The sequence below is a fragment of the Dermacentor albipictus genome, chromosome 4 (genome assembly GCF_038994185.2).
Source record: "Dermacentor albipictus isolate Rhodes 1998 colony chromosome 4, USDA_Dalb.pri_finalv2, whole genome shotgun sequence".
In the NCBI taxonomy this organism is placed as follows: domain Eukaryota; kingdom Metazoa; phylum Arthropoda; class Arachnida; order Ixodida; family Ixodidae; genus Dermacentor; species Dermacentor albipictus.
Window position 1 is genome coordinate 122,233,994 of NC_091824.1, and position 72,089 is coordinate 122,306,082.

Consider the following 72,089-nt stretch of genomic DNA (forward strand, 5'->3'; position numbering starts at 1 on the left):
TGTGTGTATGTATGTGTGTGTGGGTGTGTGCATGGGTTGGTGGGTGTGGGTGTGGGTAGGGGTGGGCGTGTGCGGGTGTGTATGTGTGGGGGTGTGCGGGGGGGTGTGGGGGGGGGTGTGGGGGGGTGTGTGGGGGGGTGGGGGTGCAAAACAAATCCCGGCCACGGCGGCCGCATTTCGCTGGTGGACGAAATGCAATAGACGCCCGTGTACCTTGCATTGGGTGCACGTTAAAGAACTTGTTCAAGATTAAACCGGAGTTCCTCACTATGGTGTCCCTCATAATCATATCGTGGTTTTGACCCGTGAGACCTCAGAATTTAAATCGGTCGTTTCGTGGGGACAAGGGGCGCCTGAGCGGGCGTCAAGACGAGTCGATCGAGTGCACTGTGTCTCACATCGAAGGCGAGGCTGCATATGACACGCATGCACGAGGATCGTCGGCCACAGTGACACCAGTGCATGATCATTGTGTATAGACATGAAAGTAGGCGTAAAAGCTTTCTCTCCGAAACGTTAAGATCAGGCGTCGTAGTTTTGGGGTGAAATGATTCGCCACGCACGTGACGTGGTTCACTGAGCGCCTATGCGAAACGCATGCTGCTCACATTATAGTATGTGCCTATAGCAGTATACATACGCTGATGGAGATCATTAGGTTGAGCTTAAGGAGTGAGCTTAAGTAAGCCAGAGAGGCAGAACGGACGCGCCGTATTTTTAGTTGTTTCCTCACGAACCCAGGGACAGGCACCGCGGGGGCGTCAGCTTTTAATTGCTTATACAATGGCCTTCTCTGGCGTCCTAATAAAGCGTTCAAACGAGCTGCCAAAAAAAAATTATTTTTCGTCCATCGATGAGATCCTCTTGACGAGGTGTGTGAGCTGCGAAAGGGTGCGTTGTAGTCTCGGTAGGCTGGCAGCTCCCGATCCGTCCTTGTGTATGTGGAGTCCATTTATTCGTATATTGCCGACTTCCGGGATTGTTGTCCCTCCCACCTTAGGGTGATACCGGGCCTCCCTCGGGACGCTGTTTCGAATAATAAACGTTTTTTTCTCTTTCTCTCTTCCATCGATGACTCATATGCTACAATGGCTACTTACATGCAATAATTCTGATGACTCCCAGCATACCTCTGTTTTACCAGGGATATGCCTAGCCGCTAGTATGTAGGCCGCTATATCAAAGGACATGAATGATGACAGCATATTCGTAAGGCCTTATGAAACTAAGGATGAAACTAAGGAATGTGACTGAAGAACAGCAAATTTTATTATCGCTGGAGTGAACTTGTCGTCATGTACAGTATGCGAGTGTTCACCGGCCGTGCCGTGAAGCGCAATAAATTTGACCATCCGCGTGTAAGCGTTCGCGCCACGAGCTAAGCTTTATTTAGCCTCTCCCGCATTCACCAATGCATGCGCATTCTTTGTTGGAATGAGCGATAACGCCGAACGCAATGCCTGTGGGTGCGAAGAAACTGCATGACATCTTCTGAGCCCGTCCTTTGAAAATGAAAGACTTGCCTTTTGCACCACTGTAAATCACCTAGACGGTATTCTGAATTCTTCCTGATTCTTTCGAATTCTTCCAAATTATTTCCGGTATTCGAATTCTGGGCAGGAGTGGCAATGCTTTGGCCAGAGAAATCATGGAGGCATATCATATTAGAAACAAAAAGGGTGCCTGTATTAGCGACATGTACGTCGGTTGCTTTGCGGAGCAAAGATAAGCAGTCTTTATAAATGATGCTGTAATCTATACGCTTCTTCATATGACGCATTGGTTGGCTTGATGGACAGTGCGGTTGCGCGATCCTGGTCTGCTGTGTACCTAAGTAGGCGAAATTTTCAGAATAACATTTAGTGGCGAGCTAGCCCTTGTCCTCTGCTTTTCTGTCTATCTTCTGTCCCCTCTCGGAATAGCGCTTGCCAGTATACAGTTGTTAAACACCTAGACGGAATACGTTCCCCGTTGGACACGACGGTCGGACCAATGTCCCACATATCACAGCTGCGGAAGGCCACAAAAGCGCTGCTGCAATTTCCGAAGGCAACCGGGACCGTGTGCGATACAGCGCCGAGAATTTTCACAATGTCGGCGACATCGACGCAGGTCTTTTTCTCTCAATCTTTTCTTCCCCTTCCCCCGTGCGGGGTATTCATAACAGGACCCCAGTCCTGGTTACCCCCCTTGCCTTTAACTCTGTCCTTCCTCGTGCGGCTCGCAGAACCACCACCAGCGCCACGACTCGTCGCGGGAGTCGAGCAAGTCGTCCCGTCTGCAGCCGCCGAGTCCGTCGCTGGACTCGGACAAGCTCGAGCTGGACCACATCGAGCGGTACAACTTCTCCCCGCGGCTGCGGCACCGCAAGGAGTTCTGCGCCGGACTCGGGAGCGTGCTGGGCGGCGGGGTCCCGCCGCCTCCGGTGCCGGGACCCGCGGTCGACGGCTCCTCGGACGAGTTCGAGAAGCAGTTCCTGCGGGTGCTCGCTAAGGTATATACGCGCACACCTGTTGCCGCCGGCAGAGCAGGAGAAGCGAGAGAGAGTTAAAGAAAATCTCGAGTTATCATCCGTGTTATGCATGCTTGTATCGCTATTTCGTATGAGGCGATTGAGATTATACAGAAAGGACTAAAAATATATATATGAAGGAATAAAATAATAAAAATAACAAATATAGGCAATATACAAAATTGTGCCAAGGAGTACGATGAAGGGTCGTGTGTGGACTATAGTGGATTTTTAATCGTGAATGCGAAGGGGCGCTGCGATGTTCCAACCAGCAGGCAAACACCGAAGAAAACACGATAACACACACACACGATCGTATGTGAGCGTGTTTTCTTCGTGCTTGTCTTGCAATAATTGCGCAGTGCGACCTCGCATTTATTAAAGAGTACTGCGTCCCCGTTTCTGTTTCAAGCTCCCAGGGAATAAGTTGTCTGCATGCACCAGTCGAGTATGTCAAGTAATGTCGGGTAATATAAAGCCACAAGCTGAGTGAACTCTCCTGTCGCGCTCCCTCGATGTCATAAAGAGCACGAGCGGAGACTGCATTCGGGCGTTGTGAGGACAGAGCGAAATGCCCATTTCACACGAAGAAGATATGGTTTGAACATGGTTCATGACGGCTACGCCTGTAGCATAAGATGAAGACGCAGAAAGGCAACGAAAAATACGGAGATTACTTTGTTCTGCTCGGCTGCTCGACCTCCTCGAGCAGTATTCTATTTCCCCACCTCATCGTTAACTGAACACGGTTCACCGTGAGCATGCCGCAGCGTTAGTCCATACTTTTATTTGCGTTTTTATGTGCACGTGCGTTCGCTCCAAAAGAAATGGAAGCTGAACGTTCCATACTCGTGAGATGCAGGGCGAAAATCATAGCAGGCGAGAGAATGTCTAGACGGATGCAGAGTGATGTAGACGGACGTTGCGAACGCTCAAAAGAGCTCCAGAAGCAACTATTAACGTGCTTTAGAAGAATGCCGTTGCTGGAAACGGTGGCATTCTTAACTTGGGGAAAATCGCAGACTTTGGTCAGGGCTGTGTCCCTCTCTTTCTTTCGTCTGCTGCGACCTTCGTGCTGCGGCTAGCAAGTTACGTGTGAAAATGTAACGATCAACCACAAAATGATTACGGACCGCGAAAACACATGGCGAAATGGTCACATCTGTTCCACATACTGGTGATGCTGCTAACTGTCCAGAGCCTCACTTACAACCGGATGCACGACTTGTTGCGCTCCTATAGGCCAGCAGTAAGCAGCTTGCGTGGTCCGTAATGTATTGGTGTCGGCTGAGCAAAGTGTATACTGCCTCTGCACAGGTGTACCAGACGATCGAGAAGAACGAGCTTCGCGTGGCGGAACGCGATCGGCGCGACGCGGTGCGGGGGGAGTGGCACCAAGTGGCTGTCGTCTGCGACCGCTTCCTGCTGGCCGCTTTCCTGCTCTCCATCGCCGTGGCCGCCTGCGTAGTGCTCTTCTCCGCAGCGCCGCCGCCCAACAGGCCCTGACCGCCGGCGGGTGCAGTGAAACGAGTCAGCGAGAAGCCCAGTGCTGCAGTGATGGTGCGCCGACATGCTCGCGCCACCTTGTTCTCCTGTTGTGGCCGACGCTCGCTTCTATTGTGGCCGCCGCCAATGTCGTCGAGTCGTTCTACGGCGCGACACGGCGTTCAGACAGCGGTGGGACCCGGAGAACTTCTGCGAAGCCTGCGGCTTCCTTCCGTCGTTGCGAGAGACATTGCTGGCCTCGTGGGGTTTGGAACCTTTTGAGAAACGAGCTTGGAGCCAGGGCTTCTCTACGCCGATAGAATATGGCCGGGGCGTGCGTGGCTAAATACTCCCGTCTCGCAGATTCTGTGCGGTGCGGCAGAAGTTGACAGCCCGCCGTGTCACACTGTCTCTTGCCGGGCGATGGAGTAATCCTCGATTCGGACACCCCGGTAACGACGCGATCACTTCTCTCTGAGCTATGCTTTGACGGAATTTCAACAGAAATTCTAATGTTCCTTAATGATGCACCACTGTACTCCTAGGATCTTACATGAAAGTACAGGGATTCATGAACTGCATGTGTGTTCCATTATTATTATTATTATTATTATTATTATTATTATTATTATTATTATTATTATTATTATTATTATTATTATTATTATTATTATTATTATTATTATTATTATTATTATTATTATTATTACTATTATTATTATTATTATTATTATTATTATTATTATTATTATTATTATTATTATTATTATTATTATTATTATTATTATTATTATTATTATTATTGTTGTTGTTATTATTATTATTATTATTATTATTATTATTATTATTATTATTATTATTATTATTATTATTATTATTATTATTATTATTATTATTATTATTATTATTATTATTATTATTATTATTATTATTATTATTATTATTCGAAATGCGGCTACGGCTTCCGTGCTGTTGCGTGGAACTACCGAGACAGTGTGTGAGACTGTGCACGACAGGATCAGCTTTGCGAGGTACCGACAAAGCCATGACGCTGAGTCTGGCTGGGCGGAAATCGGGGAAGAATTGTATGTAGCATTTCGTATTAGCCTAAAATGTTTATATAAATGAGCCAAAAGGCGTCATAATTGGTATGTAACTATACCTAGATTTTTACACACCCTCTCAATGCAAAAATACTTTATTTTAGAGCTTGTATGTTACATATTTTAAAATTTTCGAATGGTTTGCCGTATTCAGGCTGTAGCTCAAGCGTTAGAACCTGCGCGAACAAAAAATTGTTCGCGCTAACTGCGCTAATTGGTTGCTAAACTTCACGAAGAAATATCGCTACTGAAAGGGGGGTGTGGTTCTAAATTGAGACCTGATTAGGTGGATAAAATTATAAATCGTGGAGAGCAACCAGCGGCTCACCATGGCCGCTGGTTGTTCTCCAGAAATCTCAATTACTTCAAGAAGCAGGGTATAAAAACTACATTTCAGCGGTGCGCAGACATTTTCCCGTGGGTGGGCAGAGCAACCCGGATGAAAGACGAGAGGAAGCCCACAATACGAGCGCAGACTAACATAGGAACATAGGAGAAACGCTCGTAAACACCACGTTATGCACTTGGATGGGCTTCAGCCGCAGTTTACCTTGCGCAGGCGCAATCAAACGCGATGGCTGTTGGCCGCTAACGGTGATCGTTCAGTTACTGCAAAAAAAAAGTTGTAGCTGACGTTAGCAAAAGCGTTGATGACTCCGACGCGATGTGGTTTCGTGCTTGTTCCATTGTTTTTAACACCGTACACGAGGTATAGCTTTCGTGTCTGTCTGTAGAGTGTAAGAAGAACACGCGTGTACGTTCTTAAAAAACGATCTCACGATTTCTTACCATCTCCGGTCCTGTCGTCGCCGAGAGTGCTTGCCCAAAAGCTGAGCCATGGCTGTCGGTGCCAGCACTTTACAGTAGCGTCTGTGAACGCAAAAAGATATTCGCCGCGAGAACTTTGGCGACATTTTCTTTTTCTTTTCTTTTTATATGTGCGCTATCTCTGTAAACCAAGCTTGTGTCCCGTTATCGAGAAAACCAGGAGACTCGATCTGGACTGGGATCAAACGCCTCATCGACGCCGGGTGAGGCAGACAGGTTTCTAAGCGAGCTGTGCGCGCCCTGCTTATCGCCGTCTCTCTTCACCTTCACTCTTCCATCTCACCACAAAAAATTCACGCACGGTAAACCAAAAGGCATTTATATAATGGTGTACGATACTATGCTATAGAGTGTACAACTGCATCTTGTCTATTAACGCAGGGCGGTTTAGGATCGCTATAGCAAGTGGCACGTCGAGCACCATCGCGAATAAGCCGCTTCCCTCGCAACCTTGGCGCTCACGGCTCCAAGCACCGGACAAGCTTTCGCTATAGTTGCTTTTCTTTTTCTACGTCTTTACTACGTCACGCCGACGACAGGCGCCCCGCGCTCAGGCGCGTCTTCATTCACACCGTACTTGCTCACCACTGCCTCAGACGACTTGTGGTTCTTGCAAGCGAACGAGGACGAGTATGTTGTGCTCATGTGTTGGTGCGCTCCTGACGATTAACTGGCGAGTGAATCTAAATGTGTGCACCCATCGTATGTACGGGTTCGCGAAAACGGGCAAGAACCAAACGCTTGCATTCTTATTTGGGTGGGACTTTCAGTTTTTTACAGAATGATTTTCTCGTCAAACAGAGGGCATTTGATAACGGGCGTTCGCTACAACCAGTGTGTGTCCTGTAGAGCAGTAGCAGCGACCTTGTGTTCGTCACGTCGCAGCAATCCGAGTGGACGCATTTCCTATGAAAACGAGTCACCGTGACAAATTGGAATCAATCGAAGCAGCCGCAGAAGTTTTCCTTCTAGCACATTCATACACACGTGTATGAATGCGTTTGTTTAAGAGTTTTAAGCAAAGCGTTCACCACAAGGTTACAAAAAGCACATAACGGAACTGCACATTGTAAATAAGAAACTGCTCTTCTTTTGCCTGCGCACACAGTGATGCGCTTTTTCTTATCTATCTATTTTGTTTATGGTCGTCACACACCGCACGTCACACTTTTCGCACAAACCTGCACGAACTTAAGAAACGACGCGACGTCATCCAGATCCATCACACAGTAAATATTCAAAGCACACTAAGAATGCGTCAGTCGTTCTATAAAAGGAGCACATTTAACCGTTATTGTTGATTGTAACTCAGCACCAGTTTAAAAAAAACACACACATTGTACGTTGCTCAAACGACCGTCGTGGAGCAGAGAGTATGTTAAGACATGCGAGGGGGGTGGGGGGAGTGTATTCCTTAACTTCTCGAAAAGATGCTTGTTGAAGCGGTTCGAATTTAATACGTCCGAATGCATAGGCTCTTGCATGGGCCAGTATTGACGATTTCACGATGACGCTGCGATATGGCCGCGCGTCCAATTCATTCGCAATAATTGTTGTATAATTTTATAGGCTTTCTGCCTATTTGTTGTAAACAGCCCGAAAGAATGTTCCAAGAAGTATTCTGGAGTCTTGGCTTATACATACACCTGTAATGACGCTACCAGCACTTGCACGGCGCAAAACCATTTGTTCAGTCAGCATTTCGTTTCTGTTTAGCTCTGGTTAGTTCGGAGGCAAGCTGGAGGATGGTGGATGCAGTGCGATATGTCCGGCTTCTCAGTAACACTTTGTTTCTGCGTCTGATGGCTGTAAGTGGTGCTCTGGCCTCGGCTCACTGGTCCTGTCTTTTCTTCTTGTTGCAGCATCGATTAGAACTAAGTACAACTGGTAAAGAAACGCGCAAGGCAGTGTGTACTGGTATTTTATTCGCATCTACGCATTCGCGAGTAGGCAGCATATTGGTTTAGCTGAAGGGGGAAGTCACTTCCTTCGGGCGACTTCATTTCATTTGTAAATAGATGCGAAAATTCAATGCCTGACCGAATTCAAAACAAGTCAGAGCTATGAATGATTTGCATATAAGAAAGAAAACTTATAAATATCCAAGCAAAAGGGAGGTAAACCAAACCTAATATCTTACACTAGCATAATTTGGCCAGCTTAGCGAAGTTATACGTTGCTAGAGCTTTGAAGCTGGTTGATTGGTAACAAAAGAATTCCGCACTGCACGCTTCTCAAGGTCCGGAATCAAGGGTTTGTAGTTCCTAGAGAGAGCATAGAGCGTCCTCCAACGCTCCGAGCCTGACACATAGCTCTCTCCCCTGCTGGACATAAAAAGTGTTCAGTTTAACGTAAGTCCACGACGCAAGTTGCTGCAAGATGCCTCAAGGTGCGTAGAACCAATGCGTGGCTGGTAGTCGCACCACTGCAGCCCTCCGTGCCAGCTTTCCTCCCCAGACAGATGCAAACCGAAACAGTGCTCACATGTGTGATTCGTCTCGCAATAAAACCTCGGAAAACGTGCCAACGTTAAGAGTGACGACGAAGGCGCGTGACGTTATGTGTTTAAACGTGTCTTCTTCGCCGTTTGTTGCTCATTTTCGTTCCCCGAAGTGTGATGTGTGTCCTCCGATCCGGGGGTAGACTGTTTCTTCCTTTCCCCCCTATGTATACTTCTCAAAATGAGCGTAATCGGTGGAAACAGCAGGGGACAGCGAGTCGGTGAGAGCCCGAGAGGCGCTCACCTCTGGTGGCCCGTTGACGTGTCGTCTTCATCACTGTGTGGTGTGACAGATGCGACAGGTGTGCCAAGTAATCGAACAACTGCCCCTTCGAAGCGGGCTTCACCTTTTAGTGCGAATGACTTGCCCGGAAGCCCGCAACAGACCACAAGTCGCGGACAAAGCCACGTTCTCTTTCTCTTGTCGACACAGACGCAAAGAGCACCTCTCTGATACACAAAAGCCCGTAGATAATCGTTTGTACATAACGTAGAGTATGGTCGTCTCGGATTCTTTGTAGCGCAAAATGTGCTTCGTTGTCGTTTGTCACCCGTTCTTCTTCCCCTTCCTTCCCTGATTTCTTTTTGTGTTGATATGAATCTTTCTCGCCATTATGATAAAGTTAGAAATTTTCACTTGTGTCGTCTTAGCTCTTTCTCTCACCGATGGTATACTGTTAACAAGGGGCCTTGCACATTCAGAATTTTGTGCACTCTTGCCGTATACACTAGCCGGTCGTGGGGATATTACCTTGAGAACTTCGCATGTAGTCGAACGAGTTGGAGCTACGAACCTGTGCTGTGCAGTGAAAATGCGTGTGGCACAGGGGATGAAGCATTTATGTATGTGTCTGCAAAGCACGAGTTGGATATGCTGCACGTCCGTCCGCACACGACACACAGCTCTGGCCTTGCCGAAAGAGGGTTATCAATCCGCTATCTTCTCACGCGCTATCGGTCAGCGCGCGCACGCTTGGTCCTGCCGGAAGTTTTATGACAACTGACGACGAACGGCAGCATATGCAGTCGAACCCCGATATAACGAGCACAGATATAACAAGCACGGATATAACGAATCATCGGATATAACAAACTAAATTCACAATGCTTATCACCTACATCCGAAAATTGCGTATTTATGCTTATTAAGATATAAAGAGCGTGTTTTGGCATCGCTTACCTCTTCGCTATAGCAAGGTTCGACTGCACTACCAACGGAGCTATGTTATTCACCATATATCCTTGCGGCCTCGTTTCTCATCTTTTTTTTTTTTCGGCTGTGCTGGCAGTTAGTTCCGGCGACGTTTCTTTTTCTTTTTTTGTCGTGGTGGCGCACACGCTGGCGTTGACCAGTTGGAAAGACCTCGCCTCTTCATAGTTGAGTGTCCGCACAGCACTTCACCTAGGAATTCACACACGGTCATGCACCACATGTTGTAACTTGTCACCACCTTTGCACACCTTTCACACATTGCACCGCGGAGATCACCGGTAAGTACTGGTTTCTAGCACTGAAATAAACGTTATAGAGGGCACATTTCAAGACACACCCACACTCAGGGCCGTATGTCATCGCTCACTGTGTTCAAGATGTCGCAGGGCAACGGCGCTCACGACGTCTTTGTCATCGTTGGACGCACAAGCTAACCCTTAGTGGCGGTTACACGTTCTTCCTGGTGTTGTGCACTTTGTTGAACATGGTATAAGACGTTATCGAGGACACCTTCAACACGTGATCTGTGCCCGAGTAACCCTGTTTGCTGTCACCTTAAAACTAACGCGTCTTGTTGAATCCCAGCACATAAAAAAAGAAATGGAGAGAAAAGAAAGAAAGAAAGGTGTCAACGTCACATTGTCCAGGATCATAATTATTTTATATTTAAATCAAATATAATCACCTCTACAGCTGCGTTAAAAACGATGGTATAGGGAAGGCCATCACTGAGAATGAGTCCTTTTTGTTTTTGTGGTTGCTGTTCTGGTGCCGAATTTCAGATTCACGTTACGCCTCGTCTTGGCAACAATGTATCTCAAAGGTGTTTTCACGAACGTTTCACGCACTCCCGAACTGTTTCTCCACAAACACGCGCGCGAGTTCGCGCCCACACGTTGTCGTCCAGTGACAAAACGTTGCCATGACCCTGTTTGTTAGGTTTCAATGCTGCGCTGTAAGTGATAAGAGTTGATTAAACACCTTCAGATCATTTTCATCTTCGTCGTGCTTTACTGGGTATTGCCCGGGCAGCAGGAGAACGCCGCTTCCTCCCAAGCAGATTGACGTGTGACACTACAGAGAAGACTGCAAACCATCTGCCACGGGTTCAATAGGTTTGTGTGGTCTCCTATAGACCACTGCTTGATACGTTTTATTCCTTAAAGAGACAATGAATATAAACACTAAATCAGTTTAAGATGACGAGGTGTTCTTTCAAAACTCTCTTTTCGTCAACTTAGATGTAATAGGTTGGTTATTAGAAGAAAACCATAATGTCAAAGTTGTAGTTTGTTTTTCTCTTTTTATTTTCGCCGAAAGTTTAGCGTCATACGACAGTTAGAGGTCATGAATTTCAAAGTATTTTTTTCATATCTGGGTCGTTGTGACGCTGTAAAAAAATTCTCAAAACTTGCCAAGTTCAGTCCTTGGCTCTTTTAGAGTTCAACGCGTAGTCCATCTTTAACTAGGACTGCAACATCGTGAAGAGCTGGTGCGGGAACTTCAAGACGGCGTCGCCACCCTCGTTTCGTTCTTGCGTCTTTTCTGGCTTACCAAACTTCTTCTCTCAGGTAAGAGTGCATGGTTCTTGCGGTATTACATAAGGGTACTTTAACCATGCAGCTCAAATGATTTTTCTGTTTATAGTGTCTCTTTAATTACGAATGGTCCGTTCACGGTAGTCGAATATCGCCCTCCAGAAACCTTTAGCATGACACAAACGCCGACCTTGCTATCATTACCCCACTACTGATGTGTAGAGGCATAACCGACACACGGGGGTATGCGGTTGCACCGTTCTTGAAACGCGATAAGTTAATCAAAATTCGCGACAAATGTTGCTGCGACAGGCGAGTGCTCTCGGCGGTCAGATCTAAAGCGTATAAAGGCGGCGTCCGAAAGTCAATTTTGCGTGGAAATACCTAGTGCAGAGGTTTCCTATTATTAAGGCGTCAACGACACCATGAGATTTTGGGCAGGTTCTGCTCGGCGCTGCTTAAAAGTTTATCGACAGACAAGGATCCCATTTGTATTCTATTTGACTCAACCTTGAGAGTTTTGAGAAATATTTTCTCAGCAAAAGTTGTGCAGATCCCACGCGCTGTGTAATAATGTTTGTTATGCGAAACATTTTGTAGGTACCTGGCTATCCAACATTGAAGCGTTACCAGGCGAAGCAACGTGTTTGTCTAAATCGAGTAGTTAAGTGTGTGACGCGAACATACGTGCCTGTGAGGTCAGCAGCACCACGACGACCGTGCGCGTTGAAAACATCATACGGCGGAAACGACATTATTTCTACTGCTGCCGTTCGGCGCTTATACGTGCGTACCGTTTGGTTCTGCACACGTACTCAACGGGCGTTAACAAGAGAAACACGGATTGTGACGTGGTCTGCGATTAAGTGTTATACGTGCCTTCGATTAAGTGTACGTGCCTTCCACTGGTTCCTTCCAAAGGGGCTTCCACTGGCTGAAGCATGTGCTTCCACCAATGAAAGAAGACAGTTGGGTGACGGTGACTGAAAGCTCGGTTCTCTTGAACACCACCTGATGGCCTTGCCCTCCGCGCATCACTATAGGGGCTTTGTGCATCACAGGCGGGTAAAACCAGTCCCCATTAGTGGGTGTGAGCCACTCGTAAAGGGAAAGCCACAAGCAAACCAGCCGACTGCGGCCACAGTATCGTGAAATGTCGTGAAGGAAGCAGGACCCACCGTTTCCCAAGCAATCCAGCGAGTTAGAGATCGGGAGTGGGAGCGCCTAGCCCGACAAAACTGCCCTGAATTTCGCGCCGCGGAGGCAGCAGCACGGTGACGTAAGAGAGATAACTTGTTGGTTCGAGCCGCAGGAGCAAAAGCAAAGCGACACATCGGTGACGATCTTGCAGTTCGAGCCGCAGAGAATGAAGTACACCGTCTTAGACGACACGACCCTGTGGTTCGAGCCGCCGGGGCAAAATGCGCCGGATTAGGCGAGCAAATGCACCAATCTTGCACAACAGAGGCTGCAACCCAAGGCATTCGCCAAACAGTTTCTGAACAACTTCTTCGACTACAGCTGCTTGGTACGAGATTGCATGCTTGTGGTTCAAGAACGATCCCTTTGTCGGGCCTCCGCCTCACCAGGCGATACTCTCGTTGGAGTTTCCTGTCTGTCGGAGCAATCAACGTATATACGCTCCTTGGCGCCAGCCGCACCCGACATTCACGACAACCACGTTGTCAGGCTCTATTCCGTACGTATATACGTGTCTCTCAGAGATCAGGATAGATCCTGAGGCGCCGCTACAGGTGATAGGATACGTGTACTGCTGCGGGTCTCGACGTCGACACTACAACCATGCGGTGGGTGTGGCCATTTACCGCAGAGGCAACGTACACACGGAACGCTCGGACCTCTTCAAAGACTCCCCTACGAACGTGGGTGAGGTGTGCGCAGTGCAACTATACAATCAACTCGTCATGGCAGCGGCCTACTTTAATCCTAAAGCAACCGTCTCACAGGTTGTTTCCTACCTCACCAATGCATTGCTCCCGAACAGGTCTTGTTCAATGTTTTGAATAGGAGGCTTCAACATTCCAGCAAACATATTTCCTGAACGATATTCCGCAACCAAAGATGCTGCAACTCGCTACCCAGCGGTGATCCGTCACCACATCTAGAGGAACGTACACCGGCCTCGTCTTCAAAAAAAAACTGTTTTGATCCAAGATATTCAACGTGCAGCTATAGATACTCGCTTTAACGGTCGCAATGCCGTCATCGCTACAATAATATAAACAAAGGCGACAAAATTGAACATGTCCACAAAGTATTCTTTTCTCTCCCACCACAGCCAACGCTTGAGCATTAGCGTTACACACTCGTAACCGTCCTTTGATTCCTTGATTATTATTTTTTTTTCGAAGCATTGCCTGAATATTGATAAGTGATTAAGATGTTCCACTGTCGAAGTGTTTTCGGTAGGATTTCATTCGAAACAGTGAATGAACAGACCCCGTAGGGCAGTGGCGTAGCCAGAAATTTCTTCCCGGAGGGGCACGCACCTGACCGGGAACGGGGAGAAAGGGGGCACGTGCTTGGTGTGTCAGCCCCTGGCAACGCCACTGCCGTAGTGGCACCGGTAGCATCACCTGTCCATTGAACTGGCTGTCGACAATGAAAATGTCGCGAGTGCTCATTTCAGAGTGTTATTCGGTTGTTTGTTCGTTATCTGCATGGTTACCTGTCTAGGGTCGTCGGTGTGTACTACTAATCAAGCCTTCGCAATATCGCGCTGTAATCGCATTATCTGCAGGCGATTTGAAGATGGCGCCAATAGCGCTACCACAGTAGCGCCAACCCGTGGTTACGGTTCTCGTGGCCAAAGAACGTTGCTCGTGGCCAACATCATGGCTTTATAAGTTATCGTAGCAATGCGTAAGTGTCTATTAAAGCATTAGTTTTGTTTTACTAGCAATTATATGTGCGTACATTAAGCGAACTTGATTGTATTTTTTTATTCAAATTCAGCCTGAGGCGCACTTTCGTATTCGCTCCATTCGATGAAATGGCGTTCAACATCTCTGTATTGCCGGGGGAAACCTCGTTTGGCTTTTCGAAGTTTCAGCCTGTAGCTCCAGCAGCTATGCACGAGGGAACACGACAGCGGACTCAGTAAGTAAAGCCATAATTTCACAACCACCAGTACCACTTATGGTCCCTGTTGCGAACTGCTAAGAGGTAGCGACTCTACCTAGGATGCTGCTCGATGAGTTGACGTTTTTCGCACCCAGGACTTTCTTGGCGTGCTACGAACGTCGTAGGTTTTCGCCGCACATTGGCTCCTACGGGTTTTATTTGTCATTACTCCAGCTTGTATAGTTACAGGTCTGGCGGACGCAGTAGAAGGAGGGACCGAGTCGTATTTGACGTTGATTCCTTCTTCCTCCGGCACCTTTATGTCGAGTGAAATCGTATAACACTTATGGGAGCGATTGAGACGTTCATGCGCTGAGCATAGTCCAGCGTTGTGTAGGTCTAACAAGGAACCACATGTATCTGATCTCAGCAATATGTTGAGCTATTCGCGTTACATAACACATGCTGCTGCTGTGAACAGTCTTTCAAGCACACCATGCAACTTTGTTGTGTTAAGAATTCTTATGTACCAACTTCGTTCAGTACTCGAGTTATTTTTATTGTGTGATTTGTTTACGTTAACTATTGCAGGAGCCCCATGACTACGGCAACGTCCGTCCTGGGTATCAAGTTTGATGGCGGAGTCATGCTCGCAGCAGATATCCTCGGCTCCTATGGGTCGCTGGCTAGGTTCAGGAACTGTCCCCGGATACTCAAGGTTAACGACCAGATCGCAGCCGCAGCTAGCGGTGACTACGCTGACTTTCAGTACCTCAAGAGCGTCATCGATCAGAAAATGTGACTATTCTTTCTCATCACGCAATTTTTAGAGAAGCACTTATGTGGGATATCCAGAGAGAGTCGCGTGGAAAATCCTTTCTTCCGTGGAGGAGGCGTCACAGGCGCCCAAATTCATTGAAGTTGGCACACTGACAACATTTGGGATCTTTTTAACCACAGGAACACTGCAGAAATTTGTAGATGTAAGGAATTTACTTTGAGGCAACAACACCACTATTTATGAAAGGAAGAATTGACATTCACCTGTATGTACCATGAAGCTACAATAGAAACCCACACAAGTTTCTCAGATGCTATTCATTGCAATTTGCAATTCACTCATTTAAAATTTCTCTCTCTCTCAGAATGAAACTTATTTGGTAATAATTTCCAAAATTACAAAGCCATTGACCTCTGTTAATGCATGCAGAGGAACTATAATTTGTCTCTTACATAAAGTTTTCATTGACGCCATCATGGCCGCCATATTAAGGTACTATCATGTCGAGAAGCTGCGTAAACAAGAAACGTGACAGCACGATGGCATGATAGGTACGTTCTGCACCAAGCGACAAATCAATAACAGTGATCTGGCGAAAATATTCAGTGTAAGAAAAGCAAAATGATATATGTGGGATGATAAGGTGCAGTAACATTGTCATGGCGTTCCATGTTTGGGTACCAGTACAGTGTGGTTTGATTTAGGAGACCATGGCATCACTTATATGTTAACAACAGTTTCCAGGAGGCATACGCTGGCGCTAAAGGCCCTCCATACACGTTTTCACCGACCAGGTTAAGTACCATACACCTACCTTCCTCCACCACTCATCCCCTCAGCTTTCGTCATCAAGTGGAACTTGCATGTTCCCAACTTCTGGTTCTGCAATATAACTGTCATCTGTTACTGCTGCGTCAAGGTGCAAGCATGCAACAAGCAGAAAATCGGGAACCGGAAATCCCATAAGTGAAACAACCACAAACAAACTCCGGAAGTGCAAATCACAGAAGCAGAACTGGTGTTAGTGACAAATCAGAAAACACTGGCAGATATCAAAGGTTGGTGCTATTTACCAAAAGCGGCAGTGACACGTGGATGGAGGGGCTTTAGTAGGCTCTCCATGTGTTGGGCATGTTGATGCAGTGTTTCCATGGTTGACACCTTCCACGTACGTGGCTGTGTAATAATTAGGCAATAATTAAAATGGCTCTAAAATGTGATACCGCAGGTTTTTCTTTTTTTTTCTTTGCAGTACTACTCACAACATGACAACAACGTAAATCAAGGATTACTTCAAGGATTGACTAGTGATCATAGTGCCGCACATCGACATTACGTCTGTCACACAAAGTGCATGAAATCGGCGCATTGTGATGATGGTATCATTCCCACTCTACAAACTATCTCATGAGCATTTCAGGCCCACAGCGTGCATAAACAGGATACAGTGGCAATAACGAAACCTGGTTATCACTAATGGAATTCGTTTGATTCTCGTACAGCTTCAGTGCAGCCTTAGAAACCTTTTCTACATTGCTTGTGCACCCTTAAAGAATTTGTTAGAGGAGTCACTAGAGCAATTAGGTGCTTAACTATTGTGCTTTCCCAAGTGGATGCCATCGTCTTTGCTTCGGTCCTTCTTAACACACATGTTCTCGAATGTGTCTTAGTGGGTAGCACTGCTGGCTGTTTACGATCCCAGCGCGGTTAGACGTCCTGCCATACTGTGCTCTGAATTGATGTTTACTTGCAGTTTCGTTTGAGCACTCAAGCGCAAACATGCCTTGATGACAAACTGTTCTCTACGGCTTTTTTCCAGGATCAGTGAACAATGCCTTAATGATGGCTTCAGACTCAAGCCCAAGTCCCTGTACTCATGGCTGACCCGTGTCATGTACAACAGGTGCGTACTTCATGCAGCGGTGGTGCCTGGTCGCGTTCTATGCAGGGTAGGGCTTCCAAAGACTGAACACTCAGAACACTTTCCTTCTAGAAGGTAGCTCGGTTATGATCTCTCTAAACTAAACAAATGAAAAACAGATTGAAATATGTTTTTAAAGCTAGTTTATCAGGACATATGAGTTCTCGGACACTGCGCGTATGCATTGATGCATAGGCTGTGGCAGTGCTTGAAACATGTTGCACAGGTGCTGGTGCTATATTTCACACAATGCGCATTGTACCATTCACGCTATGCGATGTGGGCCATTGAGCAGGCCTTTCTTGCTGTTCTTGTGCAACACCTGAGCAGTGCGTTTCTTGGTATTTATTAAGTTCACTGAGCCCAAATAATTTATTTTTCTCAGTAAGTTCAACAGTTATCAGCACCTATGCACTTACAGGCATCTTTTTGTCTGTGTTGGGAAAGGGCACTCCTTAGACAATCGCTTGCACATATTAGGCAGTTTTAGCAGAGTGTCACTATTGCTCCAGCTCTGCTCAGATTTCACATTCTGAGCCACTACACACACTTCACATCTTTAAAGTATCTGTCTTTCTGAGACGCAAGTGACACACTGCCAGCTTAGCTGCGAAACAACCAAGAAGCCAAATAGACACACCCTCAGACTCTGCTCAGTCCGCTTTACTGTAGCTGAGCGAGGGAAGCATTCCATGTTCTGCTGCTGTCATTAGCATTGTATGCACTAGGATTCCCACTAGGATGTTTTGTGCAAATTGCTAGCATACAGTGGTACAAGTGAAGCGAGCCGCAATGGGGACCAAATCACACAAGTACCTCACTTGCCAAACATTCATATGTGCTCACATTATTTCCTGACGCCACACTTTTGTCAGTGGTCATCTGATCGACGAGAAATAAGCACCAAATGAACATCGCCTACTTAATGACCTAGGAGGCAAAGCGAACGTTTGGAAAGCGAGACGCTTGCGCGATGTTGCCCTTGCTCAGCTATACCTATATGGAGAAGAAAGTACCACGGAAGTCTGAAGTCTTGTTTACATTACAGCTTAAGCTTTGTGGTAGAGGCAGTAAGGGAGAGCCTCTACTGCAGGCAGGATAGCTTTGTTTCCTAGCAACATTTCACCTCGCTTCACTTTATTTTCCCTAAAGGGGTCGTGAACCAACCCTCAGGCTGGGTGAAAAACAGTCTGCGGATAGCATAAGCTGCTGTGAGCATCTCAGCCAAATTTTGCAGTTGTGTGCAGCATGTGGAGCTCGCAAGCGGAGCACGAGGTCACATTTTTCTCAAACACTCCCTTTTCAACAAAAGCCTGTTCCTTGCGCTTTTCTGGACACTCTTATAATATAGCAGATTCCCATATGCGGCTGTTTTTGGCCTGTAGCTGACATCAACCAAGAGGGGTGTTTAGACCATTGCGCTTCTTCCTACTGTTACTGTGTATATATATTGACGCATTTTAATAAACAGGCTGAAGTAAATGAAAATCCGCTTTGAAATTTCAATATTAGTTACGTACTTCTGAAACAAACCGACTATCGTCTGCCCACACTAGGCCACAGGCGCCCGCGTATGAATCAAACTTTGGCCACCGTGTTTATCGGTGTCTTAGCCGTAGTGTCTTGCTAATATTGACTAGTTTTGAACACTCAAGTAGCCTCAAATCACATGAAACTTAAGGTCAGACCACACGCATGCGTCCCAGTGCATGCTCGCACCTGGCCACTCCTGGTTAGCCTTGGCAGAGTTAGCTTCGTATTGAGCTATTGGTAGCGTTCAACATGCACAAGTTGGATATAGCTACTGACAGTTGGTCAAGCTTGTGCTGAACAAAGGCGGTCTACAACATGTAGAACAGTCATACTGGAACATGGGAGCACGAGCGCTCAATCAAGCCCTGTCATGTACAAAGCAAATGCTGCGCATACGCATTACAGTTGCATGTAGCTGCGGTCTGCTATGTGGCGTAGTGCTGTTGCATCTTTTCTGGCTTGCCAAACATCTTTTCACACTAAGAGTGACTTTCTTGCTGTTGTAGAAGCATAATCTACTAATACAGGTCTTTTTTTTTTTTAAGTGTCCATTTAACTGTGCAGTTTCATAGGGAACATGCAGTCTAGCAAGGTTCATTAGGAATGCAATAAAAGTGAGCGAGAATTCACTGGAGGTCTATGAGAATCGGAAAGAAAGTCAGTTAAATTAATTTTGTAAGTCACTTAAGTTCATCATGTTTATACATATGCATGGTAAAGCAAAGCCGGCTGGGCAAGGTAACCTCTAAACTAATCTAAACCTTTCTAATGCTTTTAGACGTATGGTGGTAGCCTTATTTCTCAGTTCACAGCATACTTTGAAAATTGGTCATTCCCACTGGCATACTGTGAATTATTGTGAACTCATCAGCAGAAATGACATGCTGACCTTTTATAACACCAACGGGAATAAGGTTAAGCTGGCAGTAGCTTGAATAGTGAAGAAACCTGTGACTCCAACAATCTGAGAGCATGCTTTCTGTCTGCAAATCCTAAGTTCCTTATCTACAGTTGGTCTAAATCTACCACAGCCTTTGTACTGGTATAAGTAGGCACAGAAGTTTTCAAATATTTTTGTGAAGTGGCCAGCAACACAATGTCTGGCCTCATTAGAGAAAAGGCTAATGAGTGATAACTACCGCAAGGCATTCATTTGGGTATTTAGTATCTAAGAATCATTTTTGGTTTGGTTTCCCTGATCTGCTGAAGGAAGCACATGGGGTTTTGAGTAAATTTCATTCGCTTATCAGCAGCATTGAGCAAATGGCATTTAGATTCACCTCTATTTTACTGTTGGCTGTCTCCAAACAAGTCCCTTTAAACATATAGTTTAATACATCCAGCTTGGTATATTATTTCTATATACCAGATACAGTTTGGTCTGCAAAGTCATTCTCAGAAATGTCTTGTTAGGTTACAAATTATTTCTGTTGTTAGGTAGTCGGTTGCACAGAGTTCTTGGTAGTGCCACTTGGCTTTTAAGTTGTTGAGACAGTGTCCTTTCTTTATTTTGTGCAGGCGTTCTAGGTTCGACCCGCTATGGAACACCTACCTTATCGCCGGCCTTCAGGACGGTGTTCCGTAAGTACCGATCTTTTGCTTTTCATTGTGAGTACAACAACTCGTGTTGATTAACACTAATATGATTTTTAAAGCCAAGCTTGTTTACCTTCCTGGGGTTCAGGGTGGGTTACTTTGTTGGTCGCTTGGCTGGGTTCTCGCCAAATAGGCTCAGCGGGCCTTAACACTAGTTATTCCGCAATATTAAGAAGTTACATGCCTGATAATGGGAATTGAACTGAGCAGCTCAGGCACAATAGACAAAAGTTCTAACCATTGGGCTGTAGGCTGAAGCACATGTTCATGCTTCAAAACATACGGATGTGTCTAAAAGCACTTCTGTAAATAATTTAGAATCATGAACGTACATTGAAGAATCACGGGGCGGCCCTTGTGTACGGCAGGCAACTAAACCCCATTTTCTCTCTTTCCCTCCCCTCTCTCCATCTCTCTCTCAATGCGACCATTTTGCCATTTTGAATGGTACGTTCACTAATTTTGCATGAATTAATGAAACAGCAAGCAATGCATCATATCCTTATCGGCAAACTTCGTTGGGACAAAGAAATGCACAGCTCGCCACTGTAAAAATGCATGTGAAACACGCGCCGGTGGTTCAAGCGTTTCAGCCGGCAAAACTGCTTTCTGTGTCTACATGGCATCAGTAACAAATTGCAGCGGTAGTTTTTACACTTTTTGTTCGCTTCTAGTATTGCATTTATTTTTTGTACGGTGAAATAATGCACTGCAGCTATGTGAAGCTCAGATCTCTCTCCTTTATGATGGTTCCAAAATAGCGGCATTGCATCAACGAAAATCTGCATGGAGCACAGTGCGATAGCTTCTCATGACAGCCGATTTTTAACTTTATTTTTGTCAACATCATACTAGAAGAGTGCAGTTTTCTCAAATTCTACATCACTTTTCTTCCTAATATATTCCCACATGACAAAGGAGCACCTGATGATTATGCAAAAAGGGGGGATTAGGAAATTTGACGGAATCAACTGTCCTAATTGCCGAGTTCACCTGAAAGGGGTTGGGGGTAAACTGGAGCAGTGGGTAGCAATTCCCCCACCACCCACCCCGGGGAAAACAGGGACCACCACTGTGCAACTTCGAGATGTTCAACTACACAATTCAATTCATTTATTTAGAGTGGCTTTTAGCAAGAGAAACGAAGTGAGCTTAGAATTTTAAGTCATGTCATTGTGTGTTTTGTTTGGTCTGTGTAAGTGCATGACATTGACCTCTCCATACATTTCCTCAGCAACCACAGCTACTCTGCAGAGAGAGTACCCCGCAGAATGCCCTCCTGTCCTTTGAACAAAGTTTTCAGAAATTGCCAAGTGTTTACTGCAAGTTGTTTTAACAATGAACAGCGGGTGCTCTAAAGGGAGCCCTGAAACACTTCTCTAACTAATCATAGAATGACCTCTCTACTAAAGGATGTCATCTCGCGAATCTCCGCAGGATACGTGGGCCTATCTGCCCTCTCCCCCTAGCGCATGCATCTCTTCTTCTACTCTTGTCATGGCTGCACGTGGTGGTCCATACGCCGGCCATCTTGAAGGTGATCTGCAGAAAGTGCAAAGGCGGAGCCAAGATCATTGGTGCCTTGATGTGCATTGTGTTCCTGCACACTTAGTGTTGGTGGCCACGTAATCTCAAGTTTCTGACGTACGAAATGAAACGTTCACTCGCACTGTGACAGGGAGTGTTCATGGCCATCCAGTGAGATCTGTTCCCATTTGCCTGTGCGTAGGTGACACTAACAAAACTACAAGCCTTACTTAGCGTAGCTGTCTCTCTGCTGTCACCATCAGTGCCCCACCTTCCTGTTGAAAATATGGCTTTCTTTTCCTTCTTTCTTTTTCTTTAGGATGAATATCCATGTAATTTGACACTTTTGTCTTTAATTTTGGGCACCATCTGATGACAGCAGTGGGCACTAAGCATGGTCAGCCACAGCATCCAAAATTTACCGCGGCACGAGGCGCCGTACTCAGTAAACCCTCATTAACTCGAACTCGCATATCTCTAAATATTGGTTAAGTCGAACGCTTTCCACACCGTGCCTTCCCCACCCATAGGTGTTATGTATTTGCTCCTGTTTATCTCGAAGCATTTTTCGGGCGTAATATGGATATCTCGAAATTTTTACCGGAACGGCTGAAGGCAAAGGCCATTGCCGAAAGGTGATACAGGCTCCAAGCGAGCGCTTGGTTCCTACTAAGTGCTGAATGCAGTCATGATCTAAGGGCGAACACAAAATTCCCGCGGACGCAGCCATTTTCCGTCAACCGCGTCAAGTAACCTTGGAAGCAGTCGCGATGAACTTTGCGACGAAGTTCGCAAAGCTACCAGCTGCTGTAGCGATGCTGAAGACGGCGAAATCACTTTTGAAGAGTATGCGGTCTATGAGTCGGACATGCCTGTTACCAGAATGTTGTCCGACACCGACATTGTTGAAATAGCACTGAACGGCGGTGATCACGCTGACGAAGAACAACCTAGAGAAGTGCCGACAACTGCAGGAACATGAAGCTTGCTACACTTGCTCTACAAGTTGAACGCAGCGGCGACGAACACCGGCTCATGCGGTGCGTTCAGCAGCTCGAGGACGCTTTTCTCGCGCTGAATGCCAATGCAAAGCAGGCAAGCATCACACAGTTCTTCTTTCCAAAATAATAAAATTCAGTTTTTCCTGGTAATTCTGCCTTTATTGCAAAAGCTCCCCTCGTGCTGTGGAGCGTTTGTTTGCAGTGCTGGTTGTTACTGGCTCTTTCAGTGACCCGGTCACTGAAATTCTTGGCATTTTGCTTAACTCGAAACTCCGCTTATCTCAAAATTTTTCCCGGATTTTACAACTTCGAGTTATCAAGGGTTTACTATATCTCGAATGCTGTGAGCCACCCCGTCACATTGCTCTCTCAGTACGATCTTGAACTTCTCGGTTTGAACTCCTTGGATGGTTTTCTAACTATACGAGCGGGTGTAATGGGTTGGTGTGATGCAGCGCACCAGCCAACTCTCGCAGGTCACAGTGAACAACGCCCTGGCAGGTATCTACAGCTGTCAGGTACTACAGGTATCTGCAGCTACCAGGTATATCGTAACACTGACATGAGGAGGAGCACTGCCGGTGGCAGTGCAAGCATCGCTCCTCGATGGTGCGCGAGATGAGACTGAGGAGAAACTGCCGGCATTAAGTCAGCGCGCAGTGAAAAATTAGATAACATTGACTTGATGGCTACTGCTCAGGCCAAAGCCTACACACAGCAGTGCCCCCCCCCCCCTTCTCCCCGGTGTTGTTTTGCATTTGTGGTCACCAGAGTTTTGCTCACTGATGTGTGTTAGCAAGGCTGTTGGGCATTGAGCTTCACTGGCAAGAACATGGAACAAAGGTGTCCTGAATGAAACGGCCACTACAGGCAAGGAAAACACGTTAAGAATGAAGGTTTCTGTTATAAGTAGGTCCTTTAACATGGCTGTCTCTTCACGCTTGTGATAATGAAAATAGAAGGCAACACTTTCACTCAATGCGAAATGCACCACAGTGGCTTTCTACAGTGAAGAGAAACCACTGACAGTGTGACATTGCTGCTGGCCATTATGTAAGTTAACTTGATAGCAGTCCATCATGCAAAAATGGTTCTGACTATAAGTGTGCCCACACACTGTGGTCATACCATTTTTGCTTTCTTCCCCACTTTAACCATTATGTCTTGGTACGTAGTTATTTTTCTGGTATGCCTCTGTGGCCCTCCTCAGCTTAATAATGCTTTCCAATCCTTCGTAGTGCATCAGCCAAGGTCCAGTCAATGAAGTGCTTCACCATGCATTTTCGTAACTACGTTATTGGAAGTATTAAGACTAAGTAATGTTTTCTGTGTTCTTGTGTGAGGTGTGAAAAATGAATGGACATATGAGTATGTGTTCGCCACTGTTGATATATTGATCATTTTGGTGCTTGGAATGCTTAAAAAGAAAGCATGTTGTTTCCTCTGAAATGCAGATTCCTGGGCCAGGTTGACATGTTGGGAACAGCATTTGAAAGTAGCACTTTGGCCACTGGCTATGGAGCCTACATCGCACAGGTAAATGTCACCTACCACCCATGCTAGAGTTTACTAGAACCTTTCTTGATTTGCGTGACCGCACCTCTCCACCTGACACATTTGGTGTCGCCAGTTGCGGCGGTGTTGCAGTCGGTCTCTATTGAACGGGCACTGCAGTGAAGTGCGTAGCACACTGGAGCACGAACAGTCTGGCGTGTGAGCGGATGCCCGCTCTAGGCAGGCCGCGCTTAGGTTTCTACAGTTTGCTAGATGCATTTGTTCTTTAGCGATGACAACTCCACCACAACAAGCAGCACTTCACGCAACTTGCACGATAAGGTGCGGTGTGCATCAGTTGGCGCACTGCCCGTATATTCTAGTTCTCTGTACCCATGCCAAGACATATCGCTTACCTGTTGTTTTCATTTAGGAAATCCGCTACCATATCTGGAGAGGCACAATCTGAATAAACTTGTTGCTGCTTAGAAGTGATAGTCTCATGGGGGTCTTATTCTGAATGCACGCTTGAATGGCTGGAGCAGCGTTACTGAATGTTGGAAAATGCGCATGTATGTATGATTTCTTTTGTCTGGTTATAATTTAATGTTATCTCATTTGGTATGTTATGGCAGATAAAGATAAATTCAGCAGTGTACCACAAATGGCTGTCGAATTAGCTTTACAGCCACCACTGTGCAGTCTTGGGTCACTAAACCCCATTGCTTTTTTTTGTTCATGTATATCTTTTTTATATGTTACCTCTGTGAATATTTTTCATGATGTTGGCACCCTAGGCCTCATACTGCCTTGTTCGAAAGTGATCATTTGTGAATCGTTCAAGATATCCGTGAACATGAATGCTTTACTTCTGCAGTAATTGCCATCCAGGGGCCGTATTCTCAATCACATTTAGGAATATCAGTTTTGGTGCACTTTGATTGGCTGTGCCATGATAGGGTATTCCTGTCACTCAAATGAGGCATTGTACTGGTTGTCACATCATGCCAAAATAAAAGTGTTTCAAAAGTGATCATCCCCACCAGTGTTTTAGTTTTACATCAATGGCTGCTACTATGTTTTTGCTTCCCAGTCATTCTTTATGTATGCCAGTGAATGTTGCAGGAATGCCAAAGTGCTTTGTGAGGAGCTTACAAAGAAATAATGTTTCTGTTGCCCCACAAGGAATTCAACGCGGGATTCGCAGATTGCCAGTAAGGCTTTATCTCTCAGCCTGTGCCTGGAGAGTGCTCTCACGCCTCTAGCTGCTATGATTGGCAGATGCCTGCTCAGCTTGTCCCCTCTACTGAAGGAAACTGGCATTGGCACCTTCTTTGTCTTCTAGCACGTCGTCATGCCAGTTGCGGAAGGTGTCACAATTTCTTCTCAAAAGGAGATCGCTTGTGCGCAGCTGTGAATGTTAACTCCACCTGGTACAGCGTAAAACAGTAAAAGGCTTACTGCATATGACATTGTGCCGGCTATTGCTTCACCATTTTGCAGTGTAGTCAAAACTGCAGCTTTTTAATAAGCTCACATGCACATTGAGGGACTCGGGCACATGGCCAGTGAGGCACCATTGAACTCGTTGTGTGCTCTTTCTGTTCAACAGCCACTGCTCCGTGAGGCCTATGAGAAGAAAGCTGGCCAGCTGACGAAGGAAGAAGCTCAGAAGGTGCTCACTTACTGCCTCAGGGTCCTGTACTACCGAGACGCCCGTTCATTTGACAAGGCAAGTACTGTAGCAACACTGCTCAAAGGGACCGACCAACCAACCAGTATTCCTGCAAAAAATAAGGAACAATGGCAGTTAAGCCAAAACGTCTAATTTTAAGTCAATATAGGAAGCTCTGTCAAGCTACGTAAGGAGAGTAGATCATCACTCTCACATTGGGATGGTGGTGCACACTGGTGCCACAACTTGTTTACACTTATTTTTTATCTATTTTTTAATCCTCATGGACACAAATAAGGCATGAGTATGCTTTCTATGAAAATGCTACAAAGCACAATTGTGGTGAATGTCGTCATAGTCAACAAAAGTATGGCAGTACTGTAGACTTTCCTTAATTCCCCTCCAGTTAATTGAATTTTTCATTTAAGTCAATTCTGGCCAAAGGTGCCGCACAGTGCCTATGCATTTTTATGGGCCATACATTACTTGAACTTGACTGATCACACATGCACCTGACTACAAAGGCGACCCCAGTTGTGACCCTAACGGCTGCAGCATCTGTCTTTGTGATATGGGACAGTAAATGTGTAGAAGGCATGTTATTTTCAGCTGAAAATGCTAATTTTCACCCTGCGCTTGTCAGATTTTCAAGCAAAAGCAGCAGCTCACAATGAATGATTACATATTTACCAATGCTAACCTGCACCTTTTTTTTTTTTTTTTTAATAGGAATTGGGTGTAAAAAGGGTCGAAAAGGTTAACTGCATGTCACAGTCAGATGTAATACCATTGTTTTGACGTTGGCAATAGCTTACCGTGAGAGCCAGCATCATTACCATTGTCACCACAAGATGGCGACGGAACAAGTTCTTGTATTGGTAACAACGACACACCACCACATTGCGAAAGTTTATTTCATATGTAACACGCTAAGCTAGCTGTTAAAGGCCAAGTGCACTTAAATTTCAATTTGGCTTAATCAGTTACAAATGAGTAGTGTATACCAGCAAAGCAATGTTTGCAAAGCCATAGAGCTGACAATTGTGTAATTTTCTCATTAGCAGCCTCTAAATAGGACCAAAGCAGATGACATATGGCATAAGCAGACGAAAGCCATGGCATAAAACCCAGCATGTTGCGTCCGAGATGTTTCAGCGCATGACAGGCAGCCGCAGGTGCCACCTAATTTTAGAGGTCATGCATCACTTCTGGCAAGCAGTAATGGCATGGGTGGGTTTTTGTAAGGTCGGTATTAAAAAAGTCGCACTATGGCTAGCTTTTTATAAGGCTTCCACTCATATTTCAAATGCAAAATCTTGCACAGAGGCTCCTGTGTATCTGTACAATCTTAAACTAGGCTTTCTGCGTGGTCCATAATTTCATGTCGGTTGGCCTATAACAGAGCTGCATCACATGTTCAGCGTGTCGGAGACTTGCGTACATCGCAGGATGCACTGGCGAAGTGGTTAGTTTTGGCTTGGGCCACCATTCACGATTGCTGCGGAGCCGTTAAAAAAAATGGATAACAAAAAAAGTTACTGACCACACGGAGGATGACATATTGCTCGTAGCAATAAAAAGCTGTCCGAGAGCGACAGCAATGAGCATTAAGTCAAAATAAATTCTGTAGTAAAGGTACACTAAACAGGCTTCATATTTTTCTGATTGTCTTAGTTGGAGATATGCTACTTTTTTAATATAAAATTGGGTGTGCATTAGGTTTGAGTGTGCATTGTTTTCCACATAGAACCCATAAGAACTTGTCGCGCATTAAAATCAAGTAAATACTGACAAGTAAGGCATTGGTGTGTTTGGACATATTCTTTTGCTCCGTATTAAATTTGACCTGCCACACAATTCAATCAATTCCAACGGTCCAGTCCTGGTCGAATTAATGAAAGTCGATTGTATCAACCAGCATGTGGGTTATTAATTTGTGACTTGCGGGTGTTCTTGTAAATGGAGCTGCGAGGTTTCCCCTCTTTCTGTATTTCACAAATAAATTAAAGTCCTACACTTGGGAAAACTGTTTCATTAGCAACACATACAATCTATTCTGCATACCCCTTGTTAAGCATTTTGGCGATGACAACCCTGCGGTTCTTGTACAGCTTGGCGCACCAGCAACATGCAAAATATACGTTGAAAGTACAAGCAAAGTCACAAGTTTACGTGATGCAGGATTTGAGAAAGAGCCTGGGCATGCAACTTAGATTTCAAATGTGCCACGTTTACACACCAGTCTGCACGACCAACATAGTTTATTATTGTTCTGAGGATACCGTAAAATACTGAGGAAGCACCCACCCCATTTTCACTGAAAATTGGGTTAATCTAGATATGGGCACATGTCCGGTCAAAGCAGTAAAAACCAAGATGGCAGCCAACTATAGACGTCGAGGCAGGGCTGCGGTGGCTATGGAATCAAACACAGCATGTTTATCTTCTAATGGTAAATGATGGCGTACACTAGCACCTACTCATCGTCACTGAAGCCAGCAAACGACTCTTCCGAGTCAGTGCAAAATAGGAGGTCAGTGCATTCGTCGTTGGAACTCGCGCAACTTGAACGCACCACGGGCCAGTGGCGTAGCCAGAAATTTTGTTTGAGGGGGCCTCCCGTTTCAGCTTGGCCTCCTCCTTATAGAATTTGTCGGGAGATCAAATACATGAATAATAACTGCATTACCATTGCCAAAGATGCTGCAAATGAATTCTTGAACGCTACGCACTGTCAACACAAGTAAAATATGTATTTTTTTTTAAGGATATGTCAAAGAATGTGTCAAAACTTCTGACCAAAATAACTGATGTCAATGCTTCCAGCTTCCATGTTTTCTCTCTATTTAATAAGCAAAGAAAATATCACACGAACTTTAGAACAGTATCAGTTTGAAACCTGCCAAGCACTACGTGCCGCTGATATGAAAAATGTGAAGGCCATGAAATGAGCAAGCTGAAGACAAATATTTTAATAAAACTTTGTCATTCAAGAACTTCGTGTATATATCTGTAGATATGCAACTGCCAGGTACAACCTGAATGACGCTGTCCCTTGTTACGATGTATTGCACAGGAGCAGCTGTCACCGGTCGTCTATTGTGATTAACTGCAGCGAAATTATAGTCGCAACAAAGAGCACATATAAAAAGCAGGAGTTCTGCAAAATATGCGAGGGCAAGTCAAATGAAAGTGAGCCATTGCAAATATATCACAAACAGGGTGCTTTATTTAAATGTAGTATCCATGAGCATTTAGACATTTGTCCCCCTGACTAACGAATCGCGTGATTCCTGTCACATAAAACTTGGGTTGCTGCTTCAAAAATTCTGTAACTGACTTGTTCATTGACTTGAACATTGATTGAACGTTATCGTCCGACACAAATCTGGTTCCATAGAGCTGTTTTTTCAAACGCCCCAAAATTTTGAAGTCTCAAGGCAACAGGTCTGGGCTGTATGGCAGATGTTGCCGTGTTTCCCACTTGAACTTTGCCAGTTTTGTGTTAAACACATCAGCGACATAGAGACGGTCATTGCCATGGAGCAAGATTACCTCATTCCTGAATTTTCCACGTCGTTTGTTTTTGATTGTGACACGCAGCCGATCCGGCATTTCACAATATCACAAACGATTGATAGTCCCTGCAGCTTTAGCAAATTCCCTCAGTAATGGCCCCTGACGATCGAAAAAAAAAAAATGAGCACCTTCCCGGCAGGAATGACGGCCTTTGCTTTCTTTGAGGGCGGTGAATTTGAATGTTTCTACTGTAAGCTTTGCTGTCGTGTTTCAAGCTCATAGTAGTGGCAACATGATTCGTCCGCGGTCACAGTTGTAGACAAGAAGTCGTCACCCTCATTGTGATACCGGACTAGATGAGTCAAGGCAGCACCGAACCTCTCCATCTTCTAGTGGTGGTTCAATATCTTGGGCATCCATTGAACACACAAGAGCCAATAATCGAGATGTTCATGAATTATGGTGTGTCATGAACTGTGACTAATGTTCACAAATCCTGCCAATTCATTGACGCTTATCCTGTGGTCTTTGTCTGATCAGCTCATCAACCTTTGCAGTTGTGTTGGGAGCGATTGCATGGTGGCTTTGGCCCTGTCTTGGATCGTCCTTGCAACTTTCACGTCCTTCTTTGAACCGTTTTCTCTAAAGCTTCACAGTGGCCAATGAAATGCAATGTTCAACACACGGTAGCCATGTGGTGACTAATTTCTTTTTGGGAAACACCTTCAGCTGTGAAAAACCTCGCGACACCATGCTGTTAAACTGTTGCAGTGTCCATTATGTCACGCAACCATGTTCAACCCAGTCTATGAGAGCATTAAAGAACCTTTATCCTCACACCTGCGTGTCACTTTTGTAAATGAGAGATGCCCGTGTGCTACGCGCATACCTCGCAGATAATGAACCGAACCATTATTGCGCAGGGTGGGTTGGCTCAGTTTCATCTGACTCGCCCTCGTACATTAAAAATTCGAAGATACAATGGCATAAACAAATGCAAAGATACAGCTTGATAAAGTGCAAAAAAGTGTCACTAGAAACAAAGTTCACTGCATGTATACACAATACCTCGCAACAAGATATTTAAGTATATGTATAAGTCTCCAATAAATCTACGTATCTAAGAAAAAGTCACTATATATAATGCGTCAAACAAGGCAAATAAACATGTTGTGCAACCACATATTCAGAGATCACAGCACACCCTCCCTCCACTCGCCTTGATGTATCACGCTCGACAGGAGGCGGCGCGCTTCGTCCCCGCTTTTCTCCCTTGCGCACACAAGACTGAGCCACCATCGTCGGCTTACCCATGCCACACCCCACCCTTACGTTTTCGCTCGCACATGCAGCATGTGGCGCGCGGTCACGATGTTATCGCCCTTGGACTTTATACGGAACATGAGTGCAACGGTGATAGCAGGAATGCACCTGGGGTGTCCATGTAATTTCTATCGCAACAATATAATAAGAGTATCCCGCAACTGAAGCGTCCTATAGCCCATTACTTTCCGCAAAAGAAGAAGTAACAAAATCGAACTTTTGCCATGCGATAATTTGCGGCACCACAACAGTGTTTGGGGGGGGGGGGGCACGGCAACAAAAATGCAAAGCAAAGCATGTTGGCCGTAATCAAATGCCTACTTTGGGCACGTGAGACGCTCGGTCCACAGAGAATCGTACACATACTGCTTGGTATCCTACACTGACGAGAGGAAATTTTCCCGGGAGGTTGCTTTCAAGCGAACGCTTTGCAACATGTCGAGTCCCCACAGTGATGGCGGCGAGCGACCATTGTTTCTTTTTCTGGTCTGCTAGCCAGAAAGCGTCCAAAACTCTACCAGGCGAAAATATACTTGGCCAAATAAAAACGAACACGCATCAAAGTGCGCTGCGCAGTGGTCGAGGCAACACGAGAAAAGCGCATGCACTCTGGCTGGCTCCGGCAGCCCACGAGTAATGAGAACAAAAGAAAATTGAAGAGGCTCAATGTGTCCTCGCAAGAATATAAGTCAAAGTAGAAAAATGAATAAGAACGTAGTTACCTTCACCGGCTTTAGTGTCTTGACATGGGTGCTTTGGCGCAGGTGAAAAAAAATGTTGATATTCTTTTCTGTGGCGTGACGGCAAAAATGAACCACCACGACACTTCGTCTCAGCGGACGTCGCTGCGTGCTTTGTCAACTTGTCTGGTAGTGTGTTGATTTGACTGTCTAGTTGTATGGTCCGACCTATGACATTAGAAACGTCAATGCACCTTTCGTGTCAAATATTTATAACAAAATTAAACTCGCAAAGTTCCGGAATTGAAAATCTAAAGCACGACTTTGCAAATGTTGTCAATGCACCTTTCGCATAAAAAGTTTATACCCATGAAGTTTTGGAATTGAAATTCATGTGCCCCTAGAGTCCACCGCCTCCACGAAATGCTGCGACGAGCCACCCGCTTGCCATCAGAACGCCCTTGAAACTTTGTGCTCGGATGGGGCTGCTTGCATTGTGCGACTCCCTGTGCACAGGTGTTGCAGCGAAATCCAGTCCAATTTCGTAATGTTTGTGCTGAAATGTCTTTTTGAGAATGAAAAAGACATTCTAGACAAAATCTAGCATGATTTCCGGCGCCGGAGGTTGTTTTGGTCAGCAGAAAACATTTGACAGTATGAAAAGAGCATGACAGCACGAAAACATTTTGGGGGGAGGGGGGGGGGGGCTGAAGTCTCATAAGCTCCCCCCCCCCCCCTCGTCTACGCCCCTGCCACGGGCTCTCCGCTTGCTGCAAGTTGGTGGCCCCATGATGTTGTTGGTACAAGTTACTTGACTGTCCATTATAACCACAGTCTAGTCCATGTTGCAGATGTTGTAGGCCGTGTAGATATAACGCGTCCTCAAAATTGTGATTCTTGAGTGAAAGGCATCAACAGTTTTCTTGCTGTCAGCAGGGGCCTTCTGACTGTCGTTGGTGGACACGCGCATTGTCACCCTGAATCGCTTCTTTCACCGGTTAATATACATGCTTGAGGCCTCGAAGTTGCCAAGGTTCAGATTTCCAGCAGTTCTCAACACTTCCTCTGTTAGGAACCGTTTATGACGGCGCAGCCAGCGTCTCGTTCGGTTTGAATGTTGTCAAAGAGGGCGTCGTCCAAGTCTTCAATGGGCCCGCCATCCATGAGTTGGCGCTTCATCTTCTGCTTGCCATAGTTGAGACGCTTTAAGGTGTCATACTTGGAGTCCCACTCGCAGATTCTTTTTCTGTCTGTCTTGAAATGCCAAGATTCTTTCCCAATGCGCAGTGCCACTCAATCACTTTGATCTTCCTGGCGACAGTGTAGGAGTGCATCATGTGGCTAGCAGATTGCACAAGAAGTGTGGGAATAGCGGCAGTGTGCATGCTTTATCGAGATGTGTCTCACAAAAGCCCTACAACCAGTGGGTTTTCTTTCAAGCACTGTTCGTTGTCACTGTGCATTATCTTCACCCCCATCAGCCTTTCCTTTCCACCGTAAGAAAGCAAATAACCCTGTCGTCGCCCCTAGAGATCTCGTAGTGGCAGCAGTGGGTGCTTAACATATAATTTTCAGAATTCTTAAGTTTTGCAAATGTGAATACTGGGCGCTTGTGCAAAACTGGGCGCTTCCGTGGTATCTTACGGTAAGCTAAAACTGGTATGACTTTTGACTTTCCCACAAAGCTTGCATCCTGTTAACTTTTTTACCCTGCCTGTATACTTCATGCTGTTGCTGCCTTATGGAGCAATTGATCAACAGCATGTTGAGGTTTTTTTTTTTTTTTAATTCTAACAGTCTACTTTATAACTTTAATCAGTTACACATTGTGGACAGCCAACATTTGCTAGTATTGCTTACGTTCTCTTATCTAGTTGATGGTTTATGACTACCCCATGCATGACAGTCCAGTGAGGGGTGAAAGGTTTCAAAATCCGACACAAAGTTGACAGGACGAGCAATAAGTGCTCAATCAATGTTAAGTATTTTGCATGTTGTGGTCAGCCACCCTGCTGGCATCTTCTCAGGCATTGAATCCCCTGTTTATTTCACAACACTCAACCCTTACATGTGTCTCCTTGCTTATCTGCAGTACCAAGTGGCAACAGTGACCGCAGAAGGTGTGGTCATTGAGGGACCATTGAAGATTGACTCAAACTGGGAGATTGCTCACCTTGTGAAGTATGTACCTCAGAATTTATTTTTCGCGCTTAAAAGGAATGAATCAGTTTGTTTCACAAGAAACCAAAGTTTATTAATCAACTTGTTTACTTCAGCATAGCTTAATGCCCTCTGCAACACCATTTTAAAAAGTTCCACAGTGAGTTTAGTATGGAAGGGCTCCTCACTGTGTTTTGACATTGCAGAGAAATAAGTGTGGTGCATTGATCACACAGTGATGATTGTGTTTGCAAATATTACAGCAATGTATGCTGCAAGAACAGCTGAACATTCAAAGAAAACCTTGCATGCCTGTTCTCAAAGCAGTCAACTCTCTTGCCAGCAGAGGTGTTGCCATAGATTTTGTCTATAATGTCGCGGGTCCTGTGTGAGGTATACAAATAATCAACAGCGACACAAACTGCACAGGGATTTCCGCAGAACAGACAGTATGCAAAATTATTCCCGGAAACGTTCCACTCAGCCAGAAAGGAAAAGGGTAATGAAAAGGCAGGGCTCTTGATGTTAATGTTGCTTGCGCCATCAATTCCAGCATGAGACAAGGCAGGGGAAAAGCATCAGTTGCAGACACTGGTTGAGGCAATGGAAGAGAGGTTTTGTGAGAGCAGTAGAACACTCCTTAGATGATGTTTTACAACTTCCAGTGTATAATCAAAATAATACCCGGTGAAACTTGGTTAGGGACATTATAAAGTGACACTGAAGAGAAAAATAATTTGAGCTTTATAAGTAAATTACCGTTCTACAATACATATATATAAAAAAAAGTGTCAGTTACCGTGAAAAGAGGCTTGGTAAGCGAGAAAAAATGCATAGATCACAAACAAGTAGCAACACCATATTGAAGTCCCTGTAGTAGCCCGTGATGAAGTCAATAAATATTGCCTGCAGTGTATTCCAAAAGAGCCAAAGACTGAACTTAGCAAGCTTCAGGAGTTTTTACCGAGTCACAGTAGCCTATATACAAAAAAGCATATTGAAATTCATGAGACCACATTGACGCACCAGCAATGACATTTTGGCACAAAATTCAGTAAAGGCAACTGATGTCCACTTTTTCGTCTAATAAGTAACCTGTCTCCGTGAAATTTAGTTCAGGAGAATACTTTGGTGTAAACTGATTTAGTGTTAAGTGTCGCTTTAAGAGTACGTAAATATGTTCAACAAAAATCATCCTTTCATAGCGCTTTACATCAGAGTACTTACTGACAACAAAATTTAAGTACTAATTGTAGACACCCATGGCACCTGTGCAGCAATAATTCTCGGCTCAGGAACTGAAGCTTTAGATTATAGGATGCCGAAGGGTTGGTGGATGCAAACCACCATGTGTACAAAAGAATGCAAAGCAAGCACAAAATAGCACAAACGGCCCACAATGGAATTTGCATTCATAAATGCTTGTGTGTGGCTTGGGTATCCTAAAGCTATATTCTTAAGAGTGTAGGCAAATGACTAAGCAGGCTTAGCTGCTAAATTGAAAACCCTGCAGTATTCCTCCAATTTCACTATTGACAGCTCTTTCTCAACCGTGTTGCACACGATCAACAGTGTAATCACTTTACTATACCATAAAGCGCCCTTCACCAGGGTAGCAATATTGTAGTGATGCCTTTTCGCGGTGCTAATGCCTTTCGGTGGTTTTCACGTTTGCGAGTGGCTGTGTTCAACGCTTTGCCCATCTCTTGACAACACTCACAAATGCGAAAAGTGCCAAAAGGTGTTAGCACCAGAAAAGGCATTGCTACAACATCACAGCCCAGGGCACATAGAAAATTTTAGTTATAACGTGCCCTCAAGGGAGCATTCTACCACAATAATCTTTCAAATTCGCTCATTAATAATAGCTGAGATAGAAACATTTGAAGTGCCGCAAGCCCATGATTTCAGGAGGCAAGCTTTACCACTAACGCAGACACTCTCTCCACTTGCTCCTGCCTTGGCTATGCAGAATTCTCTCTCTCTTTCCCCCTCATGTTGTTGCTCCATGAGACACTTCCCGTGACAGTCTGGCGCACAAGTTGTTGCATTTGTCTCATTTTGCGCAGCGCTCGATTTTGCACGCTGTGCAAAAAAAACACCTGACTAGAGGTATAAGTCAGTGCTACACAAGCACTAAGGCAGGCACAAGCAGATCAAAAAACACATCTCTTTGTTTTCTACGCGTGCGATTGCACAACGTGGGAACAAGCAGACGAAACGAGTACATCCCTCTTGCTGTGGCACAGAGTAAAACACTCACAGACACTCAAATTCTCTAAACATTAACTCGTCTATTGAAGCAGCAGATCAAACAAGTAACTGATGTTGCCTTTAAAAATTCTTGATGCCACTGTGAGCGACGACACAGCACTGTCATGTACATAGGCACACTTCTGCGACTGACATCAACGTCTGGCTGGGAGATCAGTGCCTGCGAGAAGGGTGCACAGCGTCTGGTTTGAAATTTCAGCCCTTTTCGCCACATGTAGCAGTATACAGTCGCCGACCGTTTATTCGGACCTCACGGGGACTGCGGAAATGTCCGAATAAACAGGTGTCCGAAAAAGCAGATTAAGAAAAAAAAATTCCTTTATTTCCACGCACCTATTCGGGCTCGGCAGTAGGTGTGAAGAAATTGTGAATGCACCGTTGCACGCTGTTCCGTTTACGCGCAATCAGATAAGCCTGAACCTCGGAGAGGGTTGTACAGTCACTATAGGCGGCTGAAAGAACAGTCACTGCTTGTACACGTTCCATATGCGACGGCAGCGTAGCACATGGTGCGTCACCTTCCGACTCGGAGTCATCGTCCGGCGGCACAGCAGAAACCTGACGAATGATCTCGCCGTCGTCGAGTTCTGCGCATGTCAGTATAGCAGCGTCAGCACCTGTGAAACTGTCAAATGAGACGGTGTCCGAAATTGCAATGCAACCACCGTGCAGGTCTCGGCAGAACATTTTCGGCATCAGTAGGAAGCACATTGGAAGGCGACAAATGCTAGGCCTCCTGGCACCCGCTTGCTGGCATTCCCCAGCGCAGTATGCGCGGGCACTGTCGGCGCCATTAGACACTTGACGGTGATGTTTCCGTATTCCGCGTTGCATCACCGCAACCTCGACGCAGCACACAAAGCAAACATCACCACGCCGTCACGCCAACATCAGTCACACAAACGTAAAACCTGGCCTATTCGCAGCGTCGTGCACGCAGAAACAAACAAATCAGCTGTTAGATTATCTTGACATGGCATACTAAGCTGAGACCGGAACCCGGAACTACAGTAGCGCCACTTCATGGGGCAGCAAGGAGGCTTCATTCAAAACAAAAATGGCGTTCAGCAAGTCAAACCATGCAACGGTCAATGTCGGTGCATGGTGCTATCGATCGAGTTGGCTCAAGGAGTGTCCGAAAAATTAGACGACAGGTTGCAAGGCGTCCGAACTTTCGGAAGTTGTTATACATTATGGTCTATGGGGAGAATGGCGGTGCCGCGAAGCAGACCGAATAATCGAGCATGTCCGAATTTTTGGAGTCCGGAAAATCAGTCGGCGACTGTAATACTTTACAGGCACAATCAATAGCACGCATTGTATGCACTGCACTTGTCAGCTCAACATGGCCAGACCTGATGAGGGACCCTTTAATGACTAAAAGCAGTCGCCAGGCTTCCAGATGCTTGATTATTCAGACTCCTCTGCAGCACAGCCTCCTACTCCATTGTACGAACGTAGATAAGCGACGTAACATTTCTGATGCCGCATTGCGTCTTGGTGAATTTTTCAGACTGGTCAATACGTGGTAGCCGCTAGCAATGCAAATACCACCCATGCTTACATAGCAAAGCCTTGTCAAAGCTATTCCTCCACTTAATGAGGTCACTGCAGAGTTTCTTCAGTTTGGCGCCAAACTACAACTTTAGTCGCCGACTCATGACGAGGTGGTGTGCTAGTTACGCGTGGCTCGTGGAGGAGGCTGGCAGCATGCCATGGCACAAAGCTTACCCTTGATATGGTCATGCTTGGTTGCAGATAAGCGGAAGTGGTTGCATCAACGAATCGACTGCTTTAAGGCCCCGTTCAGGGGCCTTAAAATGTAAATGAAGTTATCTTTTTTGGATAGATATGTTTTTTCGGACATTCAATAGTTCAGACTAATTTACATTCCCCGTGGAGTCCGAATTATTGGTCGTCGACTGTGTTTGTCTTACACGGAAGCAGCCGCAAAACTTTCCTAATTATCAAGCAATCGTAAAAGGCGAAGTTGAATAGGGGAAAAAATTCACTATGTTGAAATTGAGAGTGATCGACTAAGATACGGTTTTGTGCCATGTTGAAGATACCTTCACGTCGGCGGTACGAAGTAAGGCCTGCAACAGTTTTGCATCGACTCCACTCCTGCAACTGATAATGTCACCCACTGTGGGGTGATGCTATTGCGAAACGCACCGGCCGGAGGGAGCGAATGCTTCATCTGCCTCTCACTTCAATGTGTCTCCGAAACTCGGAATTACACAACCTCCTGTACTACATATGCGTGCACATGATGCCACACCATCTCACTACACCCACTCTTTGAACACCCAAAAGATTACCTCTAAAATGGGGTTTCCGGGCTGCACTAGAAAACGAGACGCATGCCAACCTGCCCCGCACTTTCTCCCCCTCTCCATTCGCACATGCTTGATCACATTATCGAGAGCTCAATCCTCTCCCCCCTTTACCCTTGCTCGCGCAAGAAGACTGCACTCATCAAGCCGCCATCCTTCTCAGCTCACCTTCCCAGGCTTTCACTAGCACACAAAGCATACAGCATGTGGGGGTAGGCAGGCTCTTGCCGCACTTGGACTTTATATGGAACATGACTCTAGTCCGCTACTGTGGCTGCTCTTGGTCACAAGGTGTGTGATTTGCGGGGTGTGTTCAGGCAGCCACTTGTAATTCAACCATTTGACTATCTGCATCCATGGAAGTTTCCATTTACTGTGTCGGTACTCCTTCGCAGTGGCCGTGAAATTTCATTATAATGAAATTGTGTACAAAAGCACTTTGTTATATTGAGGTTTAACTGTATGCATAAAAAAACATGAAGGGGCCTTTTATATGCCATATATTCATATTTTGGCTTATACCTTGTCCAGGTGCCACTTGTAATAATAGCTGTTTGGATGTATCTCTGCCTTTCATATTGGTGGTGTGTTTTACTCGCATTCTAAAGCTTTTATTCTTTGTTACAGGGGCTACGAGTGACATGTCCTCGGCTCGCAAAATCTTCCACATAATAAAACATCTGCTTTTCTTTTCTTCAATTGCTGGCTTTCAAATTCATAAGCGTAAACTTGTTTTTCCAGCCCTCTGGGGACATTATTGCAGCTGTTTTTAGGTACTCTTTGGCAGCAACTGCCATTAGGCTTGTGCTGTTTCTTCAGGCACTGTCCTTGGCTTAGTGGTTGACTAGTATTTAAACTCAGTTCAATGTTTAGTTTTGGGTACTCTGGGCACAGCATTTAGCTATGGTACCTCATTTTAGTGAACTAAGTGTTCCTGCTCTAAATATATGCACCTGCATTTTACTATTGGCATTAGAAAAAGTTGACATTCGCCCACCTCTTTAACAAATGTTTGATGGTCTCCTCAGCTTTTCAAGAGCACAAGTGTTACACCTGCTATATATATTTTCTTTCGCAGTACTGCAGCTTTTGGCATCTATAGCCTCAACAAACAGAGAACTTCCTCTGGAATTATCAGGATTTCCTCCTTGATATCAATAATTATGCATAGTTGGCTTCCTTCTTTTTTTTATTTCCATTGCATATAAATCTACATGTGACGAAGGTTGAATGCCACCAGTGCCATTAAAAGCAAACATGAGAGGTGAAATACCCGCACATTAACGCTACTCCAAGATATACAAGTGTCTCAAACTTCATCCCACACCAAAAATGCCGAGTTGAGAGCCATGCGTGTGTCACAAACTCATGGACATAAGAGTCATAGACAAAACAAAGTGGAAAAAAGATCTTTATACAAGGCAGGCAGCAACCCGGACACATCAAAGTTTCAATGCATTAGAAGGGTGCACGTCTCGGAAGCTGATGAGAGTATGGGAGTTAGCGCTTCCCTTTAGCACCCTTGCCTCCTTTGCCTCCCTTCTTGGATGCGTTGGCGCTGCCCTGTGCTTGCTGGTCGGCCCCACCTTGCCGCTGGGTTCGGGTCTTTAATCTTGGAATCATATCACAGATGTGGTGCATGAGTGCTTTACCTGCGTGAGAGGGTGACAGCGCTGAACTAGCCACTCCCCTGTCTCTGTCTAACTTTATGCGTCCACAAATCTACAATCTGTTTTGTCTGTATGCCATAAGGAGCATGCAAGACGATGGCGCAGCCCTAGTATACACTGCTGATATCATTCAAGTGCTAGCTGCAGCAGACAATGGCAAGTGATATCCAGGGCACACGCTATAAACAAAGCTCCCTTTGCAAATTTTCACAAAACTACAAATAATTGCTGCACTTGCGTCCTAAAAAAGCACAATACCTTGATTCCTATTCCTGCAGCAAGTCAAAGAAGACTAAAAGTGATACGGTTGGCGCCATGCTTTTCTTCAGTAACAGTCTGCCCTGTAGTGTCCAATTCCTCGCAACTCAATCCGTTTAAATGACTGGAGATGGGTCTTGAAGCGATTTCATGTAGTCTAATTAATGCATTTCTGCTTTATTAAGTTTGACACCAAGGTAAAATAGATCTTGTAAACAAAGAAAAAATAGGCATTCCAATACATGTTTGTGCATCCACATGCAAAATATGGGAACCCTTAAAGGAACAATGTTGAGATGGTTGCTATAAATGTCCATTGCACAGAAAGCAGCTACAAATATCTCTGAGAAGTACCTGAATGCTAAGGAAAACAAATAAGCTTGAAATTTGTAACCTCCTCCTGTGTTATGCTATCTGCTGCAGCTGTGGCAGAGGGTACTTCGACTAGAGAATACCACAGTACCAGGTGTTACGATAGGTAAATATTCTTTTGAAAAACTTGGCATCGTAAGTTAAAGTGTGTGGGTGTTATGTTCGCTTGTAGTCGTCTGCTACAGTTCTATCACCTGAGTGTACAATCATATACGGCTGATTACAATATATGCCGGGGCATTCAAGCCGCATGTGGATGAAATGTCATCTGTAGTTTACATTCAGAGTGAAAACAGTGCAGCTGTATAGGAAGGAACACAGGCACTGCTGTGTTCCTATACTTGCTGTGTGCCAGTAGCAGGCACACAGCAAGGGAGAACAGTAAAGCAACACTGTGGTGGCAGAGTCAACAGACGTTTACAGTTGTTTAGTGGCTATGCCCTAGTTAACGTCGACACTACATACTGTGCATTCCTTAAACATCGCGATATGCACTCTTGCTTTGTTAATCCATTTTAATTTTGCACTAGCTATAGTATAGCTTCGTGCCTGTCGCAATTTAGTGTTCACATCTCGAATCTAGGCCAGCTCTGCTTTGTCTGAAACTGCAACATATAACCTCGTAACAAGTATCTGCTGCCCGGAAGCCCACCAGTGTGCCACACTGGTGGGCTTCCGTTAACTCTGAGAGAGCCATCCTTGTCAGGGATGAAATGCAGACACTACTAATACATGTTTACAATCGCCAAGATGCACTGTACAATGGGTAAAAAAATATCGATAGCACTGGCTTTGCAACTGGCAGGCTAATCATGTCATCAGATCCATAAATATGTGCTTTTCTTTCATGCATAAAGAAATTTGCTTGGATAAACTTGTCATTATACACAGTTTGTTAGGCAAGCAGTTGCCAGTGCTGGCATGCTCTGAAAACGAGCACATGTCTATGTTAAATTTTCTTGGGAGTTTTGCAGCTACCTGGCAGGAAAGCAGTAAGTATGTATTAGAAAATGTAGCTGAAAAACTCACGTGTCGGATACTCCGGGTTGCATGGTGTGCTGTCATCGTTCTTCAACTGGACGCGTATGCGACCTCGGTACAAAAGACTGTCCTTGTTTTGTTCTCGGGGGTACAACTTGTTCTGGAACGGGTACATATCAAAGCAAAGCTAAGTTGTTACGTTTGCAACAACTGCAGCACAGGCCATCAATAGGCACATGGCACTCCATTCTTTAAACATGACAAAATTTCTGTAAACAGACTGCAACTGCATGTCATCCTGCTTTGTTGAGGCAGCTGAACAGTCTCATACCTCAACTCCTACTTTGAAGCCAGTTGCATCTAGCACATCCCGAATCTCCTGGTAGGTTGGGTTTTCCACACACTGTTGCAAAGAAACAAACACAACATATAAAAATTTCTTAAAGAAGGAATCAAACACTGCCACAACCTGCTGATACGAAAGTATAGTTGCATGACTGTGCCTTCAATGCAGTGCTTGGAGGCACTTGGCAAAAAAATAAATGGCAGCACAGACAAGTTCAATGTTGTACTAGTGCATCAACATGGATTCACCATGCATAAAAATTGCCAGCACATTAGCATGAACATGCATTGCACCCCCTTTAGAGATAACTAAAAAATTGTACACAATCTGTGATTACAAAGCACGCATTCACAATATTGTTTAACCCCCTCTTTACTGTAAGAAAGAAAAATAGGTAAGCTTTTACATGTTTGATTGTACTGATTATTATTTGCATGTTGGAGTTATTACGGGCAATAAAAAGCAACGGAAAGCTGCAGCTAAAGAATGAACTGCCCCTCAACAGTTCTTCACGAGATATATTCTAATCTCTAATGGTCTGCGTCGGTCACCAGCTTCATTTTCACAATCTGTCATGATGAGTAGAGTCTTTCACATTATACTGAAAACATTAAAACACCACGACCTGTCACATTTTTGGTGAGTGTGAGCAGATGGTGTTTACGGAGCCTTTCCCAACAGTACAAATGTCACCAGGTTACAATAAGAACATCCGAGTCTCAAAATTAGCTGCAAGCAGCCAAGTACAGTTGCAGAGAACACAAACTAAAGCACACAAACTGACATCACGGTGCAGTTTACAAAGCAGCATGCACCCTGCAGTGCGTACAATAGACAGCTAAAGGCAGACAAGAGAAGCATCCCTTACAATCTTGTTGCCTGTTCTGCATGAGATAAAGCTAATTTACTAACAATGTGTTTCACTGAAAACACATTGCTAAAGACAATGTTACAAAATGTGTGTGTTCTTTTTATGCACTAATAGAGGCACATCTTCTGAGTCTGTCACCAGGCGAGCATCGCCTGTTTGTGCTCACAAGGGTTTCAACAACATTTTAAATGTGCAGGCTCCTGTCCCAAGCATACCACCCTTGAAGAAATTTGAACAACATGCTGTGGGAACAGTTTCACTCATTTTCGACAAACCGGTGGATGCCCAGTGGTTGCGCGAATTGAACCACAACCTTGTGCAACCAAGGCAGGCTATTAGCACACTATTAGCAATTCTGGAGGTTCAATGATGTGCCAGTTTACATGTCACAGAAGCCTAGCTTACAAAAATTGTACTAATTAATTCCACAATTACTAGTATTAGGGCATGATTGCAAGTTCAATATTGAATCAATCGGCATTTCGAGGCATGTCCAGTTACGACAAATCCTAGCACCAGTTCTAGACAATACATCCAACCAGGACCGACCTCTACAGTTAATTTCAGTGTGTTTGTTGATTTCTACTAAAGCTGGCTGGCAGTGCATCGTTATAAGGTGACTTCTATAATGATACAAGCCTAAAAAGATACAATGCAAGAAAGCATGACTGTAATGTTTTTGCACTGGTGCCTTTTGCTGAGTGCCTTGCAGTTCATGTAAGAACACAGCCTATGGAAGAGTTCACAGTTAAAGTTCCAACTATGGGACCTCCTGCACACACACACACACACACACACACACACACACACACACACACACACACACACACACACACACATATATATATATATATATATATATATATATATATATATATATATATATATATATATATATATTGCAGTTTTTACTTCAATGTTGGCATGAGTAAAGCGATTATGGTTGTGGAAAAAAATATAGTGAACGCGTTTCATGTCGAAATAATGCTTTACAGGGCAACCGACTTTCAGATTTCTGCAAATGGTTCACTGAGCTAGATACTCCTTGACCAATCGCAGCGGTCCAGTGTCTATTGCAGTTTAAACATCAGGTCGCGGGTGCGGTTTCCGACTACAGCTGCTGGATCCCGACAGAGGCAGAATGTACGACAGCGCGATAAGATTTAGGTGCACGTTTAAGTAACTAAGGTGGTTAAAATTCATCCAGATCCCCGCACTAGGCGTCTTTCATAGTCCAAGTAATGGTTCGTAACGTTAGGCCCCATGATTCAATCAATAAGCCGCAGAGACTAATATTCATATGTGTGGGAAACTTCATGTTGAGCTTGTCAGGACAAGATCATGGAACCAAAAATGGAGCCCTCCAGGGCAAAAAAAAGAAGGCACAACATTTGTACTGTCTTTACAAGCGGTTGTATTTGGTTTCAATCACGCTTACTTACTTTAGATTTTGGAAGTCTCCGGCCTTCAGCAATGGTCTTTTTACTGTTTATGTATGCTGGGTATATACATACCCACCTGGGAAGACAGAAAAAGAAAGGTCACGCGGAAATTTACAACACTGCAAGATGACATGAAAAGAAGCCGCTTTCTGTACAACACATCTACCTTCGATGTCGGTCTTGTATTCCCAAGCAACAAGAGCTAAGCGTAGGTGTGAATATTTTTAACCTGATGTAGTTTGTTGCATTTAACTGTTCCAGTTTCACTTGTCGACAGAAGAACGATCACAAATATGCCGCAAGAGCAAGTGACGACATTAGCAGCGCTCGCGCAAGAATAAACTATGTTTTGCGGACAAGAAGAGGGACGCGTGAAATACCAGATTACCAAAGACAACAGATGTAATTAAACTACCTTCATACTATGCGACGTAGTCGTCGCATAGGATGAAAAACGAAATGAAACTTCCGAGAACGAAACGAAATAGAGCACATATTGTAACATGCTCTCGCATATGCGACCTCTTATCAATACATACGAACAATAATTTAGGAGTAGGGCTATATATTCTTAAGGGGAATGTAAAAAATCGCAATAAGGAAAGCGTTCAACCGTGCAAATCAGAGCATCTTCAACGCATTACCTTTCACGGTCGGAATACTGTTTCGAAGCGAGATAGGCGGCTGCCATGTTGGCTCTGCAACAACTGCTTGCGCCCTCTCACGTCAAATTTTTGTTTTTGAGTGTTGCCAGCATTGCTAAAGTTCCTCGCTCCTTTTAGCACATTGAGTGCTCATATCGATCAGTAGATGTGCGAATATTCGAACGTTCGAATACAAATTAATTAGTATTTGCACTTTTATTTCTATTAAAATGAATTACCTATTCGAACTTGCCGAGTATTTGAAAGACCGATGCAGTGGAGGCTTTTCTGATTCTGCTGCAGAGGAGACGCGGTTGATATGCGTAGGCAACAGTTGCTCAGTCAGTGAACACATTTTGAAACTTATTTTGACGATCGCTAAACAATGGGACAAGAAAAGACAACACGCTTTCCCCCGAATAAGTTTCAAAGCATGCCTAGAAACTGAATTTTCAACCCTTCTGGAGCTTATAAATGTAATGTCGTGATTTAGGCAAATCAATTTGCTATTTGGTCAGTCTCACCATGGTTCGATTCCAGTAAGGAACGATGCGTTGTACTGTAGTTGTACCCTAACTTGTTCAACGAAAACAACACTCTACTACGTGCATCTGGTGGCCTTTGATTGGTGCACCAGATATATGCAATCACATTACAGTTGTACTATGAACGATGGATTATAGACAACACATTCTGTGAGTCACTGTTGCAGTGGGTCTGTGAAACAGCCCTCCACGCTTATATTTAGTTTCATACTGATGTTATGCCGCGTGGCAACTCAATAAAAAAAAGTTTACAAGCTTCTCATTGGATCTGACATCCAGTTCTGAATGGCATTACATTTATTTATTTATTTATCTATTTATCTATTTATTTATTTATTTATTTATTTATTTATTTATTTATTTATTTATTTATTTATTTATACCTCAAATACCCCATTTGGGATTTTACATGAGGGGAGGGCGTATCTAGGTCATATTTTCAATGAATGTCTTGAACGATGAATGACTGGAGTGGTGCACCGATTCAGCAGGTAGATGATTCCAGTCTTTCGCTGTCTGAACGAAGAAAGAGTTGAGATGAGCAGTGGTGCGAGCTGGACGGGGATAAACAACCTTTGAATGGCATGACGGGAAGAAGTGCAATGTGCAGGCGTGATGTCGGTCTGGCGAAGCAGTGAGTGATAAAATTTGTAAAAGAGACACACACAGCCTTGGTGTATTGCGGCGGTGCTCGAGGGTTGGAAGGTTCAGAAATGACTTAAGTCTAGTGACGCTAGTGTAGTAAGGGTAGTCAGATTGAACGAACCTTGCTGCACGATTCTGTATGGATTCCAGTACTGCTGCCAGGTTAGATTGGTACGGGTTCCCACACTGAGGATGCGTATTCCAGGTTGGGTCGAACAAGTGTTACATATGCGAGTATACATATAGTTTTACTGAAGGGGGAACAAGACGTAGATTACGGCGCAGACAGCATAGTAAGCGATTGACATCATTGCTAATGCTGCAAATGTGTGAGGGCCAACCGAGGTTACTGGACAAGTTAATACCTAAGTACTTATAAGAAGTCAGGGCACATATTTCAGAACCGGCGATAACGTAATTAGCTGAAATAAATGATTGGCGATGGTGGTAAGTAAGTAGCGACGTTTCTTTTCCAGCGGGTTGCAATGTGGGCTTGTTGGTAAGGCATATTGAAGGGGTGTACGGCAGCGCGATTAAAAGACGGGACAAAAGAAGACACGCAGGGACACACACAGCGCTGTGTGTGTCCCTGTGTGTCTTCTTTTGTCCCGTCCTTTAATCGCGCTACCGTGCAGCCCTTCAAGTTTCTTTTTTTTTTTCTTGACGTTGAGAGACATTTGTCCATTATTTCACCAAGTTTCAATGACGTTACGCTCGGACTGGAGAGCACGAGGATCAGCGTCGGGCTTCAATTGAATAACGAAAATGAAGCTTTTCTTTCTGCATTTTTTTTAGCAGACTTCACGCAGCCGTGATATCACTCAATGTTTAGAAATTAAAATATTAGGTATTCCATTCGATATTTGAAGATCGTTTCTCTCGAATATTTGTATTCGATTCGGAAATCTTGATATTCGAACACCCCTTGTAACGCTCGTTCCAGCTGAAACCTGATACTCCTCTGGGTATGTTTTTCTCCCATTAATGCTTGTTTTATGAAACTTACGAAACATCGAAATCCGTTTTCGTGAGTGCGAAGCTTTCCTGTATGCTCAAGAACTGGAACCGACCGACCAAATGATTTGCAAACGAATGTTCCGAACTTAAAGAACTGCGCGAACTCGCGCCTTCGAGAACGTCTGATGCCGCTCTTCTCCAGAACGAATTGAACAGTCACCTGCATTCACTGGCTGCTGACTTGAAGGTCAGTCTTCTGACGTCTCGCGTTTACAAAGCATATTCGTTCCTTATTGGAATGGCCTGCACCCTATACCGCTTGCAACCGGATCATTCCACGCCGAATTGTCCCAACCGGTGCACTTCACCACCTCTGATCCTATTAAATAGTGTACAGGATAGTTGGTGTCACAGAAAGAGGTTACCCCTCAATTATTTCAAGTGAAAAAATATTTTTGTACATTGGAGAGACGCGCGCATTATCTCAATTAGCGCCAAACCATGAGGGAGGAAGAAAATTGTCAAAAATTAAGCATTTAATTCATTGTCACAAGACTGACATTACTAAACATGCCAGCTATCTAATTATCTTTCTCTCTTAATCTGTTCTTGAAGATGACAAAAATAAAATGTTTTCTAAAAGATACTTGCGAGAAACGGTTCGATACAAAAGTAAAAAAAAAATAGTTTCATGCTTTGTCCAAAAGCGTATTATCCGGTAAAATTTTATTTGTAGCTTGCACAGCGCCGGATAACTACGCTGAACTTGATAAATACATCATTTTGTCCTGTGTTTAAAGGGAAGCTGAAACACTTTTCGAAAAAAATTAGTTCTCTGCGGCATTCTACAGTTTTGAGTTCCCTGAACACGAATATCTCGTTCAAAAAGGGTGGAAACAAGCGCAAGCGTCTGTTTTTTCATGAAAATGCGCACCAGCGCCTCAGGGTATCGCGCGAACGCCGCTGTTGCCCGTGATTGGTCGGAGCCGCTGTGACGTCAGTGGCGGCAGTCGCCGGTCGGCGCCGCCGTTTCAGAGCGTAGCACGCTGTTCTGTTCTGGCTGCATAGCTGAGTTGTAAGCATTATGGAACGTTCTCGCTGTCTCGGACAGCTTGTATTTTCGCCGTACATGTTCGAACCGACAGCCGATACGGAAAACGATGGCGGCAACGGCGGCAACGACGATGTTGAGTGTGCCAAAAGCGAGAGCGATGTGTACACCTTCTCGCGCGCTGGAAATCTTAGCTGTTACGTATGCTTTTTTTTCATGTAGCTGCACGTTCCAATGACGGGAGAAAAAATGCGCTAAAGTGTCACTGGGAACTTGCTGCTGGAAGAATGCCGAAGCACTAACTTCTCATTAGATTGTAAACACGGGTACAATTCCGCGATGTCAAGCACCTTGCCGCTGCTTGTCTGAAGTCCCGTGGTTTTCTGAGCGTTGATACACGATCGCGAACATAAGTGCCGCGTTTCAAAGCGCGCACATGCAGTGCTGCGAGGTACAGTCATGGAAGTTGCTTATCATACACATCCAGATCGAGATGGTCAGGGGGATTATATGTGCAATATTCAGAATATGGTTCGACGACTTTGCGATTGTGGCTCGATCAAGAATCGGTATGGGCGCTCCATGCTAGTGTTGACATAAAGATATTAGGCAGTTTTAGCACCGCCGTGTGGTAAACATAACTGCAACCGTACGTCGAATGTCACTAGGCAAGCCTATACTCCAATTTATACCTCAGGTGCAACGCTGTGGAAGCTACGCACGAAGTCCGGTTACCAAAATTTATTACTGCGCGCGTTTCCGTCTATGGTTCGCAGCGTGCCAGCGGCATTTGCTCGCGCGAGCATGCACGTGAAGCTGCCGCGACGGGCTGCAATTAAAGAATGCCGAAAAGAAAATTGATTTAAAAGAACGTGTTAGCAGCCGTATAAGTACACGGATTGTTTCTATGGGTAAATTCTTTTTTTTTCGTTCAGAACTGAGCTTATATATGAAAAGTTTTCTCAAAAATCGGGTCAAGAAACACCGAACTTTTTCTAAGTGCGAACGCAGCCACTGCAAGAAGTATCTCAAGCCTCCACAGCGTTGCACCTGATGTATGAAACGGAGTATAGCAACGCTAGCAACAACGCGTTTCCGCATTTGTCGTAAGGCTATCCGGCTATCGCGGAAATGGTCCGAGCACAGCACAGTTGATTTCGTCGGCACGAACTTATCTCTCCTCACCGCACTGCGCTGCAAGCTTCTTGTGCTTCGGGAACCTGTGAAACACCACATCGTCTCGCCCGCGTGTGTTCGCGCAGCCAATTGCTGCACAGAACGAGGGCATGTTGGGCGCCCTTGGCTGTAGGCACTCACGCAGCACAGAAGGAAAGAACAGTTTACGAAAATCGCAAAACAAACGTGAGCGGCGGCGGCGGCAAATCTCTCGTAGCGTCGTTCAGTAAAGCGCAGGACGGAAAGAGGCATGCCAACGCATGCCAGCACGCCGGTCCTGCAGCTCGGTCCCCGCCAGTGACGTCACTCTCGCCGGTTCTCTCCTCTGGTAACCTCCTCACCCGGCGCTCCGGGAAGCGATGGGGGCGTGTCCGCGGGGGTGATTTAGAAAGCAATTTCCGCCCCTATATTAACAAAACGAAGAAAAAAATTTCGGAACCGTAAATTATTAAGTCTGTTCTTCCCAATCCCAGCAATTCATGGAAATTGAAAACCGCTTCAGCTTCCCTTTAAGCGTTAGTAGAGCACTGAAGCGGCCCTTGGCAAGCAGTGGCCCATCATGCAGAAGGACACCGACTAGCTGAATAGAAAGTTTTAAAAAGGTAGGTATTTTATGTTTTTAAGGAAGAAAATAAATTTGAATTTCAACGTCGTAAGATTTAGTGGGAAGTCGGCCTTCACCGCACGACTTCATGGCGGGAATCTACAGCAAAATTTCTGATACGCAGTGTTTCAGCAAATGCGTTCAAAATTTCTTAAATATAGGTAACATGTGATAAGCAAGCAATTTCCTCGGGATAGTAGTATGTAAGCCTAGAAGTTCTCATGGTTAAGACATAAGCAACGGGGTAAACAGAAGGAAGAACGTAAAATATCATTCAAATCATCATAGTGTACAACTCCCTTCCCTCCCCCTCCCCCCCCCCAAAAAAAACACAATCAGAAAACTAAAAGCACATTAGCAAAGATAGGAAAAACATGAAATGTGGTTCTCATATAAGATCATTAGGGCGGACGGACCAAACCACAGGTAGCACTGCCTTCTTTGTCAGTTATAGAACTTTATCTGTTATACGCTGCTATGCTACAAAGCGGTCAAGATTTATAAACTCGTATAGGTCTCTAGAAAAAGAAAGAAAGCAATAAAATGTGTTGTTATTACATAAATATTTTCGAAATGTCAAATATCATGTGTGTGTGACGTATGTCTCTTGTTTGCTTCTAGTTTCGATGTATATCGTGCAACTTATCATCAAGCAAACAAGACATAAGTTCACATGAAGATGCAGGCTTGAAGTTGGAGAGGCTCACTGCGTGCTCAAACTTGCCGCAAAGATTTTTTTCTGCACACCATTAATACCAATACCAACTCGTGCGTCAGAAGCGCCGCAACTTATCTCTCGAGGGGGTACCCGGGCACCGCCCCCTTTGGATCCGCCAGTCTAGTTACGGAGAACATCTTAACTTTCGCAGCCTTCGTCATGACTGAGGGTTGCGCTGTAGTCAGTGTGTTTTCATAATGCGAAAAACGGAGCAATAGACACGGCCGAGAATTATAAAACGATTAACACAGCGCCAGTTCTCATTGTTGTCCGCGTTGCTTGCACAGTTTTGACATCCGTAGCCTCGTCTGAGGACATCGCTAAGACAAGGCTACCTCACACTTGAAAATCCATTCGTGGAGGCAGTTTTAATGGATGGAGTCGCGCTTCCTTCGGTGGCTTTGGCGAGTAACACTCAGCTCATGCGGATCGCACTTGCGTATACAGTCGCAGCACGACAGTTATTTTAGCAATTGTTTTCACGAGGACGAGAGGTGGTGCCCCTTGGTAGGAGAACTGCCTGCCGATCTAAGTGGATAGCACATCACTTCGAGTAGTCGATTAATTCGGGCTTGCCCTGCCTGCTAGCCTCCTGCACGGTTAGCTTAGCTATAATAACACTCTTTTCTCCACTTGAACGGGGACACAAACGCATAAAAAGACTACCGTAAACGTTTGTGGTCACCTTAGGTTATGCTGTTCACGCACCTGTTAGAGTTTCAGCTCGCTTGTTTGTTTATGATGCCTGCCCCGCTATAGATACCATTAAAAAAAAAGAAATAGAAATGTATAATAATTATAATAAATTACGGTTAGCTCAGACGGTACAGCGACTTTCCAGGAAAGGCAAATCTCGGATTCGATACCCGGTCCGGTGTGCAATGTTTCCTCGACTACGAACGGCTAAAATTAGCCAAAACTGAACTTAGCAAGTTTACTTTGAGATCTGTGACGTCACGTCTTGCAACCGTCTTGCAACCGTCTTGCTACTCTCATGCGAATCTCTCTCTCTCTCTCTATCTCTCTCCATCTCATAACAACGTAAAGTTGATTTTCGCTAGGCGTTCTTGCCGGGGCGGCCCCGAAAGAGGTGAAGCAAACCGTTCCCATTCGTCGTCTTCGTTGTTGTGGCCTCAGTCATCTAAGCGGCGCCTTTCGGAAGCCGTGCTTTCCTCGTCTTTGCTCTCAAGCATTGGAATCGAGCGCGCCAGCAGCATTCGCGTTCATTTCGCGCTGCCTGCCCCTGTTCCCAGTTTGCAACGCAAGAAACTCTGAGAAGAGAAGACGTAAGCAACACACGCAGGATGTGACGGACAAAAAAAATTGTTAATAAAAAAAAAAGGAGTCGGAACCTGGATATCCTCGCCGGCTGCATTTCTTCCTTTCTTTCTTCTCCTCTCCTTCGTCCGAAATGTGACGCTGCCGCGTGGCGCCGGCCAACAATCGGCGGCGAGGAAAGAATGCGTCTGCGGCGAGCGTCCCGTCGGTGATTACGGTTATTTGTAGCAGGACAATGCTCGAAGGCGTGGCTTCATTACGACTCCCATGCTGCGGTGACGGAGCCCCGAGATCTCCCTCCTCTGGGGTCTCTCTCTCTCTCTCTCTCTCTACGTCTATCATTTGTTGCTGTTGTTGCGTTTTCGGCGTTCGCGCGCCTGGGCATCAGTCTGAAGGTGGAGCCCCGCCTGTGCAAAGGGCGTAGGAATGCAGCCATGCACTGCGTGAGAGTCTCGCGGATGGATTCTCTCGCTCGCGGTGTCAACGTCGGGCAGTTTCGGAATTCGTCTTTTTCTTCTTTTTCCTTAATTTTCTTTTTTTTTCCCTGCGAATGGAACACGCAACATTCAAGAGTGTACCTGTGTCGCCTGCACCGAGCTGCAATAGATACACAGTTGCCCACTTATGCCGATTCGCGCGATTTGCACCGGTGACGAAGACGACGATGATTATGATGATGATGATCATCATCATCATAAACATTTTAGTCGCAAAGCTACCAAAAACGACGAATTGTTAGGGGCTCTCGAGCACAGGGCCTCTATGCGCGGAAAAAAATTTTTTACGCTAGAACAGTTCGTAAGAGCAGCTGACTCCAGCCAATCGTGATGTCGCGGACATATTATTAATGAATGATTTCAAACTGCAGAGGAAGTGTGTGTGTGTGTGTGTGTGTGTGTGTGTGTTTCTGGCTAGTTTGTTCATACTGAATTCCGTATTGTACTGCGAGGAATGCACACCGCAAGCTGCGGGGGGACAAAGGAGATACACCTTATGAGCCAGAAGCTTTGCGAATTCGGCGGCCTCAGCTATGACTGTAGAGGGTTATTTAATCTGCGTATATCTTAGTGTAAGCGAGTTTTCGCAGTCCGCTTCCACTGGAGCGCGGTCGCACGCGGCCGAGAGTCGAACCCTCGCGTCTATGTTCACAGCCAATGTTTATAGAGCGGTCACAGCGCGGTAGAACGCTACACGTCATTGAGGCACCACGGCGAGCCACATTGAACATGGGACTGCAAGGGATGACAAAGACGCACTTTTTGCCGAAAACAATCAGGGTCCTAGATGGAACGACAACAATCCACATCGTTCTTACTGGCGGCATTTTTCTCTGTGTGCAGATAATTCTCCTCAGTGGCGTACCTGGAGGGGAGGGAAAAGGGGGGGGGGGGCGCACGCCAAGTAGGAGCCCTCCCGCCCCCTCCGCACCACCCCCTCGAAATTTCTGTGTACCAGGATATCTGGCATAAAATGACATGCAACAATACCCGCCTGCCCCGCACCCCATCCCCGGTCATGTGTAGGCCGAGGTACACACTCAAGCTGCCTCCATTGTTTCAGAGAATATTCATTACCTGCCTGGTTTCTGAGTTAATTTGTTGCATTTATGAAATCAAACATTACAATTATTTCAGTAGGGTAGAAATTATTATTCTTACGAATCCCTCCATCAATCCACTTCGTATACTCTTTAGTTTCGGTACGTACAGCCTTATGAGTGAGAAAGAGAAGCTATATGGGTTAATGTTGCGGCGCACGTGTTGAAGTACTGAACAAAATTGATACTATCACTCAAAAGCTAATATTGCTGCGTTAGCTGATGCAAGGGATTGTTTTTCTTGCGCCATCCCCTGTTCCAACTTGCTGCAGTGGGACCGGATCGCCTCTTTCATTCCTGCTTCTTTTTGTCTCACTTTTGTTTCCTTGTTCGGCCTAAGAGCTGTCCTAAGAGCTGTCAGTGTACAGCGACGGCGCACGTTATTGTCCTGACACTCGCTGTGCATGTATATATAGTATACCCTAAAGTGACAGAAAGCGTGCCCAGGACACGTGCATGCCATAAACAAAGGCAAGATAACCAGCAGGAACGAAACGCGACCGGGACAATGCCAAGCCAGTATAATATATATATATATATATATATATATATATATATATATATATATATATATATATATATATATATATATATATATATATATATATATATATATATATATATATATATATATATATATATATATATATATATATATATATATATATATATATATATATATATATATATATATATATTATACTGGCTTGGCATTGTCCCGGTCGCGTTTCGTTCCTGCTGGTTATCTTGCCTTTGTTTATGGCATATGTTATGTTTATGTTATGTATATATATATATATATATATATATATATATATATATATATATATATATATACATATATATATATATACATGCGCACATGCTACAATGCTTTGTATCGTATACGGCAGCGTCGGCAAGGAGTACGCAACATACAACCCTAAATTAACAGAAGCTGTGCATATATATATATATATATATATATATATATATATATATATATATATATATATATATATATATATATATATATATATATATATATATATATATATATATATATATATATATATACATAGAGAGAGAGGGGGGGAGGGAGAGAGAGAGAGAGTCTACGTATAACATATAACATAGCATATGCTTTGTTCCACGGTTGGTGCAGTCGTTGTTTGCTCTTAACACATGACCCCATATACCCACGAGGGAGACTGGCCACCCTGCAGGAATTGAAAAATACCCGCCACAAAAAGTATAATTAAAACAAAAACAAAAAGTATAATTAAAAAAAAGGAGACCGGCTGCGAATAGCGTGCAATGCGATGTACATCTGAGCCAACTTTTGCAGTCGTGCGCAGGGCGTGGAGCTCGCAAGAGGAACGCGAAGTTACCCCGTTACCTCCCCCCCCCCTTGTTTTTCTCGAACACTTTCTTTTCAAACAGACGCAAGCTCGTCACCCGTTTTGAAGCTGCAGGCGGCTTGCATGCTTCCTCTTTATGTCCCCATACCATCCCTCAAGGCGCTGAGCCATGGTGGCAGGAAATCTGTTATGTGCAAAGAGCAACATTTTGATTCTGTATATATACCATTTACGGATGCTTTTTAGACAATCAAGAGGAAGCTCACTTGATCTGTGTTAGTAAACTACGCTTGTGTGAAGGAGGAGGAAAGAAAGGGGGAGAGAGAAAACGTTATTTATAAAAAGACAAAGAAAGTGAGGGTGTAGGGATGTTAACCAGAATTGCGTCTGGTTCGCTGTACTTCTTTATTACCGAAAATAAGCAGTGACTTCTTATTGGGTCAAGAGGCTTGGTAAGCCAAGAAAGACGCAAAAATGAATGGGGAGTGGTGAAACCACCTTGAAGTTAATTCCCGCGCCAGATTGCCGTGACGTCACGGATTTTTGATGGCGTCTCGCTAGGCCCTATAACTTTTTCTTTTTTTTTTTCAATCGGCCTACTACATTCTACTCGAATATCGTGGCAAAGCCTTTAGCGCAATTCAAAAAGACAGCGACGTGACAGAGGCACAGGACAGCGCTACCTGTCTGGCTCCCTGTCAAGTCCCTGTCTTCTTCAATTGCGCTAAAGGCTTTGCAATTATGAGTAAACCGTACTAACTAGCCCAGGAATCAGCCTTGTTGAACTTCTAAAGAAGTCAAAGATGGAACTTAGGAATTTTGAAGAACGTTTACTGAATCACAACCACTGAAACAGGAAAGAAAAATCTTTAACATCTGTGCCACCTAAAACACCAGAATTAAAAAAACAAAAAGAAATGTGACATCGCTGACTGTTGTTACTAACGAAAAGGCGCTGGAGTTGCTACGCAAAGTTTAAAAATAATAATAATAACTTTGATCTTCTTTTTATCTTCTGATAATCAACCTAGTACTGCGAAATTAACGAACATCATGTTTTGAAAAAAGTACTTCATTATTCTAAACGGACTTATCGCTTCTTTCGTGACCATTTAAGATGAACCACTTAACACTAATCCCATCTGGAAAAGCGTGCCAGGGTGCCGAGCTACGTGTGGCGAACTCACGTGAACTCACCAAATTTACCAAATTTTCCTTCCGGGACCATTAATTTGCTTTGTTTCCAGGGAGCACGCTGAGAAATTTGACTTCATTTAGAGCATTTGTTTTACGTTTTTTTTTTTTTACCCTTTGCGCCGTCGGCCACTTTTGGTACCATCTTTCGGTCACGCCGACTACGCCAGCCGATTTTCGCGTAATGGGGAATATAATGCTTTCGCATTAATGAGCGGACTTCAGCGATTCCTTCGGCTCTTGGTTCGTACACTGCGATGGCAAGAGGCTCTCACAACGCATGCACCGTCCGTACAATTTCCTACAGAGAGAGAGAGAGAGAGAGAGAGAGAGAGAGAGTACCAGAGGGGAAGATCCGGTTTGCTGCCCTACGCTGGGTAGAGAGGGGAGGGGGAGGTAAAGTGATAACAACACAGATATAAAGAAAGAAAGGCGCACAGACACACAATCACAGTGGGTCACTGGGGCTGCATACTGTCACAGCCCGGCACAGTAGCACTTGCAGCAGAATTTCCTACAAAAATCACTAAAGAGGACCGTGGCGTCAGTGTCTACGGGAGCTGCAAGTACGGCTGTTCCGGCTGCAGCATGGGAACGATGGGCAGTGCTCGAGTTTGCCCAAACTTTATCCTTTTGCCTACAAGCGGCGCTGAATTGTCTTGTAAATCGATCGTTTTGAACGAAATATTGTGTTACGAACGCTGCAATTTGCAATGACTGGGCATGCGGGCAAGGACTAGTTGTCTATAGCTGTGTTTATGTATGTTTGAGAGCAATTTGAAATTTAGAAAGATAAAGCGCGTGATAAATAATGTCAAAGAAACGTTCGAAGCAACAAGTTCGAAGACTAGACAAATCCATGTACTAAACGATCATTCCCATGGCAGCTCAGCGATCGCAGCGCCAGCATTTCCTCTGGTGATGTTTGTAAGAACTATGTGATAAGGTGATATTATCAAGAACAATAACTTGTTTCGGCGCACACAATGTCCTACTCGTCCGCTACAGTATTTCTTGTTGGCTGGGAAATACTTCTGTAGACGTGACCGCTCTCAATGCTTATGATTGGGAGAGAAAGTTCTACTTGTTTTAAGGCTATGCAATTGACAAATTCTTCACATATGTTATTTCACATTCATATGATTCTTCCCCAAGTTTTCCTTTATTTTAAATGAGAGGTAAACGTCTTTTCTGTGCAATCTGACTCTTGGCCAATTGCCCACGGTGACCATGAGTCATCAGTAAAAGCAAACCAACCAGCCAACCGACCGACCGACCGACCGACCGACCTACCTGCAAGGCTGATAAATCAAGTAATGTCACTCATAGAGAGTTTATGAGCTAAGTGTTGCGTGCCGCTGCCAGGTTTTGAAAATGTTTTATAAAAGCTTGCAGCGCTTACACTGAAAAGAGACGTATCGTGTTTACGGTATATGATGGAATATAGTTGGACTCCTTGGTATTTCGTCATTGCGGAATTAGAGCTGGCCAACTGACCCGACTGATCACATCACCAAGAATGCCGCTCTATGCGTAAGCCATTTTTGTCACTTCAAGAAAAGCGTTCAGCTATGCATCAGTGATTGTTAGACACACGCCTTTATTGTTTGTTTGCATTTAGCTCACGTGACATGTGCCCAACGTGTCCACAAAATTTTCCGTTGTGTTCACTAACATTTGAGTTGTCAGTAAAAAAAACATGAGCCATTCCACTCTGTGAAAGTGGTTGACCAGCGAAGCTGTTTAGCACACGACACGGAGGTGACAATAATTTTAAACAAAGGTACAAACTCGTTGTCTTGATAGGTGGTCATCGTGACGAAAGGTACGCACACTCATTTATTGTCCTAATCGGTGGTCATTATTTCACTCGCAATTGCAGTCACATTCCTTGATGATGTCAAATCGACGCACGTTCGCCGCTGGGTGTTCGGTTGGGCCGGATCGGCGTGGCATCGCAAGAGATACGTTTGCAATACGGAACGCCTAAACCGCTCCCTTTTCGGTACCGACACATCCACATTGAAATCACCGACAGCGACAATAGGGGTAGCGTCCTCGCAGCTAACTCACGCGAAGTGAGTAGCCATATGAACCTTACGGGATTATGAATCATTGCATTTTTTGCTTGCTTACGGGGGTACGGGGGTATGAGCCATTGATGATAGTTTTCGACATGCTGTTCTTAGTGTTGTATGCGTGAGTAGAAATAATTTAAGCACTGTTCGCTTCAATTTGGTGAGTGTTTGTAGCCTCCGCCTTACGGGGCTATGAGCCATTGCATTTTTTGCTTGCTTACGGGGGTATGAGCCATTGATGATTATTGTTTTTGTTCACGGAGAACAAAAATGCACAGAACCTTAGCCGTACACAGCTCAGTTGTAAAAAAAAATAAAAATAATAATAATAGAAGAATTGGCGCTTGTATGTGGCCTCTTGTTCGCGTCTCGTCACCCCGGCCGGCGCTCTAGTTTCCCGACGTGTCTGTGTTGCGTCCTTGGACAGTGAACGCGAACTCGGCGACGCGGTGGCGCGGTCCGGGTTTGTGGTGCAGAGATCCCCACCCCAACGTTTCGTGTCGTACATGTCCGGGAACTCGCGTGCGTCGTTCAGATAAGCCGATGGCGTGATGGGGAGGCATCCTGTGTCCCCCCCCTCCCCGCCCGTTGCACCTGGCGATGGCTGGCGACGTGCTGGCGGCCTGCGTCCCGCGGGAGGCGGAATGGCCTCGCCGTGACACGGCTGGCGGCGCGAGGCCGTTGAATCCCTCGGTGCACGGCCGCAGACAAAGGGGCGCCAACGCTTCCTGCATTTTCGCAACGACCGGCCTCGTATGCGCCACCACCTTTCTTGATCTCTCTGTCTCTCTCTCTCTCTCTCTCTCTCTCTCTCTCTCTTCCAGCACTTTCAGTAGCGTAGCATTTCATTCGGAAACAGTGAGCGGAATTTTCGCTGAATCAACTGTGCTTCTACATCCGTCATATCGTTCTTTTTTTTTCCCCCTGTGGTTCTAGTTTTGAGCAGGCATACGCCGGCTGGTATGCACCGAGACGGGCTATTCGAAAAAAAAAAAAAGACGTGTTGCACGCGGCACCTGTCGAGCAGCTCGTCAGTGCCTAAAGGGGGCGTCGGAATACCGCCTGCTTGGTGGTGGTGGTGGTGGCGTTGTTACAGACGGTGGCCCGCGTTCTCAAAGAAGTGCTTGAAGCTGTTACGGACCCCAAGTCGTAAGAACATAGGCCAGTCATTCGAGACGTTGGACGTATTAGCCAAGGTGGATGGTGCTAGCGAAGGCAAACTTCACTTAAGAACTGTTAGTTCGTAAATGAATTCGGCCGCAGATTATTAAAAAGGAAGAAGGGTAAGAAGGGGGGGGGGGAAGAGTTAACCGAAACCATTTAATTTTTATTGACCAGGTTTTATACCCGCGACATATATCGGCATTTGCGCGATAATCACTAAAGTGATTACTTAAAAATTACTAATTAACGTTTTAATTATTCATATAAGAGGGTACGTTGCTAATTGTAAAATTTAAGTAAGCCAGTACTCAAAGCAACCTTTTGCTATAAATGTTTCGTGCCTATGGCGCCAGCTTCGAGAAATACGGACGCAAGATGTGCCTGGAATGCGTTCCTATTCCAGTTAACAATGTTCTGTACAAGAGTTTCTCAGCAGTGCGGAAACGTATTAGCTGCAACCGCAATGCACTTCGTCACTCTTACCACGGACAGTTTCGTGATAAGAAAAAAAAAGGGGGGGGGATGCCGGAAATATAAGAAAAGGGGGGGGGGAGATGAGTGGGGACTTCGCCTTGAAATTTCCGCACTGGCGTCATGGATTTTGACGTCCGTGCAGGGCTATACTCTATGGCGACCTCAGAATTCTTTGCAAACTCCTCCTCAAAGCCAATTGGACAGCGATGTATCTATCGCTGCATTCTTATATGCTATCATCGAATACATAGTCGACTATCTGTACATTGAACAGCTCTGTTCTTTTCCCTCCCCCTTCGTTTCTTTTCTCCTGCAACTGTCCCACGGCAGCGAGACAGTTGAGGTGTCCACTGAGACGTGAGACAGCTACGATACCCGCATCCCTTCATTTCTTACCTCCTTTCTGCCCCTTCTTTTTTTAATACAACAAAATAATAATAATAACAACTACTACTACTACTACTACTACTACTACTACTACTACTACTACTACTACTACTACTACTACTACTACTACTACTACTACTACTACTACTACTAATAGCCTACTTCGCGTATGTTAGATTAGTCGAAGACTCGACTTAGCCAATTCCGATAACTTTTCCAGCACAAAAGCGGTCCAGATGTAGTGCAAATATATTGAAATCCGTGGTGCCACTGGGGCTTGCAGCAATGCTGCGGTGTATGGGCGCAAAATGAGGAAAACTGAACTTCATTTTCTCCTCCAGTAGCGCAGCCTTGTTTCGCCCAAATAAATTCACACAGATTGCTGAAAATGTGCTTCACAAGCCTCAACTAGTTCTGTCTTTACCTTTCATGTACTGCAGTTACATTTCAGGGCACCTGGTGAAGCGTGGCGCTTCCTACAAAAGTTGCTAGAGGTATAATTTGGTGCAGCGATTGTTAAGATGTCATGTGTGTGTGATCTATGTGCACGAGCAGTGCACATAGATTTGTCTGATCTTCGTAGTTGCCGCTTTTCTTGTCGCGTCATTTATAGCGCCTCATTTTAAAACGTTACCAAGAAGAAGAAGGAGAAGAAGAAGAAAAAGAAGAAAGAACTTTGTTAAGGAATGGTCCGGCAGTTTATTTTATTGTTATTTATTATTATTTTATTTTATTATTTTTTATTTTGGGGGGGTGAGGGGCGGATGGTAAGGCACTCTTATGTATCTGCGCGCTTGCGAATTGTTGCTTGTTGGGTCGTTGTTTGTTTGTTTGTTTGTTTGTTTGTTTGTTTGTTTGTTTGTTTGTTTGTTTGTTTGTTTGTTTGTTTGTTTGTTTGTTTGTTTGTTTGTTTGTTTGTTTGTCGAAACGTCGACTCCAGCGACTTTCCTTGTTCGTCTGCTCGTCACTTCAAGCCTCCGTCTTCCTGTGAACCTCTGTCTTGTCTGAATACCCGTCATTATAGGCGTATAGCTAGGGGTCACTGCGAATGGCACTTTTTGTGACCGAATCGAATACAAATCGATTAGTGCCAGAGGCCAATCTAATTGAATGTCGAATGTTTTTCGAATAGATTGCGAATAATGTACAGTCTTCTCACCGTCAATATCAAACAATTTTCGCTTCATGGTATTCACAACAGAAAGTTTCTTTCGTTACACTGCACCTTATAAAGTATGCTTTACTGAAAGCACAAAGGAAGTATTAGGAACAACTAAGCAGATTGCTCACACAAGCAGAGCTCTTAGCAGAATATGCGGTCACGCGTTATCAGTTTTGAAGGCAAGCTTGTGAGCCAATTAATATGAGAGAATACCGTCGCGACCAGACACAGTTGGTCATATGCCACTGCATATGAACGTCTTTGGCAATGGCAGAGTGAAAAAAAAAAAGAAACAAGAAACAGAGAAAAACAGGAAAAGAAGCCCCATTTGAGTAGTTCGAATTGACGTAGCAGATGATGTCATTAATGTATAAACTATGCTGCAGTTAAACGTATTGTGATTTGCTCCGATGAGCGGACACATGTGCTGCATTTAATAATAGTACCAAACAATACCCATTGCCGCACGCAGTGTCTAAACAACTTTTCATTGTAAGAGTGATCGTGTTTCGCTGGAAACTCTGGCTGACTGAGCAAATCGACATGCTCCAGCAGATTATTTTCACTGTGGATGGGATTAGATATATATAGCATTGTTGCTTCAATTTAATGTTTTACTACCCGCTGTCGACCACGCAAGGTATTCGAAAAGTATTTGAAAAAAAATATTGTAACTTCACAAAATATTCGAGGACCGAATGGAATAATGACTATTCTATTCGAGGACCCATCCGAGGACCGAATCGAACGCCACAGTACTTGATTCGTCATCCGGAAATTTCGAATATCCGCGCACACCTACTTACATACAGCCTCTATGTTAGTCTGTACCCTACTTGCAGCTTCTTAGGAAACTAGCAGACTGGAGAGCCACAGTTCCCTGTGGCAATTTTTTGTAGGAAACTCCGGGGTGAAGCCGTACGCGCACACCCAGTGATGCGGGGGCGAAGCAGCGTACGTCTGCTGCCGCGTCCGGCGCTGGTGTTTTAATTGGCACGCGTCGCCGCCACCGATGTCAGGCCCGAGGTCGTCGCGGCATGACCTTGAAGGCGTGTTTTTTGCCACCACCGTAAGCAGGCCGGCTGAGGGCGCTTCAAGGAGCAGGCATCTAAACAGGCAGCGAAGGCAGCAGTCACGGGTGAGGGATATGGACGCCGGCCTGTGCTGCAGCTGGCTGGCATGGCGTTTGGGGAGGAAGGGAGCGCATGCGCTCCGCGTCTCCGCCTTCGTTAGTGGATCCGTCACGCCCACCGATACATCGCGCGCGCGCGCGACGAGCCCCTAATTGAGACGAGGTGTCCACGGGTGGCAAGCGACCGCTACGACGCGGCTTCCTCCGGGTGGCACCCCCTGACACCGCGCACGAATCCTGGCAACAGGCGTTGCGCTCAAGCGCCGGCATAGCGAAACACGCGGGGAGATGGAAAATGGTTCTTTATATCGAGGTCGCTTCGTTATAACCAGATGCTGGACCCCACAGCAAAGGGGGCCGCTGGGTGGGGCCTTCGTCCTGCACTCGGCATAAATTGTTGTTGTTGTAGCAGCAGCAGTAGTAGTAGTTTAGTAGTATTGATGGTGGTGGTGGCGATAGTGTTAGTAGTATGAAGCACTCAGCACTCAATAAAGCAGAGTTGAGCATACTGAATATTTCGGTCACCGAGAAAGAGTCCTATATAGAGATGTTCAACTGCATGTTTATCGCGTACATGATTTAGTACGTCCAGGAGCCCTGTTCTTGAAGAAACATGCTCCTCTGATTCTATTCTTATCGTCCGTGCTGCCTATTGGCCGATCCCGACAATAGCTGGGGCGCGTCTTCACGTGAACCAATGGGTTTCTTCTATCTATCTATCTATCTATCTATCTATCTATCTATCTATCTATCTATCTATCTATCTATCTATCTATCTATCTATCTATCTATCTATCTATCTATCTATCTATCTATCTATCTATCTATCTATCTATCTATCTATCTATCTAGCTAGCTAGCTCACTCTGTCTGTCTGTCTGTCTGTCTGTCTGTTCATGTCCATCCGTCCGTCGTCCACCTATCCACCTACCCACATTACGGAGTGGATGAGAAAAAGAAAATAATACGAAGGCATCTTATTATATATATATATATATATATATATATATATATATATATATATATATATATATATATATATATATATATATATATATATATATATATATATATATATATATATATATATATATATATACAAACCATACAAAGTCAAACGCATTAACTGCCAGTCATCCCATTATGCATCTTCGTTCTTACCACGCACAATAACTGAATGGAACGCCTTACCATCAGTCATTGCCACGGAACCAGACTTGACTAAGTTTCAACATTTAATTCGCTCACGACTTGTCGACTAATCGTATTATTATTCTTTTTTGGGACTTTTACAGTGTTTTTCGATATTTGTTGTTGTTTTTTAGTGCAGTTGCCTTATGTTCTCCTAATATGTACTAATGTTTTCTCTGTAATAATTGTGACCTAATTATCTTGTATGTTAACTATGTTTCACTGTATTATTACTTCTGTTAACCTCTCTTGTTTTTAGTATGTACAAACTACAACCAGTGCTTGTGATTGACCCCCCCCCCCCATGTAATACCCTCGTAATGAGGGCCTTTGGGGGTATTTTGAATAAATAAATAAATAAATAAATAAATAAATAAATAAATAAATAAACATATATATATATATATATATATATATATATATATATATATATATATATATATATATATATATATATATATATATATATATATATATATATATATATATATATATATATATATATATATATATATATATATATATATATATATATATATATATATATGCAGGCATGACACATTCAAACGAATCCATTTCTCAGGTCGCCAAGGGCGCAATTTGAAAGTAGTCCTCGGTTCAGATTGCGAAGTTCAAAAAGATTCAGCGCTCGCTGTAGAATCGCCTTCTTAGGTCGTGACCCGCATATTGTTGGACATCACGCCCTGTCCTGGAGGCATTATGCACACTAGTGGTTGCGAATCCCTCTTTCACGAGAATGCACGAGCGAACTGCCTTGCTCTCCGACTTTTCGTGCCGTTGTTTTCGTGCCCTTTGAGGGGATCGTACGTCTTGTAGTCAACGACTGCCGCACGATATCTTCCTGCCGCTGCTGTGGGCAGTCGAAAGTTCTGTGGTTGACATTACATTTATAAACTTTTCTTGCTTTAAATGAAATTCATTGGCCTCGAAACGTTAGACAAAATACTGGCAAAGATGAACGAACTGTAGCATTGCATACCCCCTGAGTGAGCCGTGACTATTACCAAAACACTCTAGCCGAGACGTCACGATGTTTTGCTCCGATATGACCACCGTCTGCGTCATGAAACATGCGCGTCCCGGGAAGGGAAACCGAAACTGGTTCGTAGAACAGTTATTGCAGTAAATTAATTATGGCGCTCGGATGCTTGCCTGTAATTTTATTTTTTTTCCTCGGGTTTCGAGCTCGAGGACGTTCATTTAAAGAAAATTTGTACTAAACGCCGTCGAAAACACCCAATGTTAGTACTCAGTACTCCTTTAAAAGTTTGCGTGTGCTGTCCAATAAATCCATAAATTTTCCTCGCTATATGTATGGAGATTATCCGGACTCGCTAAGTAATTATACATAAATGGCATATAACTTCCCTTAAAAAAGAAAAAGAAAAAAAAGCGCGCTTGCGTTAGGTATGTGAGATAATTCGCGTGCATTACTCCACTCTTATTAAGCAAAACTGGTATAGAAGTCAATGTATTAATTGATACGCTTCTTCCATTTTATCGAAGTACACATTACGCTGGTATATATTAGGGAAATTTGTTACGTTGGCCTTGATGTAATATCTAAGCTCTAATCGACTGCTGGGAAAAGAATTAAATATGGGATAGCGGATTACCGCATTATTCGTGAGGAAAAAGAAGTCAACTTGCAGAGTTCACCTATTTCGCTGTGACTGTAGTGAAATCTTGCAGGTGGAGTTCAATATTAGTTGACATATTTTCCGTACTATTTATACGGAAATTATGCAGTAACGACGCGAACTCCCGAATTCACAATGCACTTCGCTCGTAAAAGCGCTCTTTGGCAATGGCTGACTGTCGTCGCTAATATAAGTCCGGCATCAGCATTGGCTGGGAAATTCAAGCAACAATTCGCTATCACGAAAAAAATTCTAGCGTTAGAGCTTTTTTGCGAATACGGGCCTAGATTAGTACAGAAAGAAGGCTGAGTAGAGGCTATTTACTTCCATCATGCTTTATGATGAGAGAATTCAAGCAACAATTCTTTTTACACATAGGTGATGTCACTGATGACCTCGGGCATAGCCGGAGGTAGGCTAGGAAGTTTGCGCATGACTGACGTATAGGTCCTCATACGGGAGTATAAAGTCAAGAGGGCTCCTTGTTTGCGCCGCGCAGTACGATAAATATGCTCTTAGGACAACGGAAACAAAGCGTGGACTCATAGAGCTGAAAAGGAGGCAGCGAAGAAACACCTGCGGCTATTGTTACAGAGCACTCAGCCTGCCTCTCCCGCAGCTCTAATGAAGCAGCGTGAGTAAAGTGAGGCAACATAGTGCGGGGGATGAAGCCGGCCGTCGCATATATATATACGGAGGCGTAGCGGCAGAACACCTATACAGCGCGTGCATATATATAGTTGAGTGTCAAGCCGTAACGTGCCATTTGCTTAAATGTGATGAATGGCAATCCGAAACAACGGACGGTCTATTGTGCGCCTGTTCGTGCCGAGAGAGAACAAAAGGGGCTTGTTTTCGACAACATCGCCGAAGTGTGTGAGATTTCGCATCGTGGAGTGCACGTGTTCCCAGAAGTCGGCAACTTTTACTTCCGACAACAAAACGTGGAGCAGCGAGGGGAGAAAAAAAAAATATATGGAACTGACTAACGGACGATCACCGTCGAGGGAACGTTGCATACAGCGCGCATGGAAACTGACGCAGCATTTTCTTTTTATCACCGTCGTCGCTTTTAGCTGCGAGAAGCAGCGCGTCTTTCTTTTGCAGTTCGTGGAAGAAGCTGCATCATGCGGTGGAGCTGTGTTTTTCCTCTCGTCGGACAGTTTATGAATGCCCAATGTAAGATATTTGCCGAGGCTCAGGTGGGATTTGAGGTTGTATTCGCTTCTTATATCATTTCTCTTTTCTTCCAACGCGGTTCGTGTCTTGTTTTTTTTTTCCGTGCGGTCGAACCAGGCGAGCTTTGAGACCTTTCGGAGCAAAGTACCAAGTCGGTTAATTAATTGGCTCTTTCGTATGTTACATGCTGCAGCTTTTAAGAGCGGTACTCTGTACTCTTTGAGGTCTCATCTGCGAGCGCACCTATAGTTTTGATATATTACGCGGCGAATAACGCTGCACCGCAGTCGTTCCGAAGGATATCTATCGGAAGGCAAGAATATAGGAGGCACTCGGCACCTAGAAGTATTCTCCGTAACGACGACACTCATGCCCTATAGAACAATTATTTGCTTCGTTCTACATCTCTACCCCCCCCCCCCTAACCCCGATGAGCCTTCTGATTCATTTCCCCTTCTTTCAAGTAGCTCCGTGTCTTCTTCAGCGCCCTGTGTTACTTCGCATCACCATCTCCAAGCACTCGGCTGCACGGCAGGTAAATCCCTCCTAAGCCTGGTCGATGTCATTCAACTGCAATCCTGATAAATTACATCTCGTGGGTCTAGGTGTACTACTTCCATGAAGGCGCCTTCCTGAAAGTAGCTCCCACTCCCGGAGATGATCCGGCGGCGTGTCTCGGTTCGTATAATCCGGGCTGCACGTGCGGCTCGTGCGATAATTGAAACTGCATTATAGTACCTCCCACGTGCGTGGCGAAAATGATTATACTGCACATCTTAGAAGCTTGCATTGTGCGACGAGAGGAATGATCAGCCCGGCACTGTACTCAGACCGTAGGCAAAGAGACAGCACTGTACATTGCCTCCACATAATCTGCTCTTGTGCCGCAGACGCTGCAGTGTTGCACTCAGTTCAGCCCAACAGCGATCGCCCTTCGCCTTCTTTCTGCGCAGATTACGGTCAAACCCAGTTATATCGAGGTCGGTTTAATTGTATCATCCCTTACGCTGACATTCTGAACACCGTGAAGCTGAAACAAGAACACATACGGGGGCCGAAACCAATTTTTTCTGCCACCACGCAAAGGATGCGGCTGTCGGGTGAATATGACGCCTCGAAGTAATTCAAATGTATCTTCAACGCAGAGTCGTGCACAAGTGTTTACAGATTGCAAGGCTATACCGAATCATGCAGGCTGCCGTTGAGAAATGAATTGAGTACTTGAGAATTAGGATGTAAGGGTTTAGGCTGAAGGGGCGCGGGTGTGCCAACGGCGCTGTGCGTCTGTAAACCGCAAACAGCAGTTGCCGAACGGAAATCACGACGACCGTGGTCTGCTTCAAGCACGAGGAAACCAACCGACAACGGGACGCGAAGACCCCTGCAATGCCACCGAGTATTTGAACATTTCTGCAGTTTCGCATTAATGCTTCAGTAAGCGGGTGCAACGTTACTAGACTGAGCGGGTGTGCCATCAGCAAAAGACCAAACGCGGACATGGATAAGACGATAAACCGGACCGCTTGCGGCCGTCATCTATAGGCGCCTGCACCTGAAACATGCACGTCACTGTCAAATTCGCTGGCGAAAGCGGAAACTCGAACACGCGCCCTCCGTAGTGGACTACGGCTCTTTTTTTTTTACTTTCCAAATTACGTTGACAGTACACAAGTTAAAAGGCGACCGTGGTTCATACACCCGCATTGAGTTTCATACAGTTATTGTAGAAAACTCTACGTACGCGTACGGGTACCAGCGATGACATCATATCTGTCACAGCCACTGATATGGCCTCGAAGCTTTCATGCGCCATGGCCCGCATTCCATTCCAATATGTTTTCCGGACTTCTCCATTGAAGCGTCGTAAACACGACTACACCAACATAAACATCCGTAAATAAGCTCTGGCTGTGGCTTTACTCGATGCCTATTCTCTCTCTCTCTCTCTCTTTATATATACTCTCACATTTTGGGCTTCATCATCAGTATATCGTTCGCGTAGCGCCAGATCCGCCGGGAACAAAATGATGTTACTGCTTTTCTTTTGTATACTGACACTTTTATGTCTTCAAATGAAAATGCGCCTAAACCTATTGGGTTCTGTATGTATGTAGTCTGCAAAATTCTTGACGTCAGTAAGTGCGAGTCACAAATGCCCTCCTCGTCTATCGGAAGGTCAGCTCGGCGTCGACTCCTATATATTTAAATACGCGCGACACACGGAAATGTTCTCATTGGGCAACCACCAAGGCCAACTGAACGAAATTTGTGGCACTTAAGTTATGTTAACTGTGGAGAGCAGATCTTTTTTCACTTGTTTGTTTACTGGTATCTATGTTTTCAAAGTTTATTATTACGAACAGCAGTTAGAAGCTCTAAACTAAGTTTTCTGGATCCGTCCGTCCTTTCCGTTACACTGTCATCCTTAACCATTACAAGAGGGGCGCAAATTAACACACATACGCAGGGAAGCTTAATAGACAGGACGAGCGCCTGTGTACTTTTGTACGTGTTTAATTTGCGACTTTCCTCTGGCAGCTTTGTTTCACCAACTTAAGAAGTGCTCCTATAATCCCTGGGATATCGGAACATGTACACGTCGTGCCATCTCTTGGCGGCTGCCACGCATCCTGCCGTAAATGAATAAGGAACAGACGAAAATATCCTCATAGAAAAAAATAGCCTCATAGGCTCTGATGTAACATTTCAATATGTCCTGAGAACCGGCGTGCTTTGTGGCGCATGCTATTGGAAGTTTTCCCGAATGGCCCAGTGGGTCCGTAATAAGGTTAAGCGGGAGTATTTTCGACAACTATTTTTTTTTTTAGTATGTTTCCTATTCAGTTACGGCAGGACGCGCGCCCGTTGCCGAAAGGTGGTGCTATGTGTACACCCGTGAGCAAGAGTATGCGGACCAGGGATTGCGTGATAAAGCCATTTTTTTTCCTCTGCCAGTGAATGAAACTTCAAATCGAGGACTGCAGCCCAACTTGGCACTGCGAACTTACCAGTGTACTCGTCAATTTCACTTCATGCATGTTTATTACAATGCAATTTAGTTTTTTAGGCGTCCTTGTGGTCCGTATACTTCTGCTCACGGGTGTACATGTCCCTAAATCTTTGCCACGGCTGTCGCCGCTCTCTGGACCTTTTCCTTATTCTAAGTTTCGCCCTCGCGAGATGAAAAAGAAAAAAAAATTTACCCGCCATCCTGTGGAGTCCTTAGCTCTCTCGTTTTCAAATTTGTCATCATCGGCCTTGTTGAGACTCTACTGCAGACAGTCAGTCCATCTGTGTACGCTGAAGACGTCTGCATCTGGGAACCTGCGCTGACGCATTCCTGTAGTGCCGTGTGAGGTTCCAGTGGACAGCACGCCTGACGTCTTCCCATCTGCGGACTCAAGGCCTGGATATTTCGAGAGAAAAGTGTGTACTAGTGGCATTTACTCGCAAGTTAATAACTTGGTCTATCATGTTTCGAATAATAAACAAGTTGCTTCATATACGAAAGCTTAACATTTTTCTTCGCGCCATTATCGACATAGATTCCTTGTCGAGCCCCCACTGTGGCCACTTGAAGAAAAATCTAAGCTCCGTTGAGCACGTGCTCAGATTTATCGGCGGTAAGACGCAAGGCGCATCAGTGACATTCTTGCACTGTACACGTCCTTATCGCTTATGGATCTTTACGATATAGCTCGCCTGTACTGTTGAACACAGGAAAAAGCCAGCCTTTGTGCACTTCAAAAGGATAGAAAGGCCAGGCCCTTCGCATATATGTCACTTACGTTTAGATATCCCTCGGTGTGATTCAGCTGCCGCGGCGAGTGTCATCGTCGGAGAACACTCAACCTCGGCTTACGTAGCTACTTATTTATTTATTTATTTATTCATTTACCTCACAGGCTCCCGAAGGAGTATTGCGTGAGGGGAGGATACAGGGAATTACCAAAAAAAAGGAGTAAAGAGAAATTATACATTGTTAGCGAGTAAACATGAAAGAACAAATATCTAACAATATAAATAACGGGATAAATGAAACAAACGACTGTGTGAAGTAACAAAAAGGTACCAAGAGATTATACAAATGGTAGGAGGTGAAGGTGGAAGAACAAGTCTGTAATAGTGTTAAAGCAATTAAAACAAACATTCAAACAAAACAAAAAGAAAAACCTATACAACTTCGCTACAAGTATTTGCTTAGGTGCGCGGTATGGTTTAGTTGTGACGAATTATGGAAATAATATGCATAAGCGTGCTTTGAAGGATACTGGGTCAAGAATGTCAACTATGTCATTTGGTAGGTTATTCCAATGTTGAATGGCACGTGGTAACGCGGAAGAATTGAAAGCATTTGTTCGGCCAAAGATACGCTGGAAACTGAGATGATTATGTAAACGCCGAGATGTACGAGATGGACGAGTGAGCGGCAGAGTGGACGGGTGCGTGCTATGGATTATCTTGTGAAATAGACAAAGCAATGCTATGGTTCTTCGCGATTCAAAAGATGAGAGAGATAAAGATAACTTAATGCTAGTCACGCTAGAGTCGCGGTGATAGTCTCTGACAATGAAGCGGGCGGCGCGGTTTTGGATCGATTCGAGAGATGCGATTAGGTAAGCTTGGCGAGGTGACCAGATAGGGGCTGCGAATTCCAGTTGTGACCTTACAAAAGTCTGATAAGCGATTTGTCTGGTGAGGACAGGAGCATCACGAAGGTTGCGTTTAAGATAGCCGAGCGTACGTGAAGCTTTAGCAGTTATTTTTTCGATGTGCGCAGACCATGACAGGTTAGGTGTAAGGAGAATGCCGAGGTACTTATATGAGTTGGTGCGTGTGACGGGGTTGTTATCAAGTGAGTAATCGAAATGATGAACATTTGTCCCGGGTCACAGACCAGCATTTCATTCGATTGCCAATTGAGATACCTCATAGGTTATATTTTCAAGAACGGTCGTGGCTCAACCGTATTTCCCTCCAAAAAGCTTCGTACCCGCTGCAAGATCAGCATCTTCGTCGTGGTGTATGTATGACCGGGGTTGATGGAGAAGCATGGGAGAGGCCTTTGCCCTGCAGTGGGCGCAACCAGGCTGATGATGATGATGATGATGATGATGATGATGATGATGATGATGATGATGATGATGATGATGATGATGATGATGATGATGATGATGATGATGTAGAAGCCTCGTGTACGCCTCAAAATCCCAGGGATTGCAAAGGAGGTCCAGCTGTCATCAATAACTTTGAAGCTGCTTACTTTTTTTTTTTTTTTACAAGTGCAAGCGGGTTGACCATACTCACACGGACGTACGCTTCGGTCTCTTTCACATATACCAGTTCCACGGCCGCTGTCGTCCTTCCTGCTCATCTGGTCAGAGTCAAATTTTTAACGTCGCATAGCGTGACCACCTTCACAGGACTATATGTATTCGTGCCGCTATTAAGTATGTTGCGCAGCAGTCATCGTTTAAGTTGGCAGTGTCCTGTGATCTAATAAACAGACCTACAAAACTTGCAAGCGGCATCGCACCGTGAGAATTATGAGCAGTTGATTTCAACCATAGAAATGTACCATCCGCCTTTATTTCGATCTATCACATTTCCCTTTCACGTGTAGGAAAGCCAGCTGGACGTACGTTTGGTTAGCGCCCATGCCTTAATTTCCTTGTCCCTCTCTGTCTCTCTCTCTCTCTCTCTTGCCTGCTATCGCCGCCGACACTTGGAAACACCTGCCTGTAAGCAAAATCGTCAGTCTGGACAAGATGCCGGTGCTGCTCTGTCTTTGTTCAAGCTTTAAAAAAAAAAAGAAAAAGAAAACGCAATGAAACAAAACGAGTCGAGGCAGGAATAGGCGCGCCGATGTTGCCGGTTTTCGAGAACGCG

General features: G+C 44.8%; 3 protein-coding genes across 5 annotated transcripts in view; 2 read left to right on the forward strand and 1 right to left on the reverse strand.

Annotated features, from left to right (window-relative positions):
- Positions 1 to 4,567, forward strand: part of LOC135917787 (neuronal acetylcholine receptor subunit alpha-10-like) — a 314,970-nt gene extending 310,403 nt beyond the window's left edge. For both annotated transcript variants that reach the window (XM_065451392.1, XM_070537539.1), the window contains 2 exons: positions 2,228 to 2,494; positions 3,830 to 4,567. In XM_065451392.1, coding sequence (XP_065307464.1) covers positions 2,228 to 2,494; positions 3,830 to 4,018 — 456 coding nt within the window. In that variant the 3' untranslated portion in view covers positions 4,019 to 4,567. The remainder of the gene's footprint in view (positions 1 to 2,227; positions 2,495 to 3,829) is intronic.
- Positions 4,568 to 14,141: 9,574 nt separating this feature from the next.
- Positions 14,142 to 38,782, forward strand: Prosbeta7 (proteasome subunit beta type-4). The gene is made up of 8 exons (XM_065451393.1): positions 14,142 to 14,299; positions 14,855 to 15,061; positions 16,864 to 16,947; positions 20,017 to 20,079; positions 24,077 to 24,158; positions 25,729 to 25,848; positions 33,406 to 33,494; positions 38,711 to 38,782. The coding sequence occupies exons 1-8, from the start codon at positions 14,193 to 14,195 to the stop codon at positions 38,721 to 38,723; spliced, it is 765 nt and encodes a 254-aa protein (XP_065307465.1). The 5' UTR covers positions 14,142 to 14,192; the 3' UTR covers positions 38,724 to 38,782.
- A 696-nt stretch (positions 38,783 to 39,478) lies between these two features.
- Srp19 (signal recognition particle 19) lies at positions 39,479 to 44,784 on the reverse strand. 2 transcript variants are annotated; one of them, XM_065451394.1, is made up of 5 exons: positions 44,668 to 44,784; positions 44,024 to 44,099; positions 41,696 to 41,767; positions 41,413 to 41,524; positions 39,479 to 39,735 (listed from the first exon to the last, which is right to left on the reverse strand). In XM_065451394.1, the coding sequence occupies exons 1-5, from the start codon at positions 44,712 to 44,714 to the stop codon at positions 39,584 to 39,586; spliced, it is 459 nt and encodes a 152-aa protein (XP_065307466.1). In that variant the 5' UTR covers positions 44,715 to 44,784; the 3' UTR covers positions 39,479 to 39,583. The 2 variants fall into 2 exon arrangements, with proteins under 2 accessions (XP_065307466.1, XP_065307467.1); XM_065451395.1 differs by lacking the exon at positions 41,696 to 41,767.
- Positions 44,785 to 72,089: the final 27,305 nt, after the last annotated feature.

What these genes read in the sequence shown, in the direction of transcription:
- Srp19 (XM_065451394.1), bottom strand. Translation starts at nt 44,714, where the DNA reads ATGGCAGCCGCCTATCTCGCTTCGAAACAGTATTCCGACCGTGAAAG. An exon ending in CAGTATTCCGACCGTGAAAG is followed by an intron (nt 44,100 to 44,667) that starts GTAATGCGTTGA and finishes CTGTCTTCCCAG; the next exon opens with GTGGGTATGTATATACCCAG. An exon ending in GCTTCAAAGTAGGAGTTGAG is followed by an intron (nt 41,525 to 41,695) that starts GTATGAGACTGT and finishes TACCCGTTCCAG; the next exon opens with AACAAGTTGTACCCCCGAGA.
- Prosbeta7 (XM_065451393.1), top strand. Translation starts at nt 14,193, where the DNA reads ATGGCGTTCAACATCTCTGTATTGCCGGGGGAAACCTCGTTTGGCTTT. An exon ending in AGCGTCATCGATCAGAAAAT is followed by an intron (nt 15,062 to 16,863) that starts GTGACTATTCTT and finishes GCTTTTTTCCAG; the next exon opens with GATCAGTGAACAATGCCTTA. An exon ending in ATGGAGCCTACATCGCACAG is followed by an intron (nt 24,159 to 25,728) that starts GTAAATGTCACC and finishes TCTGTTCAACAG; the next exon opens with CCACTGCTCCGTGAGGCCTA.